Raw genomic sequence first — 72,089 nt, 5'->3', positions numbered from 1 at the left:
CCTTGACGATGCTGAAGAGTTCTCTGCTGTTGTGGCTGTTTTTGTCCAGTCTGTCTGTGAAAAAGTTCCTTTTAGCAGCGCGGATCAGGTGGTGGTGTTCGCAGGTAGCGTACTTGAGGGCGGTCATGTTGTCAGCGGTGTGGTCCTTGCGCCAGGCCTTCTCGAGAGCGCGACAAGTTTTCTTTGATTCTTTGAGGGTGTCAGAGAACCAGAGAGGTTTTTTGGTGTTGGTCTGTCGATGCGTGCGTTTGAGGGGAGCAAGGTTGTCTGCGCAGTTGGAGATCCAGTTTGTGAGGCTGAGGGCTGCGTCGTTGGGGTCGGTGGTGAGGGTGGGTTGGTTGGCGGCGAGTGCGGAGAAGAGTTGCTCTTCGGGGATTTTGTTCCACTGTCGACGAGGGATGGGTTGAGTGCGGAGGTGGCGGGTCTCGCGTCGGAATGTGAAGTGGACACAGCTGTGGTCGGTCCAGTGTAGAGCGGAGGTGTGGTTGAAGAAGATGTGTTTGCTGGCGGAGAAGATAGGGTCGAGCGTGTGTCCGGCGATGTGGGTGGCGGTGTTCACCAGTTGTTTGAGGCCGAGGTTGGCGAGGTTGTCGAGCAGGGTGGTGGTGTTGGGGTCGTTGTTTTGTTCCAGATGAAAGTTGAGGTCGCCTAGGAGGATGTAGTCCGGTGAGGCGAGGGCGTGCGGGGAGATGAAGTCGGCGATGGCGTCGCTGAATGGGGCGCGCGGTCTGGGAGGACGGTAGACGAGGGATCCTCTGAGGGTGGTCCTCGGGTCGGTGCGAATCTGAAAATGCAGGTGTTCAGCGGCGAGAGGGGTGTCTTCGGTGGAGGTGGTGACGCTGATGGAGTCTTTGAAGACGATGGTGATACCTCCTCCTACTTGGTTGGTGCGGTCTTTTCTGGAGATCTTGTAGCCTTCGGGGATGGCGGTGGCGATGTCTGGAGCAGAGGAGGCATTCATCAAGGTCTCCGTGATGGAGGCGACGTCAGGGGCTGTGGAGTCCAGGAGGTCCCAGAGTTCAACGGCGTGCTTGTGGACGGAACGAGCGTTGACCAGGATGCACTTGAGGTGGTTGATGGCGCGTGGGCTTGTAGTCGTGGTAGTTGAGTGGTGGAAGATGCATTTGCAGGAGTTGCAGGCGAAGGGTCCATGGGTGCGTTTGGGGTGAGCTTGGAACCAGGTGTTGGAGCGTCCTGGGTTGAGGGCGTGGAGGGTGGTGGGGTCGTAGCGGATCAGCGGGGCTTGGGAGAGCTGGGGACCAGGGGTCGTGGCGCTGGGTGCGGGCCAGGCGCGGACGGGCGCAGACGGGCTTGCCTCTGGCGCGCCAGCGGCGCACCCGCTGTGCAGTCGCGCAGCGGCCGCCATATGAGGTAGGAGGGGGGAGGGGTCAGCTGGGGGCGAATGGGAGCTGGGGGGCGGGGGCGTGCAGGAGGTCGGGCCGGGAAAGCGCAAGGGAGGGGGGGACAGGTAGAGTGAGAAGAGCTGGGGGAGGGGGCTTTAAGGGTGGAGGGGGGTGAGTGTTAGGAGGTTTAGGAGATTAGGGAGAAAGATAGGAGTAGGGTTGTGAAGATAGGGGAGGGGGGTTGTAGAGGTGGGTGAGGGTGAGAGGTAGAGTGAGATGATAGGAAGATAGGTAATAGAGGGGGTGGCGGGAAGGGGGGTAGAGATAGAGAAATAGATAGAGAAAATCGATAGATAGAGAAATCGATAGATAGAGAAATAGATAGATAGAGAGATAGATAGGAGGAGGTGGAGAGTGAGGGAGTTAGATAGTGGGATAGAGAGATAGAGAGATAGGCAGATAGGAGGAGTGAGGGAGGTAGATAGCGAACGGGTTAGATAGGGGTGATAGAGAGGGGGGAGGCGAGTGAGGGAGGGGGATGAGGCAGGAGGGCAGGCGCGGGGAGAAGAAGACGGAGGAGGCAGAAGAGCCGAAGGCAGAAGATAGAAGACAGAAGACAGAAGAGCAGAAGACTGGAAGAACAGAAGAACAGAAGACCGGAAGAACAGAAGAACAGAAGAAAGGAAGACCGGAAGAACAGGAGACCAGAAGAACAGAAGAACACAGAAGAACACAGAAGAACACAGAAGAAGATACAGAAAACGAAGAACAGAAGGCAGAAGACCACAGAAGAAGATGAGGAAGAAGAGAAGAAGAAAGAAGACGGGGAAAAGAAGAGTACAGAAGAAGATTACAGACGAGGAGCGAGGAGGAAGAACAGAGAAGAAGAAAAGAAGCAGGAGAGAGGGTGATTAGCGCGGGGCAGAGCGAGGGGCTGGGAGGTGGGGGGTACTTACTGTGAGGTGGGTCTCAGGAACTCAGGAACCTGGAGGAGCTGGAGGAGCTGTAGCGGCAGGGGGAGCGACCTACCCTAGAGGCCTCAGGTTGGGCTGATGTAGAGTTTTATGCCCATGCAGCCATGCTGGGCATCCCAGAGGAATTATTCCCTCTCATTTCTACTGAAATGAAAAAGCAAAGGAGAGAAGGCCTAAAAACTCAGGATCCCTCTCCAACAACAGGTAAAAAGGGTATCACAGTATCCCCTAACCACCCTGCCAATCAGGATATAATTCCTGTGGTAGGAGAAACCTCTCCTGGGGTGGCACCTGTTCCAAGGGAATCATCAGCTGGCAAAGCTGTACTCCCTGAGGTAGAAGTACCCCTCTGTGGGATAACTAACATTGGTGACAAAAAGAGCACCATTTTGGTTAACATGGAGCACCCCTCCAACCCTCCCAGAGAAACTTTAGTGCAGAAACCATGCACTGCCTCACAACACTTAGGACAGCATCCCTGCCCTAGAGTGGAGCTCATAGGACAGCATCCCTGCCCTGCTCCAACTCAAGAGAAACAGCATCCCTGTTCTCTCTTCCAGCCATATGGACAAAGTTTTTGCCCAGCTATGGCTTTTCTGAGACAGCATCCCTGTCTGGCATTTCCATCACTACAAATAGGTTCAGTGGACAATTCCCACTGCTCTAAACTAAAACTTACTGATAGAAACTCTAAAAATACATCTTCACATTGTTGCTTAGCTAAAAAACTTCAAACAGGGTGGTTTACATCCCCACAGGGAAGTAACCATATAGTGGATGATAAAGGGAGTAACCAGTCTATTGCAGAGCTACTCTCTACTTATCACCACTTAGACAATAAAGTCTCAACTGGCCAAGGTTAGCCTTATTGTCCTTCGTTTGGGGGGGGCGGGTGTGAGAAAGTAGCCTCTTTCTAGCCTTGTTACCCCCACTTTTGGCCAGTTTGTGAGTATATGTCAGGGTGTTTTCACTGTCTCACTGGGATCCTGCTAGCCAGGGCCCAGTGCTCATAGTGAAAACCCTATGTTTTCAGTATGTTTGTTATGTGTCACTGGGACCCTGCTAGCCAGGACCCCAGTGCTCATAAGTTTGTAACCTATAGGTATGTGTTCCCTGTGTGATGCCTAACTGTCTCACTGAGGCTCTGCTAACCAGAACCTCAGTGGTTATGCTCTCTCTTTACAAATTGTCACTAACAGGCTAGTGACCAATTTTACCAATTTACATTGGCATACTGGAACACCCTTATAATTCCCTAGTATATGGTACTGAGGTACCCAGGGTATTGGGGTTCCAGGAGATCCCTATGGGCTGCAGCATTCCTTTTGCCACCCATAGGGAGCTCTGACAATTCTTACACAGGCCTGCCACTGCAGCCTGAGTGAAATAACATCCACGTTATTTCACAGCCATTTTACACTGTACTTAAGTAACTTATAAGTCACCTATATGTCTAACCTTTACCTGGTAAAGGTTGGGTGCTAAGTTACTTAGTGTGTGGGCACCCTGGCACTAGCCAAGGTGCCCCCACATGGTTCAGGGCCAATTCCCCGGACTTTGTGAGTGCGGGGACACCATTACATGCGTGCACTACATATAGGTCACTACCTATGTGTAGCTTCACAATGGTAACTCCGAATAGGGCCATGTAACATGTCTAAGATCATGGAATTGCCCCCTCTATGCCATCCTGGCATTGTTGGCACAATCCCATGATCCCACTGGTCTGCAGCACAGACCCGGGTACTGCCAAACTGCCTTTTCAGGGGTTTCACTGCAGCTGCTGCTGCTGCCAACCCCTCAGACAGGTTTCTGCCCTCCTGGGGTCCAGCCAGGCTTGGCCCAGGAAGGCAGAACAAAGGACTTCCTCAGAGAGAGGGTGTTACACCCTCTCCCTTTGGAATAAGGTGTTAAGGCAGGGGAGGAGTAGCCTCCCCCAGCCTCTGGAAATGCTTTCATGGGCACAGATGGTGCCCATTTCTGCATAAGCCAGTCTACACCGGTTAAGGGACCCCTCAGCCCTGCTCTGGCTCGAAACTGGACAAAGGAAAGGGGAGTGACCACTCCCCTGACCTGCACCTCCCCTGGGAGGTGCCCATAGCTCCTCCACTGTGCTCCAGACCTCTGCCATCTTGGAAACAGAGGTGCTGCTGGCACACTGGACTGCTCTGAGTGGCCAGGGCCAGCAGGTGACGTCAGAGACTCCTTCTGATAGGCTCCTTCAGGTGTTGCTAGCCTATCTTCTCTCCTAAGTAGCCAAACCCTCTTTTCTGGCTATTTAGGGTCTCTGCTTTGGGGTTTTCCTTAGATAACGAATGCAAGAGCTCATCAGAGTTCCTCTGCATCTCTCTCTTCACCTCTGCCAAGGAGTCGACTGCTGACCGTGCTGGAAGCCTGCAAAACTGCAACAAAGTAGCAAAGACGACTACTGCAACTCTGTAACGCTGATCCTGCCGCCTTCTCGACTGCTTTCCTGGTGGTGCATGCTGTGGGGGTAGTCTGCCTCCTCTCTGCACTAGAAGCTCCGAAGAAATCTCCCATGGGTCGACGGAATCTTCCCCCTGCTACCACAGGCACCAAAGAACTGCATCACCGGTCCCCTGGGTCACCTCTCAGCACAACGAGCGAGGTCCCTTGAATCCAGCAACTCTGTCCAAGTGACTCCCACAGTCCAGTGACTCTTTAGTCCAAGTTTGGTGGAGGTAAGTCCTTGCCTCCCCACGCCAGACTGCATTGCTGGGAACCGCGTCTTTTGCAGCTACTCCGGCCTCTGTGCACTTCTGGTGGAAATCCTTTGTGCACACCCAAGCGTGGGCCCACGGCACTCTAACCTGCATTGCACGACCTCCTGAGTTGTCCTCCGGCGGCATGGGACTCCTTTGTGCAACTTCGGGTGAGCACCATTTCACACCTCTTTGTAGTGCCTTTTCTGGCACTTCTGCGGGTGCTGCCTGCTTCTGAGAGGGCTCCTTTTCTTGCTGTGCGCCCCCTCTGTCCCCTGACGCAATTGGCGACATCCTGGTCCCTCGTGGGCCACAGCAGCGTCCAAAAACCCTAACCGCACGACTTGCAGCTAGCACGGCTTGTTTGCGGTCTTTCTTCAGGAAAACACTTCTGCACAACTCTCCACGCTGTGGGACATCCATCCTCCAAAGGGGAAGTTTCTAGCCCTTGTCGTTCCTGCAGAATCCTCAGCTTCTACTGTCCAGTAGCAGCTTCTTTGCACCCACAGCTGGCATTTCCTGGGCATCTGCCCACTCTCGACTTGGTCGTGACTTTTGGACTTGGTCCCCTTGTTCCACAGGTACCCTCGTCTGGAAATCCATCGTGGTTGCATTGCTGGTTTTGGTCTTTCCTGCAGAATTCCCCTATCACGACTTCTGTGCTCTTTGGGGAACTTTAGTGCACTTTGCACTCACTTTGCAGGGTCTTGGGGTGGGCTATTTTTCTAACCCTCACTGTTTTCTTACAGTCCCAGCGACCCTCTACAAGGTCACATAGGTTTGGGGTCCATTCGTGGTTCGCATTCCACTTTTGGAGTATATGGTTTTTGTTGCCCCTATCCCTATGTGTCCCCATTGCATCCTATAGTAACTATACATTGTTTGCACTGTTTTCTAATACTATACTGCATATTTTTGGTATTGTGTACATATATCTTGTGTATATTTGCTATCCTCATACTGAGGGTACTCACTGAGATACTTTTGGCATATTGTCATAAAAATAAAGTACCTTTATTTTTAGTATATCTGTGTATTGTGTTTTCTTATGATATTGTGCATATGACACTAGTGGTACTGTAGGAGCTTCACTCGTCTCCTAGTTCAGCCTAAGCTGCTCTGCTAAGCTACCATTATCTATCAGCCTAAGCTGCTAGACACCCTATACACTAATAAGGGATACCTGGGCCTGGTGCAAGGTGTAAGTACCCCTTGGTACTCACTACAAGCCAGTCCAACCTCCTACAGTGGAATAGTCCACTGAGAAAGAGATACTGAGCTCTTTAAGGAGTAATTTATCTGTTGCTGTCCTTTCTGTGAGCTGTATAATGTGAGCGTGCTTGTGGCACAACGCACATGCTGTGATTGCCCTTGGTGCATTTGACTGAGTGACATGGAACAATCAAACCCTATGGGCCCTCTGGAATTCCAAGGTTTCTAGCAGTTGCACGTTAATGAATTTGAGGAGCATGGGCAACTACTATCCAAGCATGTTGCCCTTTTCTGTGCATGCTAACACCCTGTTGTTGTAGAACTTTTCTCTTCAGGCCCTGCTATTCAAATCAGTTATGACAAAGAAACACAATGTCCCTACCTGAGTGTGAGAGAAACTCATATTGTTTTTTTCCACGGCATCCAGGCATTAGTCAGCCTTCAATACACAAGACTGCACCGTTCCAGAAGATAATAGATTCCAGTAGGCACTACTATTTCTAGAAGCAAATACCCTCACACAACCAATGGATGTCATGCATCATCTTAGGGATTGCTCCTCGTCACTGCAATGTCTGACGGGCCCACCGCAAGGGGGAACTTGCAGGAGATCTTTAAGGAAAGTCTGTGCCGTGGTTTAAAGAATGTAGGATGAGTTCAAACCCACATGCATGAAAAGAGCAGGAGAGAGAAAAATGATAACATTGGCTCAAGGACTGTGAGAAACTGGGGCTGATTGCAGAGGCCCCATAACTTTTTGCCCCCATTTTCCACTTTATGCTGGTGTTTTCCTGACTCTGATGGTGCCCTGGGTACTGCTAACCAGTCCCAGGGCCTGTGCTCTGTGTAAAATGGATATGCAAATTAGGCTAATTATAATTGGCTAAGTAAACCTACCTATAAGTCCCTAGTATATGGTAGGGCATGTAGGTTTAGGGACCACAGCATAGGTGGTGCACACCTAGATGCATTGCTGAGGTGCCCAGTGTCATTTTAAAAGCAAGCCTGCCTTGCTGGCTGCTTTTAAATTAAAGTTATATGCAAATTCGACTTTGGAATTAAAGGTACTTCCAAAGTCTTAAACTACCTTATTTTTACATATAAGTCACCCCTAAGGTGTGCCCTATGTGCCCCTAGGGCTGGGTGCCATGTAACTATAAGCAGGGACTTTATAAAAATAGATTTATAAGCCCTGGTGAGGTAAAAACAGCCAGATTCGTTTTTCCCTCATTGAAGTAAATGGCCTTCATAGGCTAGAATGGGCAGACTTTATTTAAAATTTTAAAGTCTCCTTAAATGTTACATACCAAGAATTTGGTATCAAATTGATTGTTATAATAAATCCCACAACTTCCAGTTGTAGGATTTAATATAACTAGTGCAGGTAAAAAGTTTAGACTTTACCTAAAAAGTTGCCAATTTCAGCTCTGCATTGTTTTTGCTGCTGTGCTCTGATTGGCCAGCCTGCAGCAGCTTCTGCCAGGCTACTTTAATGAGGTGTGAAGTGGCCTGACTTCACACAAAGGAATGTGCTTGGGGGAGAGAATCTCCCCTCAGCAGATGGGGAGGCAGGAAGGGGGAGGGCTGCCAAACTGGTCTTCAAAGGCAAAGAAGGACATCTGGAGCACCCAGCAACACCCCCACATCCTGCAACCCCAGACAGCTAGGTGCCCCCTTGATTAGATTAGGAGAGGGCAGGAGAGGGGTGTGTTTATGATTTTTAGCCACACCAGTGGGTGGGTTCAGCCAGATCTCTCCTCCAAAAATCAGATTCATCCATTTTGGATTTTTGGAGACTGTTGCCTTCTGGGATGGATTTTTGCCACACTTCCCAGGAAGTGGTCATCACAGGGGGACGACCCTGTCCCTGATTGGAGAACCAGGGCCCCCCTGCTTTTCACCCAGGAGCAAGGATAAAACTGGCAGACCTGCACCCACGCCTCAGATCCCCACCAAATTTCAAGAAGAAAGAACTACAAGGAGAAGAAGGACTGCCCTGCTGGACCCCTGGCCTGCACCTGGACCCTGCACTCAGAAAGACTGCACCAGCTGCACACTTGGGCTTCACCACAAGAAGGACTTTGCCTGGCTTCCACTGGTTCAAGGAGGGACTCCCTGTTTGCTACAGGTGAAAAATTGCTAACCAGAGTCCCCTGCACCAACTCCTGAAAAAGTGACCAGCTGACCACTGTCCAGTGGCCAAAAAGGAGTTTGCGCCAGGTGTATTCTGGGAGTTGAAGTCCGCACTTCCCAAGGACCATCACAGAACTTCTGGACCCTTGGGGTGAGCTGTGGACCCCAAAAGAACCTTAAAAGAACATCTGGGTGAAGCCCCAGAAGTTTGGAAAAGATTGGAGAAATTTTAGAAAAAAGCTCCATAAAGTGACCGACTCGACGCGGAAATTCTAGCCGGCTTGCCTCAACCGCGACCCGGCCTGACTTCGTGGTTCGTCCCGGTCAAGAAAAACATCCGAAAAAAAGACTAAGTCCGAACGTAAAAAGTTGACCGGGACCTTCCAGCCATCGTATCCGAGAAGGGCTCCACGGATGTCGGATCAAGATCCAGGTTTACCCCGGTCGAAGGATTTTCATCTCGAAAAAACGACTAAGTCCGAAGGTAGAAATCACCACCGAGGAAACCGACTTCGCGTATCCGGACAAGGGCTCCAGGAGGTCGGATCCAACTGGCAGGTTCGTCCCGGTGAAGAAAAACTTCAAAATAAAGACTAAGTCAGAAGGTAACTTTTTAACCGAGGCTTCCCGCGACCTGTATCCGAGCAGGGCTCCATCGCGGTCGGCCTGAAAGTTTGACTTTGTCCCGGTCCTGGTGCAACCAGATGACCCGATTGGCGCTTTTTGTTTCTATGCGCTAGAAAATAATAATACTTTAAAAATTCATATCTCCGGTTCCCCTGAACCGATTTTAATCGTTTTTGTGTCATTTTAAAGATAAAAATATAAGCTATTTTTATAAATTGGTTTTGGATTTTTAAACTGTTTCCTGTGTTTTATTTAATTACTGTTTTGTGATATTTGAATGCTTTACACTTTGTCTCCTAAGTTAAGCCTTGACGCTCGATGCCAAGCTACCAAGGGTAGAGCTGGGATTAATTTACTGAGACCTAACTGTACTTTTGTGGAGGTTTGTGGCTTGTTGCTAGGTGTAGGTACCTACCTGCCCTACCAATAACCCATTTTCCAACATAATTGGAAGCAGCGACGGGATCCTGTACTTGTGTTCAATATCACGTTACAGTTTTGGGTAAAACAAATTAAAAATCCTTTAAATTGTCCTAGTGCAAAAATTGTTTTTAATTTTTAATTTGGATTAATTTCAATTATTGAATTTTTGTAATTTTTCTAAATTCCTGTTTCCAATTTTTGCAAAAAGTTTTTGTTGACACAAAACTAGGGAACCATGGAGCTTGATCTGGCTAGCCTACCCACACTGACAGTAGTCCAGCTTAGGGGGTTGTGTATTGAAAGAGGGTTGCCTGCAACCACTGATCTCAGGAAGCAAATCCTGATCACATCCCTGACAGCATGGGCTGAGGCCCAAGAGGTAGAGTCAGAAGAAGCTCCAGAGGAGGGAGAAAGAAGGAAGGATGCAAGCTCTAACCACTCAGGGGAGGGAAGGCATCTGAGCCCAAGTGAGGATGAGGAAGAACGGTCCTCAGTAAATACAGTCACTAGGGGCAGATCCAAAGCTAGTGGTGGGAAGGGGTTTCTTTCAGGAGGAGAGAACCCATCCATCAGAGAAAGAGAGCTGGAGGCCCAGCTAGCATACATAGCTTTGGAAGCAGAGAAGCTGGCCCTAGAAAAGAAAAAGTGGGCATACAAAGAGAAAAGAGATGGAAGCAGCGATAAAGAAGCTGAGGTGTCCATGGGTGGGGGAGTTTGCCCCAGATTACCCAAGGGGGTAGTTCCTGCTTATGTAGAGGGGGATGACATAGATAAGTGGCTAGGGGCCTTTGAGAGGGCACTCCAAATGAGAAGGGTTAGGCCTCAATACTGGGGTTCCCTTTTGTGGGAGTTGGTCCCCAACTCAGGGAGGGATAGGCTTCTGACCTTAAGGGGGGAGGAGGCAGATTCATACCCTAGTATGAAGAGGTGCTTAGTCAAGAAGTTTGGTCTGACCCCAGAGCAATATAGAATGAAGTTCAGGGACACCCAGAAGGTCAGTACCCAGTCTTGGGTTGACTTTGTGGACACCTCACTAAAGGCACTGGAGGGCTGGATTATTGGCAACAAAGTTAATACTTATGAGGGGTTATACAATCTGATCATGAGAGAGCACATCTTGACCAATTGTATCCAAGAAAGGTTACGCCAGCATCTAGTGGACTCTAAGCTGACCAACCCTAGAGAGCTAGGGGAGGCAGCTGATGAGTGGTTGAGAACCAGGGTGGTTGTCAAGTCCCAGGGGGGAGACTCCAAGAAGGGGGGGACAGGTCCCCAAAAACCTAAGGAGGGAGGTGGTAAGCCCACCACAGAGACTCCCTCTGTACCCCAGAACCCTAAGAAGGAGGAGAGTAAATCCCACTCCCAATCTGACATGCAGAGACAGGGAGACCCAGGGTTAAAAAAGCTCTTGGACAGTAGGGCTTGCTTTGACTGTCAGCAGACAGGTCACTTCAGAGGAGATGCAGCCTGTCCAAAGAAAGTGGTTAGCACTGGGCTGTCCAGTGTAGCCATAGAGGAGGATTCCTCAGATGATGAAATCCTCCTAGCATTGTGCTGGGAGACAGGACCAGATGGTAAGCTGGTGATCCCTGAGGGTGGGAGTAGGCACTTCCACCACATTCAAGTGAATGGGATCCCTACCACTGGCCTGAGAGACACCTGTGCCAGTCACACTGTAGTGAGTGACCGGTTAGTGACCCCAGACATGTATGTCCCAGGAAAGACAAAGAAAGTCAGGATAGCCACAGGGGAGGTCACCTCCAAACCTGTAGCCATAGTGCCCCTAGAGAGGGAGGGTATCCTTGACTGGATTAGGGTGGTAGTCAGTGCTGACCTCCCCCTAGATTGTATCCTGGGCAATGACCTCCCAGAGGTGAGTCTGGTCACAGATGGGGTGGTCGCCCAGGGCGCCCCCCCAACCCAAAGTCCTGGGGAGTCAGTCCCTACAGTTAGGAGACAGGGGTCCCCAAGAAAAGGAAAGAAGAAAAGGAAGGGTAGGCCACTCTTAAAGAGAGTTCCAGGGAGCCAAGGGCCCTCTGCCCCAGTAGGGGGGGAGCCCAGAGTTGGCACTGGTGAGGCCTCACCTGACCCCAAGGAAGTCCTGAGTAGTCAGGCAGCTGTCCAGATGCAAGGTGTTGCCCCTGCACTGACAGAAGGGAGAGTGGAAGGAGGGTGTCTGCCACAGGAGGTGGTAGCCCCCCACTCTAGACAGCAAGAGGGGTGCCAGGACCCCGAAGATGCCCCTAAAGCAGCTCAGCCACCTGTCAGTGGAGAGCTTAGGGTGTGGTTCTGGGTACTGACAGCTGTCAGTAGCCTCTGCTGGGTGCTAGCCTTCCTGGCAGCACTGTACTTGGCCTGGGAGGCAGACCCCAAGGCCAATAGCAAAGTAGGCCCCCTGACCCTGTTGGTCATGGTGGGGTTGCTCAAGTGTTGGGTGACCTCTTTGGGTAAGCTAGGTGTTGCCCTAGCAAAGTTTGGAGTAGGGGAGGTGGGCACCTCACTACCCAAGTTGGCAGAGAGAGAGGAGGAAGACCCCCCTAGAGGGAAGTTTCAGTTTGAGTTGGGTCCTTTTACTGTTGGGATGGCTTCACTACCCAGAGGGAGTGACCCTGACAGGAGGATGTAAGGCAGAGTAGGCCCTGCAAAGGGACAGCCAGTTTTCTTCACTGTCTTCCTCGCCTAACAAGCCAGGAAGACTCTCCCAGGGTTGGGCTGAGTCTCCTGGGCGTGTGGGCTGGGGGGGGGTTGTGTGAGAAACTGGGGCTGATTGCAGAGGCCCCATAACTTTTTGCCCCCATTTTCCACTTTATGCTGGTGTTTTCCTGACTCTGATGGTGCCCTGGGTACTGCTAACCAGTCCCAGGGCCTGTGCTCTGTGTAAAATGGATATGCAAATTAGGCTAATTATAATTGGCTAAGTAAACCTACCTATAAGTCCCTAGTATATGGTAGGGCATGTAGGTTTAGGGACCACAGCATAGGTGGTGCACACCTAGATGCATTGCTGAGGTGCCCAGTGTCATTTTAAAAGCAAGCCTGCCTTGCTGGCTGCTTTTAAATTAAAGCTATATGCAAATTCGACTTTGGAATTAAAGGTACTTCCAAAGTCTTAAACTACCTTATTTTTACATATAAGTCACCCCTAAGGTGTGCCCTATGTGCCCCTAGGGCTGGGTGCCATGTAACTATAAGCAGGGACTTTATAAAAATAGATTTATAAGCCCTGGTGAGGTAAAAACAGCCAAATTCGTTTTTCCCTCATTGAAGTAAATGGCCTTCATAGGCTAGAATGGGCAGACTTTATTTAAAATTTTAAAGTCTCCTTAAATGTTACATACCAAGAATTTGGTATCAAATTGATTGTTATAATAAATCCCACAACTTCCAGTTGTAGGATTTAATATAACTAGTGCAGGTAAAAAGTTTAGACTTTACCTAAAAAGTTGCCAATTTCAGCTCTGCATTGTTTTTGCTGCTGTGCTCTGATTGGCCAGCCTGCAGCAGCTTCTGCCAGGCTACTTTAATGAGGTGTGAAGTGGCCTGACTTCACACAAAGGAATGTGCTTGGGGGAGAGAATCTCCCCTCAGCAGATGGGGAGGCAGGAAGGGGGAGGGCTGCCAAACTGGTCTTCAAAGGCAAAGAAGGACATCTGGAGCACCCAGCAACACCCCCACATCCTGCAACCCCAGACAGCTAGGTGCCCCCTTGATTAGATTAGGAGAGGGCAGGAGAGGGGTGTGTTTATGATTTTTAGCCACACCAGTGGGTGGGTTCAGCCAGATCTCTCCTCCAAAAATCAGATTCATCCATTTTGGATTTTTGGAGACTGTTGCCTTCTGGGATGGATTTTTGCCACACTTCCCAGGAAGTGGTCATCACAGGGGGACGACCCTGTCCCTGATTGGAGAACCAGGGCCCCCCTGCTTTTCACCCAGGAGCAAGGATAAAACTGGCAGACCTGCACCCACGCCTCAGATCCCCACCAAATTTCAAGAAGAAAGAACTACAAGGAGAAGAAGGACTGCCCTGCTGGACCCCTGGCCTGCACCTGGACCCTGCACTCAGAAAGACTGCACCAGCTGCACACTTGGGCTTCACCACAAGAAGGACTTTGCCTGGCTTCCACTGGTTCAAGGAGGGACTCCCTGTTTGCTACAGGTGAAAAATTGCTAACCAGAGTCCCCTGCACCAACTCCTGAAAAAGTGACCAGCTGACCACTGTCCAGTGGCCAAAAAGGAGTTTGCGCCAGGTGTATTCTGGGAGTTGAAGTCCGCACTTCCCAAGGACCATCACAGAACTTCTGGACCCTTGGGGTGAGCTGTGGACCCCAAAAGAACCTTAAAAGAACATCTGGGTGAAGCCCCAGAAGTTTGGAAAAGATTGGAGAAATTTTAGAAAAAAGCTCCATAAAGTGACCGACTCGACGCGGAAATTCTAGCCGGCTTGCCTCAACCGCGACCCGGCCTGACTTCGTGGTTCGTCCCGGTCAAGAAAAACATCCGAAAAAAAGACTAAGTCCGAACGTAAAAAGTTGACCGGGACCTTCCAGCCATCGTATCCGAGAAGGGCTCCACGGACGTCGGATCAAGATCCAGGTTTACCCCGGTCGAAGGATTTTCATCTCGAAAAAACGACTAAGTCCGAAGGTAGAAATCACCACCGAGGAAACCGACTTCGCGTATCCGGACAAGGGCTCCAGGAGGTCGGATCCAACTGGCAGGTTCGTCCCGGTGAAGAAAAACTTCAAAATAAAGACTAAGTCAGAAGGTAACTTTTTAACCGAGGCTTCCCGCGACCTGTATCCGAGCAGGGCTCCATCGCGGTCGGCCTGAAAGTTTGACTTTGTCCCGGTCCTGGTGCAACCAGATGACCCGATTGGCGCTTTTTGTTTCTATGCGCTAGAAAATAATAATACTTTAAAAATTCATATCTCCGGTTCCCCTGAACCGATTTTAATCGTTTTTGTGTCATTTTAAAGATAAAAATATAAGCTATTTTTATAAATTGGTTTTGGATTTTTAAACTGTTTCCTGTGTTTTATTTAATTACTGTTTTGTGATATTTGAATGCTTTACACTTTGTCTCCTAAGTTAAGCCTTGACGCTCGATGCCAAGCTACCAAGGGTAGAGCTGGGATTAATTTACTGAGACCTAACTGTACTTTTGTGGAGGTTTGTGGCTTGTTGCTAGGTGTAGGTACCTACCTGCCCTACCAATAACCCATTTTCCAACAAGGACCCTCCAAAAAACCTACAATTTATTGATCAGCATTCTTCCCTTGCCCATTGTAAATGTCTGCCTCTTCCCCTGCGCCTGCCTCTTCCTCTACCTCAGCCTAAAAAAGTCACTTAGGGCAACATGGGGTGAGGTAATGAAATGAAATAGTGTAGCCTCTCAACTGTTATAAATACTTACAATTGAATGTTGATGTCACAATGCCTGCTGCCAGACCCAGTAGCCAAGATGAAAGAAAGGCAGGTCACACAACATAAATATATCTGCAGTTAAATGAAGTAACTGAGAACTAACTTTTCCTTCTTCTGATCTGCTTTTGTGAAATAAACAGTGATCAACAGAAAGGACATATTTCTGGCAGCATGTTTATATTTTGCATTCTATGGGTCCTTGAAGGAAAGATGGAATCTCGCTGCATATTTCTGCACATTCTGGACCACGGCCTTTTTTAAATCTGACTTACGAAAACCTGATTCTAATACCTTTTTGATACATATTACTCGCCTTTTTTTTATGTTTAATCGTGTCTAACAAAGTTGACTTTTATTTTTCATGTCTGCAATCATACTATCTCTCTCATAAGAAAGGACAAGTCCTTAACCCCGTGGGTGTCGCAGGTTCCCGTGTGCCTGGTTCGAGACCAACTTGTCCTGTACCCGACCAACACACCCCAGTCGTGGATGGAAGGGGAATTGGTTCCCCTTCCACCCCTGCCCCCCCCCCCCCCCCCCTAGTGACGTCTGATGATTCGCGCACTGACCTCAACAGTGGTCACCACAGATCGCAGAAGAGAAATGAAAAGGCATTTCTCTTCTGACCAAGAGGTGGGGCGGGAGGGACATGAAAGGAAAGACCTTCCCTTTCAAGTCTCTCAAAGCATTTCTGCTGCCCGATCTCAATGCACACTAGACATCAGGGATTTTTATTTTTTTGTACATTTCAATAAGGGGAGCAGCTCCTTGGGCAAGGACCGCTCCCCATGGGGCCAAATGATTTTTAGACCATTTCTGCCCACCGGGGGCAAATTGGCCTAATATAATTAGGCCGATCTGACCCACGGGCGGGGGGGGGGGCAGAAAACCACTAGACACCAGGGATAAAAATGTTTTTGTTTATTCTTATTTTTTTATGTTTGGGGAGTGACCCCTTAGGCAAGGGTCTCTCCCGGGGGCCAAATTATTTTTTGCCCATTTCTGCCCCCCTGGGGGCAGTTCGGCCTAACATAATTAGGCCAATCTGCCCCCAGGCAGGGCAGGAACCAATAGACACCAGGGATTTGTTTTATATCATACTTACGCATAAGGGTAGCTGCCCCTTGGGCAAATGCCGCTCCCCAGGGGGCCAAATAATTTTTAGCCAATTTCTGCCCCCTAGGGGCCGAGTGGCCTAATATAGTTAGGCCAATCTACCCGGGGGGGAGGGCAGAAAACCCCTAGCCACCAGGGATACATTTTTTTTTCTTTTTTTTTAATATGTGAGGACCGACCCCTTAGGCAAGGGTTATTTTTAGGCTACTTCTGCACCCTTGCCCCCCCAGGGGCAGATACCACTAGACACCAGTTTTTTTTTTTAGATACTTACGCATATGGGGAGTGGCCCCTTGGGCAAAACATTTTTAGCCTTTTCTATCCCCCCTGGAGGCATATCGACCTAATATAATTAGGCTGATCTGCCCCCAGGGGGGCAGAAACCTCTAGACACCAGGGATAAATATATTTTTTTATTTACTTTATGTTTTTATGTATGGGGAGTGACCCCTTAGGCAAGGGTCGCTCCCCTGGGGGGTAAATTGCATATAGGCCATTTCTTCCCCCCTTGGGGGCAGATCAACCTATTTTCGTTAGGCCAATCTGCCCCCAAGAGGGGCCCCCAAGAGGGGCAGATATCACTAGACACCAGGGATTCGTGTGTATATGTGTGTGTTTTGTTTGAGGGAGCAGCTCCTTCGGCAAGGGTCGCTCCCTGTGGGAGCACATTACTGTTGGCCATATCTGCCCCCCCTTGGAGGCAGATCGGCCTATTTTTGAAAGTCCCATCTGCCCCCAAGGGGGGGGGAAGAAAGCCCACCAGAGACCAGGAAAGATTTTTTTTCCAAATTAAGAGGGTGGGGGTATGGCCATACCCCCACCCCAAATCAACGGGGCCAAATTTGTTCTGCCCACCAGTGGGCAGATTGGGCAATTACCCCTGATCCACACCCTGGGGTGGGCAGAATGTCCACTAGCTGCCAGGATATTAAACAAAAATATAGTGGGGTGGTGACTACCAACCAGTATGGGCATGGTTATGCTCCCACCCCAAATGAAGGGGGTAACAGTCTTTCAGCTCTCCCCGCACTCTAAAACATCTTATCCCACAGCAAGCAAGAGGACATTTGATTATTTTGGGTTTTGGTTTTACATTTGAGCCATGAGAGCTTGGTAACTCCCAAAATCGTCCCACTTGGAATGGTGAGGGCTGCACTTTTTTGACTTTGGGATGCTGGCATGTAGAAAGATCCACAGGACCTAGACACATCTGAAAACTAAACATCTGGTTGATTCCAGGTCGTGTGCTTCACATGCACCCGCACCATTTTCTTACCCACACTGCCCTGCAAACCTCCAACTTTGCTGGAAATCACACATTTTTCCCCCATTTTTGTGATGGAGCCTTCCGGAATCTGCAGGAATCCACAAAATTCCTACCACCCAACATTGTCTCATCTATACCGATACAAATTCTGGTGCACCTGTCAGCCTAAAAATGTTTTTTTTCAAACTGCCCTTTTGAACCTGCTTTGGTTCCCCCCATTTTAACATGTTTTTGGCTCTTCCCTGTCACAGGCACTTGGCCCACCTACACAAGTGAGGTGTCATTTTTACCAGGAGACTGAGGGGAATGTTGGGTGGTAGGAAATTTGTCCTGGTGCGGAGATCCCACACAGAAATGTGGGAAAAATGTGATTTTTGTTAGCTAAATTTGAGGTTTGCTGAGGATTCTGGGTAAGAAAACATTGGGGGATCCAAGCAAGTCACACATCCCTGGACTCCCTCGGGTGTCTAGTTTTCAGAAATGTCTGGGTTTGGTAGGTTTCCCCAGATGAATGCTGAGCCCAGGACCATAAACGTAGGTGCCCCCCAGCACAAACAGGTAGTTTTGTATTTGACAATTTTTAAGTGTCCACGTTGTGTTTTGGGGCATTTCTTGTTGTGGGCACTAGGCCTACACACACACGTGAGGTACCATTTTTATCGGGAGACTTGGGGGAACGCTGGGTGGAAGGAAATTTGTGGCTCCTCTCAGATTCCGGAACTTTCTGTCACCGAAATGTGAGGAAAAAGTATTTTTGGGGCCAAATTTTGAGGTTTGGAAATGATTCTGTGTAACAGACCCTGGTGAGAACCCCATCTTGGATTCCCCTAGGTGTCTAGTTTTCATAAATGCGCAGGTTTGGTAGGGTTCCCTAAGTGCCGGCTGAGCTAGAGGCCAAAATCCACAGCTAGCCACTTTGCAAAAAACACGTCAGATTTCAATGTAAAAATGTGATGTGTCCATGTTGCGTTTCCTGTCGCGGGCATTAGGCCTACCCAGACAAGTGAGGTACCATTTTTATTGGGAGACTTGGGGGAACACAGAATAGCAAAACAAGTGCTATTGACCCTTGTCTTTCTCTTCAGTTTTTCCTTCCAAATGTAAGACAGTGTGCAAAAAAGGTGTTTATTTGAGAAATGCCCTGTAATTAACATGCTAGTATGGGCACCCCGGAATTCAGAGATGTGCAAATAAACACTGCTTCTCAATACCTTATCTTGTGCCCATTTTGGAAATACAAAGGTTTTCTTGATACCTATTTTTCACTCTTTGTATTTCAGCAAATGAATGGAAACACAGTGCAAGGTGCAGCTAATTTATTGGCTCTGGGTACCTAGGGTTCTTAATGAACCCACAAGCCCTATATATCCCCGCAACCAGAAGAGTCCAGCAGACGTAACAGTACATTGCTTTCAAAAATCTGACATCGCAGGAAAAAGTTACAGAGTAAAACGTGGAGAAAAATGGCTGTTTTTTTACATCAATTTCAATATTCTTTCATTTCAGCTGTTCTTTTCTGTAGAAAACCCTTGTGGGATCTACACAGATTACCACTTGCTGAATTCAGAATTTTGTCTACCTTTCAGAAATGTTTAGCATTCTGGGATCCAGCATTGGTTTCACACCCATTTCTGTCACTGGAAGGAGGCTGAAAGCACAAAAATGTTTAAAATTGGGGTATGTCCCAGTAAAATGCCAAAATTGTGTTGAAAAAGTGGGGTTTCCGATTCAAGTCTGCCTGTTCCTGAAAGCTAGGAAGATGGTGGTTTTAGCACTGCAACCCCTTTGTTGATGCCATTTTCAGGGAAATAAAACACATGGGCCCATATTTATACTTTTTGACGCACAACTGCGCCAAAGCGGTTGTGCGTCAAAAATTTTACCGCCGGCTAACGCCATTCCAAAGCGCCATGCGGGCGCCTTATTTATTGAATGACGTTAGCCGGCGCTGCGGACTGGTGTGCGTCAAAAAAAATGACTCACACCAGGCAGCGCCGGCGTAGGGGAAAATGGAGGTTGGGCGTCAAAAAATGGGGCAAGTCAGGTCTGAGGCAAAATTCAGGCCTCAACCCGATTTGCGCCATTTTTTTTGACGCCCAAACCCCATTGAAATTGCTCCTGTCTTAGCAAAGACAGGAGTCATGCCTCCTTGCCCAATGGCCATGCCCAGGGGACTTATGTCCCCTGGGCATGGTCATTGGGCATAGTGGCATGTAGGGGGGCCCAAATCAGGCCCCCCTATGCCACAAAAAAAATACGAAAAAAATACTTACCCCAACTTACCTCTACTTCCCTGGGATGGGTCCCTCCATCCTTGGGTGTCCTCCTGGGGTGGGCAAGGGTGGCAGGGGGTGTCCCTGGGGGCATGGGAGGGCACCTCTGGGCTCCTTCTGAGCCCACAGGTCCCTTAACGCCTGCCCTGACCCAGGCGTTAAAAAACAGCACCCATCAGGCTGGGCGCCGTTTTTTAAGGCCTGCCCCCTCCTGTGCGTCAAAATGACGTCACAGTATAAATATGGGGCACAGGCCTTAAAGTCATTTTTTGGAAGTGAACGCCTACCTTGCATATAATTAACGCAAGGCTGGTTCCCCCTTCCAAAAAATGACGCACATGGTGGAACTTTGACGCCCGCGGGGTCGGACGTCAAAGTATAAATATGGGGCAGGGTTTGCGGCGATTGTGCGTCAAAAATTTTGACGCACATTCAGCGCAAACAGAGTATAAATATGCCCCATGGTTTCTTCTGCAGGACTTTAAAAAAAAGAAAATGAAATTTTCGTTTTATTTTGGGCAATTTCTTGGTCTCCTTCAGGGGAAGCCACAAACTCTGGGTACCTCTAGAATCCCTAGGATGTTGGGGAAAAAAGGACGCAAGTTTGTGGTGGGTAGCTTATGTGGACAAAAAGTTATTAGGGCCTAAGCGCGAACTGCCCAAATAGCCAAAAACGTCCTGGCACCTGAGGGGGAAAAGGCCTGGCAGGGAAGGGGTTAAGGATCTGAGCTGTTTCTGGGAAGGGCGATAGCGTGAACATGTTGCGGTTGTTGAGAAGATAGCGTGAATGTTTATAATGAATGAAGTTACCCCTGCAGCACTTTTAGGGATGTTGCAAGGACCTTACAAGTCACTTTGGAGTTCGTGACCTTATAAACGAACTCGGCCTTGGACTTTTTTCCTCTATATGGTCACAGTACTCTTTGGTGACTTACCTTAGCCTTATAATGTACAGCAGGGGGTAGTTTACCCCAAATATAAAACAAATTGAAAGTGTGCCAATCCATTGATCTAATGTATTTACAAATGGTAACTAAATATCATCCTACTTATTAATACTAAAACGAGATACATAATTTCACTGTTCAGAGTATGTCCGTAGTTCACAAACTATATAATTATAAATGCTCGTTCAGGTATCTAAAACTAATACAGATCTTTGTCTACATTTAAAGTCTTAGGTTTTAATATTTAGAGCAGAACAATTAGATACTATTCCTTCTGCCTAAGTTTCAATTATTTTTCACCCTTTCTTGGAGTGGATACAATATTTTTTGCATTTTTTGTTGTGAGTACATATTTAAGGGAGCAAAGAATCTTGGTTTGGTTCACAATATATAGTTTTACACTATTGCAATACAGAGAAAAAACATCATGAAACAATTTACACAAATATGTGACATGTTAAGCCTTGAATATCGATTTGCCTTTGTAATACAGTATTTTACGGAAAAACCTAAGCCCATATTTATACTTTTTAGCGCTGCATTTGCGTCATTTCGTGACGCAAAATCGGCGCAAACTTACAAAATACAATTGTATTTTGTAAATTTGCGCTGCCTAATGCAGTGCTAAAAAAGTATAAATATGGGCCCTAGTCCTTAAATAAACGTTACAGTATCTAATCTGCCTTTGTAATATGAAATGGAACATTTGTTTTGCTTCAAACTAGTTCAATCTTATTTTTTTTAAAAGAAGACAATTGTATTGTCATTTAAATAGATACCCAAGTCAGAACTCTGTCAACCATCTGTAGCATATTTCGCTTGCAAAAATATGCTGTAATGAACAGTTCTTACAATTACCATAACGATTCCCATTGCTTGTAAGTAATTAGCACGGAGTTCAACTTAATTTAGACATTTTAGAGCCATTTTTCAAGAGGAGGTTTGATTCTACGTCACTTTTATGTTTACCCTGTGTGTCAGACTGTCATGATAGCAAATCTTTCATGGTTTTCCATACATTATTGTTCATAAATGCAGTACACGAGCCCAGGTTCAATGATTCCATTACATTTTTAATAGTTCAACACATCACAATAAAAAGTAAAGGTCGGGATTGTGCTGTTTTCTTTGTGTGACGAGGTAGTGGAGAGGAAAAATTACGCGAGTGATATATGAGTGAAGTCCATGCTGCACACCAAAGCCATTATTAAGTATGCAATGAGAGAATTTGTCATCTATCTTGTGAATGGTCCAATATCAATTTAAATGACAAGGGTTAATTGTAGTCACCACACGCCCACGACCCCAATATCCAACTAAACACCTGCAGGATGTGATGGTTCAGACAGGAAACAACCTTTACCACGTAGTCTTGAGCACACATTCCACCTACCGCGCAGTCTTTACAGCGGATATGCCTTTACTAGGCAAGCCTTTACCACGCTTATGCCTTTACCACAAATGCCTATACCACACATGCCTTTACCAAGCATACATTTACCGAGCATTATAGGGTATGTAGATAGGTAAGTATATGTAAGTAATAATAGGTGTCTATTTTACCATTTTGGTATGTATTTTTAAATTTAAAATGTATACATCAATATAATAATAATATGTTTTATCTATAGGTCTATACATATATGTTACCACACATTATTGGATAAGTAAATAGGTACGAATATGTAAGCATAGACAAGTTTCAGTTTTAATATATTGGTGTAGATGGGAACATTTTAAATATATACATATATATATAATAATAATATGGCAGCAACATGACAGAAAAGTTGTGGCTGCCATTTTGTGATTCAGGAGAAGGTTCCTGGGGGGGCAGGGAGATGAAAATAAAATAGGATTAAGGGGCCAGGATATAGGTATCTGACCCCATTGGACTGATGTAGGGGTCTCTGAGGGCCCCCCGGGCATGAAATTGACCCACAATTTTTTGGGGCATGCTAGAATCTGCAGATGCCCACGGTGCTCACTGTGGCCCCCGTATGTATCCATAATGGATCTGCGGATCCAGAGATTAATAAAAAAAAAATAAAGACACTCAGAGACCCACTCACACATCAGCAAAACCACTGCCACACCCACTAACACTCCCATTCACAGACTCCCACTCACACATTCATTCACACACTCACACACCCACTTGCTGACCCACAAAACCATTACCACACCCACTCACAGACCCACACAACCACTCACGCACCCATTTACAGACTCATTCAAAGACTCAGAAAACCACTATCACACCCACACACAGACCCACGCAGCCACTCACACACCCATTCACACACACACACCCACTCACAGACCCGCACAGCCAAAACACAATAGAATTACAAAAATCTAACAAATTCCCTGAAAAAAATAAACGTTACTGGGACATAGTAATTAGGAAATTATATTAACAAAACCATAGAGATTCATGAAAAACAAAGGTCATAGGGACATTTTAGTTAGGAAATAGAATTTAAAAAAAACCCTAGAAATTCACTGAAAAAAACAAAGGTTACAGGGATGTTATAGTTAAGGTCAGAGTTTACCTACACAAAACCATAGAAGTTCATCAGTAATGCACTACTTATGACCTCACATATTACATGCCTCATGACATGGTCTGTAACATCACTGATGACGTCACTGTTGACATCTCAAATGACATCACTGATGACATCATCCAACAAAGTAAACTTCAATATACTTAATAAAATACAGCTTACATTTTTTTTTAAATAAGAAGGCACATGTGAAAGAAGTACAGCACAGAGCTGACTGTAAGCTAATGAGCTACTACACTCACTTACCACCTAAGAGACAGTTCTCAGCAGATAGTCCTGTCTCTTCTGAACTACTACTTTAAACACTAATGACTTAATCAAAACATCTAACTGTATAGGCTAGTCTATTGACTACCACAACAACACCATTCATAAACCTGGAAAGAGTTTTTAGTGCAAATGTCAGATTAACACAAACCATTACAACATACAATCTGTAGAGATGTATTAGAGGGCAGGTTACTGTGTCAAAAACTACTAGTAAAATTGTTCTTCATCCTGGAGAGAAGTATGAACAGAGTTCAGTCTTTCGTAAACATCTATTACACTCAGCCATCACCCTAGAGAAGGGCCTTGGTGAACAGCTTAATTTATTGTAATCTACTACTACAGGCATTCTTCACAAAGAGAGAGGTATAAGAAACTTGTCAGTATATCACAAAACAGAACAATACTTAGCCAGCACGGTGGAGTGAAGATTCAATGGACAGCCTGGACTGTCGCAAAGCACTATCATACACATACATCAGCAGAAGGGGAGTGTCAGTGTAGAGGCTAGTTCACTGATAAATAGTACACCAGCTTTAAAAATGGGATTGTAGATCAGATGACATATGTTACAAACAGTACCACTCATTAGGAGTACAGAAAGAATACTAATGTAACTTATATATCAATAATGTCACAAGAAACTATAAAAAATACTTACACTCACTGGATGATGTCATTTGAGATGTCATCATTGATGCCATCAGCGATGTCACTGACCATGCCATGAGTGATGTAATATGTGAGGTCATGAGGAGCTGAGAAAACTATAACTGCTGAATTGCTATGTATATTTGGGCAGAGCCTACGCACAGATCTTATGGTGAGATCTGATTGGCTGTCAGCACTTCAAACAGATAGTGATGGCAGCCATCTTGGGATCAATATATATGATAGTACTCCATTGCAATGCATTGTAGTAAATGGCAGGTTTTGAGGCTCACAAAAAGGATGAGTGTATAAACTGTAATACGTTTTCTGTTGCAAAAACAAATCATTTGTTGAGAGCATCATACTATGTTTAGGAATTGTGGTGTTCTAAGGTAATTTTAGCCTGCTAGTATTTCATGAATCAAGTTTGAGGGAAAACTGTTTTCTCATCGTTTCCCATAGAAGTTATGGAAGGTGCTCCAGAAGCTAAAATGAGAGCATATTTTCTGTAAGTTCACATTATCCTTCTCGCCCATATGAGAATGAAGTCTGACATTCTTAGTAGAACATGAACTTCCAACATGAGCAATTTGTCAGTTGATTCCCTTGTGTTCTACTGCAGCCTCCCAGAGTGTTCTTAGGAACAGCTAGAGCATTAACAGTCTTACTTATGTCAAAATTGTGACACACCTGAAGCCATCTTGACTGAATCAAATTGGTAAAACTTAAAACATTTAATTTAGAAACAAATAAAATGAGGGGGTTCATTTTGTCATGTACATTATGATTAGTTAGATGGGTGAGTGAGTGGGTGTAAAAGTTGTATGGGTGAGTGATTCATTGACTGGGTGATTGTATATCTGTATGACAGGGGATGTCTGTGTGACTCTATTGCTGAGTAAGCGGAGATGCGAGTAGGTGTATGGATGTGTGCTTGGCTCAGTCAGTGACTGTATATGAGAATAAACAAAGATTGTATTTGCTGTCTAGGTCGCTGTAAATCTGCCTGAATGGTTTTGTGGGTGTATAATTTGGTGTGTGAGTAATTGAATGGCAAAGTAAGTGGTTGTGTAACTGGCTATATGAGAAAGCGAATGGGTGGGTGAGGGTATTTAACAAAGAGTGAGGGCCTCATAACGAGACCACCGCACTCTAGGAGGTCAGACCGCCACGTTATGACCCTGGTAGGTGGACAGCCAGTGGACCGAGGTTCCCACCAGGAACAGGGGTCCCGACGGGCTGATGGTGGTCATACTTGTGGTCAGCCACGGCAGCGTTGATTTCGGTGTTGCCATGCTGATCATGAATCCCCTTTCTAACAGCTTTTTCAAGGCAGAAAGGAAGTCCTGGGGAACTCAGGGACCCCACCCCCTTTTTTTCAGGCCCCAGACAGAGGCTGAAGTGATCACCGTTGTTTTTTGGAAAGTTTTGTGAAGATTCATCAAATGGCGCCAACGTTATTAGCAAAACAAAAAATGCTTTTTCTATAGAAACCAGGTCTTGACTATAACTACCTAGTGTTGACCGTCGCTCTGTAATATATATTCATCAGTTATAGTTACCAGTGACATCACTGATGACATCACCAATGAGCTCTCAAATGACATCACTGATGACATCAGCCACCTAAACACTTTCACAACCCACTCACACACCCGTACAAACATCTGACATACCAACTCACACCATCACATAAGTACTCACATACCCATTCACACACCCATTCAACTGCACACAAAAATACGCAGGCCCTCATTATGAGTTTGGCAGCTGGACAAGCCAGCCTTCAAACTTGCAGGGATGAGACCTCCGTCAGCCCAGCAGCCTCACCCACTGTCGTATTACCATGTTTCCACTGGGCTGACTGGTGGTAACATTGATTGATGATGTTCCTGCCCATCAGCACAGCAGGAACAGTGCTACGGTATTGGTCTCAGCTCTTTGAAAGGGAGCCAAGACCAATACTGTAGCACAACAGCACCCTGGGAATGCGCACCTTCTGCAGAGTAGCCAGTGACCGCCGTACCCATGGTGGTGGTCTGACTGCCAGATTATGAAGCTGGCGGCCAGGCCACCACAAGACTGACACAACCGCCAGGATCTTGGATCCCGTGCTGGTGGCGGTTGGGGAAGGCTTGATGCATTGTGGCGGTGCTGATGCTGACACCACCATGCTGATCAGGACCTGTCTTTCCACTGGCCTTTTAATGGCAGGGACACTGCCATTAAAAGGACGGCCAAAAGGCAGAGAAGGGGCCACAGGGGCCCCCGTGCAGTGCCAATGTCCATGTCGTGGGCAATGCAGTGGTGCCCTGTCAACACAGTCGGAATGCGCACTGGCAACAGTGGCCATTCCGACTGTGCTGGAGGAGCAGTCAGTGCAGCTGACACTGGCCTCGGCTCTCTCTTTTAGCCAAAGCCAATGCCATCACACTGTCTGTGCCGTAAGCTCTTTAGGAACATCATAATACAGAGGTCCAACTGTCAGACTGTCAAAGTTGTAATCTGAACCAAAGACCAAGCCCCTGGGAGAAAAACTCTGGATTCCTGGATGAATTGCAGTTGGATTTTTATTTGGGTGCTGCTTTTTGGGAATTGGATGCCTTTTCACCAATTTTTTTACAACGTAACTTTTTCGAGAATTTGATTAGTGGATTTTTTTTTCTTTTTGTGCCATGCTAAAAAATGGAACGTAGGAGAAGGTGCTGGACTTGAGCTGGACTTGAGCTGCATTTAGATTTACCTTTTTGAATTGTTAGATTACTTGGGACTCCTAGTGACAGGTTTTATGAAATAACACCAAGATTCAAAGAAAGAAGACAACTACAGATAGGAAGTCAAACTATCCTTTAATTTCATAAAAGGTAATATAAAAAATGTCAAATTAACTTGTTTGTGTTGCAAAACAGGTGAGTAATTTTACAGGGCATGAGTTGATATGTGTAGTATAACATGTAGGCAATATTGTCTAGGTAGCCTGAAGTTACTAGCAATGGGAATTTATGGATCTTTGCCAATAGTCTTTCAGACATATCTTTACTTTTTTTGGATGTTCGAGGATTCAGACTACCAGACAATGATTGAGCAATTCTCACTTCCTGGAAATTTGGGGGCATATTAACAAGCCCCAAGTCCCTCCTTGCACCACAATAACGTCATTATTTTTATGCTAATGTGGCATTAAGAAGGCATTTTTGCCATCCCAGATCTACAAAGTGGAGAAATGCATGTACTGTACCACTTTGCACCCCCTTGCGCCACATTAAGCTTGCCCCAGGCATAATGTATGCAAAGAGGGCTTCCAGTGCAGAGAGGCCCGAAACAATGGTGCAATGAAATCTATAAGATTTCACTGCACCATTTTTTCTGACATTTTTAATTCTTGCTAAGAGCAGGTGTTAAAATAACACACCCATTGAAATAAATGGGTCTCCCTGCATTTTGCTACACTAGCGTCCAAATGTTTTATGCTAGTGCAGAAAAGCACCACAACAGCGTAAAACATTTTGACGCTATTGCCCTAACAATCCGCCATGGTGCACCCTATTGTAAATACGGTGCACCCATGGTGTAATTATATGGGGAAGGGGTGACACAAGAAAACTAGTGCATCAGTGCTGATGCACCAGTTTCTTGTAAATCTGCCCCTTTGTTCTTTCTTCAAAATTTCCAGGAAATGATATGTCAGGGTAGTTTTTCCTATGGAACTGTTGAACAAATTATGCTTGGCAGTCAGGCAGGGAAGGGGCCCAAAACAGAGATCCCCAAGTGGTACAGCCCCTTGGAGGTTGAGGCAGAGGCACATTTGCCGCCATCAAAAAAATGTAGGTTTGGGGGCGCACTGTGTCCTGTGCACGATGTGGTGCATGGGCACAGTCCGCCTGTCTTGCCGACAGATAGGGATGCATGGCTGGCTGTAGCTCCATTATATTGCCTCCTGCCTCCCCTGCCAGTCACTTTAGCCCCATAGGGAACTCATAATCCAACGGTCTTTGGACCATTGGCCTGGCGCTATTCAAAAGACCACCATCATGGCGGTCCGGTGGTCCAATTGCCAAACTCGTTATGAGCCCCTAAGTGTCTTCAAAGTAATTTAGGAGTGGAGCTGATTTTTCTTCAATTTGGGTAAAGTAGTCTGATTGTGTAATTGGTATGTATCAAAGGCATCTACACACTCAGGAAGTACAAAACAATAAGCCATTAGTATTTTTAATTCATATTGCAGTTTGCTATTTGAGATGTTAGGATGTTTTTAAAAAGTTTCACCAATATGCAAGGAAAAAGTGAAAAAAATCCTTGAATTTGTGTGTCAGGATAAAATTTTGTAATTGTATTGTTCATCTGTGATTTGAAGTCAATTATAATTTTCCTAGGACTTTTATAAATGGTTTTAGATCTTATTACTGATATAAATCCAGTGTAAATTGAGGATCGACCATCAGGGATCAAGCTGTACACTAATGGGACGGTAATATTGTTAATGTTGGCATGAACAGTGTTAATGTGGGTGAAGAATGGGAAGTGAGCTCAAAAGTTACATCCATCATCCAACTTTCAGTATTCTCCAGGGTTACTGAGATATGGATTGTACTAAAGATGAGTAATCTTTTTAAATGGTTCTCGTTATCATACAGTTGGGAAAGTTCAAGAAACAGTAAGTTGTGGGGGGGAGCTTAATGTCATAATAGGTTTGTGGTGTTATTCTTTGCGGATTACTCACGTGTTTTTGTCTCTGAACCATTCTCCTTAAACTAGGTATTGTGGGCATACTACTGACAACGTGCATGGGGATTGGGCTACCGTTCTCAAAACTGAGCCACAGGGTTCATTGGAGATGGCTGCAAGTACCTTTATTTGCTGAATTTTTTATCTAGCGCAATCTCAATTGCAGAGAGAGATTGGTAATGCTCTGAGGTTCTTTCCACAGTGTCCCCCAGAGTAATCATTCTGCCTTTGCAATGAGATGAAAAATACTCAACTCTCCTCCAGTGACTCCTGGGCTCAGTTAATCTCTTCTTACAATGACTGTAGCCAACAAACTTTAACAGCCTATTCCCACATCTTGATTCAATGTAGCTTGCTTGTTTTTGTTTGTTCCTGCTTTGCTGATCTGTTGGAAAAAAGAGAAAAATATGTATGACTGTAATGTACTAAAACTGATTTATGTTTGAGGAAGATCTGTCCACTAACAAAACAAATTGTATGGTTAATTGTTGCAGTCTAATGAGGGTGAAAATATTTAGTAATCCTGTTGAAAGAGAGAGAAGATTAGGGGCCTCATTACAACTTTGGCATAACAACCACCAAAGCCGGGAGGAGGAGGCTACCCTCATTCCAGAGGCCTCCCCCCTACTAGTATTACAATGTTTCCACTGAGCTGACCAGTAGAAACATCGTATTATGATGTTTCACCAGTCAGACCCCAGGCACAGTGCCACAGCATTGGCCCCGGCCCCCCTAAGGCAGCCAAGGCCAATGTCATGGCACAACAGCACCCTCGGAACGCGCATTGCCTATTTTATAACTCGGGCCCTCGCCATGCACTGGTAATTTCCCACAAATTATGCCACTTATGACATCTTTGATTACATCACTGATAATATCAATGTAATAATGGCAGTACATTTTTGATGAAAAAACGATGCTTGGCGGGGGCGCGAGTTATAGTTACCTCAAGGCACGAGTTACAGTTAGTTGGGATAACTCTAATTCTAACTTTCACATTTCTAAGGTTTTGTACATTTAAAATGTAAGCCTAACTATAACGTCCTTGTAACCTTTGTTTTTTTCAGTGAACTTCAAGGTTTTTTTTATGCACAGTCATTTTCATTACAATACGTTAATCCAACCACCACCATGCACGGCTGAACCTGGCCTGCCGCCAGTCTCTTTGGTCAACTCCCTATAACCACCTAACCTTCCACATGCACAACCTTCTCCCAGACCCTGCAGCCAACCTTCCTAACCACCCAACCCCATGCTGCGCATTGCCCTTTGGCCATGCGTGACAGAAGTTGTCCTCGGCCTCTCTGGGTGTGAGAATAGCTTTGAGAGGGCGCATCTGGGGGTGAGAGTGGCTGTCAGATTGTCTGCCTGGGTGTGAGAGTGCGTATATCAGTGTTTTAGTGGGTGCGTCAGTGTGTGCGTGGGTCTGTGAGTGGGTGCATAAGGGTGTCAGTGGGTCAGTGGGTCTGTGAGCGAGTGTGTGACAAACTGAGTGTATGTGTGAGTGGGTGCGTAACTGAGTGTGTCTATGCAGGAGTGTCTGAGTGGGTCTGTGACTGGGTACGTAAGTGTCTGAGTGGGTGTGTGAGTAGGAGAAATTGACTGAAAGAGAGACAGAAAGAGAGAATGAAAGTGAGTGTGAGAGATAGAGTTTTATTAGGGTTTCATGTCTGATATATTTACAATGACATACCTGTGTACAATTTAAAAATAATATACATTTACTTTATGTATGTACATTACATTACATTATACTTTTTTCATTAAAAAAAAGAGTCCAGCTGAACTTGAACCCCCAATGTTAAATGTGGAGGTCTGTGACCGTCACACTGAGCTATGAGTCTTCCTTTTCCTTTTTTATTTTTTTTAGCCCTTTATGGGCTATCTGGGACCGTGAGGGAGCCCTCGATGGCTCCTCCGCTATCCCTATATATATATATATATTTTTTTAAAAATAAAAAGCCCTTTACGGGCTATCTTGGACCACAAGGACCCTATACATTTAATATATATATATTTTTAAGTATTTTATTGTTAAGTAAAAAGCCCTTTATGGGCTACCTGGCACTGAAGGGGAAGCCTTAAGGCTTCCCCTGCTGTGCCAATGCTTCAGCAAGCATGGAGCTGCTTTGATAGCAGCTCCATGCTTGCTGAAGCAATTCATCTCTGTCCCCAGTACTTGGCCCCCCTCCAACAAGAATATCCCCAGGAGGTGGTGGTTCCCAGGGCTTTCTTTTTTTTAAAGATTTACTATTTTTGTATCTGTGTTTAGTACCATTTATTAGAATTTTGTGTATAGTAAGAAAGTTGTGTAGTATTGCATGGTAATTGTATGCTTGGCAATTTTACTTATAATTTATCTTTATGTATGTAATGGTATATGTGTGCTAATGATTGCGTGGTAAAAGTATGCATAGTAAAGACATGTATTGTTGCATCATAAAACCACATAAGACAGAAGGGACAGACCCAGACCGCCACAATCGCTAGTTTCCTATTATTATTTTAAAAATTGCAAGTTCAATTTCATATTTTATAAGCTCAGTTTCTTTTATGTAGACCCAGTAACAAAGCAATATAACACTGTCTATGTTTATGTTCTACAATATGGTCCATAATATGTCTGTGGAATGTACTGAGCATATTTATTTCCTCCGTTCCCTGTTATAGAAGCTGATAAGTACTATGCAATAAAACAAGCATTTATACCAGTGTAAAGCACATAGAATCTGGTCACTAGGCGCTATGATTTCTCTGGAGCTCTACTATGCCCATCTCTGATGTCCTCCAGGTGAATATCAGTGACAGATCACTAGGACTAAGCAGGGTGGACATGCAGTTTAGATTAAACACAGTTACTGTGTGCAGCTCTCTTGCTCTTTGGAGACAAGAGGCTGCAGCTCATCCTACTGATGAGAAACTAAAGTAGCATTTCATCTTCATGAATTTCAAATGAGAGAGAGAGGAGGATGTCAAGGTCTGGTGAGTGCATTAAAGGTCCTGCCTGCCTGTTTAGTGCCTTCTCTCACACAATTAACTCCTTCAGTGCACTACATAACTGAGTTTTCTCAACCCACTGGCGTATATTGTACTGAGTGCAATAGCCGTGCTGAATTGTTCCACATTATATTGTTACAATGCCAGTGATAACATTGTGTGACTCTACATGCTCTTCGAAAGCTGATTTTCTTTATGCAGCTGTTGTGAGAGCCTGAACCTAGTTGAAAGAGCAGTGTACAGCAAACAATGGATTAGTGACCTGAATGTGTACACCATATGGGGCACATGACGAGGTACATTATGCAGAAGTGAATTTAGAGGTTTTAAGGAAGGAGAGGAGAGATGGAGAGAAGCAAATTGTTACTAGATCAAGCATAATGCCTCAAAGTAGACATAAATTATGAGGGTTGTCTGTTTCCAACTGTTTGTATTTTACTCCTGCTTAGGTCTTTACTATGTTTCTCCACCAAAAGAGCTGTCACATAAAATTACATATGAGTCATAAGTGTGTCAAATTTACAGAAAACACACATAAGCATGTTTTCCTAGCCCGATGCTTGTATATATAGGTCTCGCATTTGCTTGAGTTAGAGCTATTGGTGTTGTAAATGCATAACTGGACTTTTCTTGCCATACAACTTGGTCAACCAGTTTGCATAATGTGGTCCTCTCTGCCACATAATTCCAGTGGCCCTGCATATAACTAAAGCCCTTCCATTTACCTTCTTCCGCTTCTTCCTCTATCTGCAGCAGAAAATGAAAATATTGCATTATTTATTATATTATTATTTTGGGTTTTATCATAATACCCCTCAGACTAAGTTTTCAGACAAATTGTGAATGTCAGAACATAGTATATTAACATACTTACTGCTGAACATGAGCAGACATGGTGCCCAATAAAAACGAAAACATGATCAAATATAAACCCTAATACCTCAGCCCATCTACCACGTAAATCCTCCCTATCTCATCACTAGTAACACCAGCTGCAACCAGAGACGCCCCTGTTCCATAGAAGAGGGCACAAAACAATGGTTACCTGATAGTCTTGTTTTGAAGCTCAGTACTTAAAATAGCTGAATTAAAGTTAGCACGAACTGGGATAATAACTCCACAGCGACTCATAATTGACTACAAAATTACATCTTGTTAAAGCAAGACAAACATCTGTATTTCCTATGAAGAGCCATTGTGAATAGTGACAAAGCAACAGTGACTCATACTTGAATGTAAAGATTTACAAAAAAGTAGTGGCAACTGAACAAGATCTAAAGGAATCACATTTTACACACTTATCTACATCGAGGAAAAAAACGAGTTGCAATTTTTTGCCTTCAAAGTGAAATGTACATTTTCAAGTAACTGATTAAAGCAAAGTTTGTTCTTGCTTGTTACACTCGGTGCCATTGATGATGCAGAAATAGAGGGTCCAACATATATTCATACATATCATGTAATCAAAAGCATATAATGTAGTGTGATTTTAGTAAAGAAAAAAAATGTACGAGGGAAATTGTGCCCTCAGGGTAGTTTGCCATTATTGTAAACGGGCTTTATTAATCATGAAGTATTGAAAACGTAGTAATCCGTCATAATTGCAAATGTATACCATGATTTCTCGTTTGAAACTGTTTTGCTTAGCTTAAATTTAGTAGAGGGTTTGGCCTAGTGGCCTGGTCTCAAATTCTAACTGCGTGGCTTTTTCCTTGAACTAATGAAACATATATTCTTGCTTGAAGTTGTATTTTTCCAGCAGAGATGACTAATACACTTATCTCCAAGGTTTCGTACTAGGCCGGTTTCATCCCCTTTGATACAAGGCCAGTCTGCAGGTGCGGACAATGAAGGTACAGATAGTAAAATAATTGGCAAACCATGTTACAACTTGTGTTCCAAGGCTCCAAGGACAGTGTATGCATAAATGAGCGCTAGTAAAAGACAATTTTCATTGGACAATTTGAAGCCAACCTATGAACCCTCCAATGGAAGACCCTGCAGAATTTGGAATGTTTCTTACCTAAACCCACTGGACAAAGAGAAGTCAGCCATTTTTCCTCAATGCCAGTTTGAAGCCAGATGCCAGACTCCATTTTGGACGACACCCTGATGCCCTTTTCTCTATTTCAGAGAAAGAGACTTTATGAATTCTCACCCTAGAGACTTTAACTTTGATTTGCCCCGTCTTGCCCATGAAGTAACTTTACCCAATTCTCCTTGCTGCTGCAAGGGAGCTTGCCCTTAACTTTGCCCCCTTGAAACTTGCCCCATGCTGATCAACCAGTACCTGAAGGACGAAGACTTCTCTTGAATGCTGATTCTATTTGGTAAATATGAAAGGATAAATGTATTATGCATTGTGTTTTTCCTTTTAGGTACCAACTGCTATTTTGATAGGGTCCTAGCTAGAAGTTTTCCAAATTTGTGTTGACTAAATTCGTTTTGCATGAAGTCCCACATGCCAATGCTAATTAGAGGTTAGTCGAGGGATTCATTTGATGCACCATGTTGATTTGAAATCTTGTTATGCTGACCAATTTATGAAATTAGTCAAATACAGTTAGTCATATTAGTTATTTGTATTGCCATAACTGAGTGTATCATAATCCCGATTTTGCGTAGATTGCATTTCTTCTGCCGCTATGGACAGCTTGCAATGTTCATATACATATATCATTTGGTTTTGAGACTTATATACATCGTGCTAGCTTTGTTAATATAGGGAAATAAATTCACTAACTTTTAATAAACTGGTGTGGTTATTCATGACTGAAAGGTCATGGTGTGCCGAATTACAAACTGTTATTGATTTCTGATGTGATATATTGATCTATTAATTGAGTATTGATTACCGATTACAATAGTTATTGATTATTGATCCGAGTGACCCGACTATTCTAGGATGAGGAGTGCCCAACTCGGTTAAAAGATCCACCGACCTCCAACGTGTTCAGGTACAGGTAATTTATAAGGGCTGGACGCGTTATCAGTATATGGTAGCAGAGATTGATGGTTTAGCCCTTTGGGACCCCATCCGAACAATAGACAGAGTCAAGTTATAATTTCCTTTGATAAAACAAGTTGGAGGGATGATAATGCCCTAAGTCCCCAATGACTTTCCCGGGATCTCGGAGCTTGCGGATGGAGAACATGGAGGTGTGAAAATGTTTTCGGCGTTTCTAGTGACGGTATGAGTGAAGTTAGGGTTTTGCGCTTGCACAGCTTATTGCCGCAGATTAATTGAGAAGTTTGTGAGGATTTTTAGGGGGTTAAAAGAGATATTAGAGGAGTGTTACTCTAAAAGTGTGAGAGTAGGGAAGTCGTCGAACTTCACGTGTGTGTAGCGCTTTGTGCAGAAAAATTGTCCACGTGGTTGTTGATGTTGAGAAGGGCCCTGCGAGGTCAAGAGACTCCGGAGTATGTTGAAAAGTGTATGAGCCACTTGTTTAATGTTGTAATCTGGTCAGTTTAATAGGTTGATCGGGCGTGGTCAACAAGTCAGTATGAATGTTGAGGAGTGAAAGAAAAACTTCGACTTTGAGATTTGACGAATTCTAAAGTGCACTAGAATAGTTCATTGATCAGTTGAGAGTAAAGTTTGCAGGTCAAATTTTGCTTGCGAAAGTGGGAAACCGAGAAAGATGGAATAACTGCAGAGGCTAGTGAAAAATCCCTAAAGTTTCTGAAGCGATTGTATTACCCTTCCTGTAGTGAACCGACAGATTTGCTTCATTCTTTTGGTTAGTGCTCGCATTATATTGCAGAAATTAGTTTGTGAGTAGGGACGAATGAAAGAGGACAAGCCACAGGACTTTGTCAGCCGCAGTGTGTGTGTGACGTCACTAGGAGCCACGCTGAGATAGGTCGATTGGAGAGAAGGGTTGCGCAAGGATTGGACACAGTCCGCGAAGCGCAACTGGTAGGGGAAAGGCAAGCGAAGAGTATTCCGGGAATTAAAGTCACTTATTGATTACACATTTTAAGAAAATAAAAGACGGAAAGATGAAGTTTTTCAAAGCATTCAAGAGTGCCATGAGGGGAGATGTTTACATTAAAGCAAATGTAGTAGAAGAAACACCGCCTGAGGGTACACCAGCTTACATTGTCATTGAAGAAAAAGGTGTAGCACCATGTCTATGGTTAAAACAATGGTGCAAATTAACGGAGAAGCATGGAAGTGTAGCGTTCCCTATCCATGGGTCGTTTAATTTAAGGGTTTTAGAAAATTTGAGATTTGCGCTATACGACATGAAGGTACCTCCGAGACCAGCACAGTTTGAGGCACTAGCAATTTGGGAGCTAATAGCTAGAAACCAACAACAAAAGAAGTTCGAGACCAGAATAAGGAAAGTAGAAAAGACACTAGTGGATGCTAGATGGGACAGCACACAAAAGGTTTGGAGATCAGACGTATTGCAGGGGATTAAATTGTTTCCAGCAATTACCGATGAAGCGGAGACGGAAGGAAGGAAAGCTACCTATAAGACAAACAGGAGTCAGTCCAGAGATAGAGAAAGCAATAGAAACTCGAAAAGGGGAGATGAGTCAGACGATGAGGAGTTCATTATACAATTGCTGAATGATCGCCCACCACCATATGTGGAAAGTGAAAAAGGCTCAAGCATTAGTACTGCCCCTCCAGAACCAACACAGGGTAATGTAACACCAAATTTGAGAATATCTCAGAGGCCAAGCAGCTCCGACATGCCTTTCTCACCACAAATACCACAGATTCAGAGAATATACCCAGACGTGCCTACATTGAAACCTACTGACAACTATCAGCCACAGGTTCAAAGGCACTGCTGTGATGAGCATAACATGGGAATTACTTCTGATTCAATGGCGCAGGGAGGACAAAACTATCAGAGACTGACATTGATTCAAGCTGAATCAACACAGTTCTTGATACCTCAAAAGCAGACACAAGAAGTGCCGAAGCATACCCAAGTGACAGGGAGCCAGTTAGGCATGCCAGCAATGATGAACCATAATGTGGGGATTAACATGCCACAGAATTCGGGGAACAGACAGAATCCAGACGCGATATCTCTGCCTATTACTGTAGGTCCACCAGTACCACTATACATACAAGGAGATCCAAACGTATGTGAACAAGGGGTAGTAATGACACAGAGTGGGACAGGGAGAAGATGCATAGAGACCACTCCAGAAACAACTCCAATAGCGGCATTGCCAAATGGATCTGGGTCCTTGTCAGAATTCAGTCCAATTCCAATTTGTGCTCCGTCGACCGTGGTAAGATCACATCCACCACTATTAGTACCATTAACCTCAGAGACTGAAACATTACAGAAACCATCAGTAGCAGTTGATGTAACTGCTACACTGATGGGACTGAACGTGCAACAGTTAACACAATGGTTCAACAGCCTGAACTCCCCACAGAGTACATCCAGCGGGAAAGGAGAAGAATACCTGAATAAAATAAGGTTGGGTATGGAGGCAGATGAACTGGTAGAGGGAACAATGGGTTTGAACAGGTTAGAATCATACACAGAGGAAGAACTAAGATACATGTGCCCTAGGATTACAAGAGAAGTAAGCAGCATACATAAGAAGTTACAAGAAATTGCAGACAGAAACGAGATTGAAATAAGTAAGACTAAACACCTGAGCAGAAGTTACAGGTTAGACTTTGAGACAAAAGATTTTGAACACATGAGATCCGCAGGGATGAAAACACACCTTAAAGAGATACTACAGAGTGCACAGGTCTGGAGATGTTTAGACAAATGGGAAAGCAGGTGGGTTAAGAAAAAGGACAAAAAGAAAGAAAATACTCCAGAGCGGAATGAGAAAAAACAACAGAAAGACGATCTGATAACTATGTTACCAATGAGAGAGACAGCAGGGGGGAAACTTGTACATGTACCATGGCACAGGTGCGATATTCAATCCTTTACGGATGACTTTCCCAAATTGAGAGAGAAGCCGATTGAGTGGTATCAACAAACAGATAGAATTGTGAAACTCGCAAAATGTCTCTGGGAAGACCTGAATACTCTATTTGAAATTGTGGTTCCGGCAGATTTGTGGGAAGATTGTAAAGGGGCTGTAGGTTGGCCGACGAGTGAACCAGAGAGAGATAGGGATACAGGTGCGCTGTCACCTACGGTAATGAGTTTGTACCACAAGGTGATCGAGCACTTGAAAACCAAGGTTGCGTCGAAAAATGTGGATTGGCAGAGGATTAACAGGACCGCCCAAGAGGTTAAAGAGTCTATACATGGGTATTATGAGAGGTTGTTGAAAGCGTTTAAAAATTACAGTGGCACGGAAACGATTGAGGCAAAGGACATACTCCATTTTGTGTTCAGGTTTGTGGAAGGGTTGAGACCCGAAATCAGCCAGATGATTAAAACGCATTTGATTTGTTGGCAGTCAAAGTCGATTGGTGAAGTGTTGAATTATGCAAAATACTGCAGTTATGAGATTGAGACAAAGCAGAAAAGATTGATAGAAAAGGTGATGGTGATGCAGCTTAGAGCAGCTCAGACAGGTTTGCAAGGTTTGCAAGGGTTTCAACAACAGATGCCGCAGCAGCAGCAACAGGGAAACGCTATGTTTCAGCCACAGATGAGAGGCAGAGGCCGAGGAGGTTTTGTGAATAATGGTCCTGATTTGAATATCGTTATGATTCCAAATGGTATACAGGCAATGAAGAAGGTGATGCCATGTCACACGTGCGGAATCGTCGGGCATTGGAAACGGGAGTGCCCAATGGTGGTGCAGAAGGTGTAGGTCAGCAAAACAATGATGTCAACGCATTCCAGACTATGAGAGGACAGAAATTGAGAGGTCCAAACCCAAATTTCCAAAACAATATAAACCAGCTGCAGGATTTACAACCCATGCAACCGCAACCGGCGCAAATGCCCCGTGTGCAAATGACACAATTGCAGCCAATGGACCAGCAGTTTCCCATGGTACCTAATCAGCAGATGCAAATACCCTTAGCACCAATGAATCAGCAGCAAGCAATGCTTCCTCAACAGGTCACGGGTCAAGGAATGAATCAAAATGACACAGTACACCAGTTCCCATTACACAGTGAGAATGGAATAAACGATGTATGGGAGAGTGAAAGTTCAGATGAGGAGGGAAATTGTATGCTTGCAGCATCTTTGGAAGTTGATCAAAAGGGTCTGTATGTGGAGGGAAGAGTTATGGGTCATCGCGTTTCATTCTTAGTTGACACAGGAGCTACACGTTCCACTGTTAGGAGCATTGAAGTACCGAATTTGCCACTTTCAGGGAGAACAGTTCAAGTAGTGGGAGTAGCAAATAGGTACCTGACGAACCCAATCACAGACCCAGTACAAGTCAGAATTGGCAACTACCAAGGGTCACATAAATTTGTGGTGTGTGACTCGAGCCCGATATCACTGTTAGGGAGAGACCTACTGTGCAAATTGGGGTGTTCAATTATGTGTTCAAACGATGGAATTAAAATTCAGACGAGCAGTGATGGGGAAGAAGAGGACAGTGTAGGAGGAGACGAAGTGGAAACTGTTGATGAAGAGTATCCCCTGATTACCCTTTACCCAATGATCACTGAAGCAGATATTCCTGCTGAGTTACAGGAAACAGTTGGAAAAGAAGTGTGGGATATGACAGGGAAAGAGGTGGGATTGGTGAAAGGAGTGGAACCAGTGAAAGTGACTGTAAAACCCAATGTAACCTTTCCCCAGACCCCACAGTACCATATGGCACAAGACACCCTCATGAAAGTCGCCCAACTCATTGATGAGTTTGTAAAACAGGGAGTACTGAAAGAGGTGTTAAGCAGTCCATGTAATTCGCCAATCATGGGACTCATAAAACCCAGTGGAAAGGTCCGAATTGTTCAGGATTTGAGAAAAATAAATGATATAATAATCAAATGTTGTCCCGTAGTACCAAATCCAGCTGTGATAATGTTTCAAGTTCCCTTTGATGCTGAGTGGTTTTCAGTTATCGACTTATCACAAGCATTCTTTTCTGTGCCTCTTCATGAGGACAGCCAATTTCTCTTTTGTTTCAAATTCCTAGACAGAGTCTATAGTTGGTGTCGAATTCCTCAAGGGTTTTCGGAGTCACCGTCAATTTTCAAACAGATTCTAAAGAAAGATTTGGAAGCACTGGAGTTGCCATTCAAGTCAACCTTAGTACAGTACATTGACGATTTACTGATCGCATCCAAGACGGAAAGTGACTGTACAGCCGACACCATTGCCCTATTGAACCATTTGGGAAGCAATGGACACAAGGTGTCCCCTTCAAAATTACAATTCTGCCAGAAGAAAGTGAAATATTTGGGCTACCAAATAGAGAAAGGGTCACGGAGAATAATGAAGGAGAGAATAACAAGTGTACTCCAAATGAGTCCCCCAAAGACGAGGAGGGAGGTGAGGAAGTTTTTGGGAATGGTGAGCTACTGTCGCCAATGGATTCCCAACTTCTCAACTCTAGCAAAACCTTTACTGAAACTGACCCAGAAAGATGCACTGGATGAAATTGAGCTGAAAGAAGATGAGATGGATGCTTTTATTGAAGTGAAAGAGTGCATGTGCAGGGCTCCAGCTTTAGGTATGCCTGACTACACAAAGCCTTTCACATTGTTTTGTCATGAACGTGATGCATGTTCCATGTCCGTCTTGACCCAAGCCCACGGTGGTGTAAACAGACCAGTAGCATATTTTTCAGCTACTTTGGATCCGGTCGCAGCAGCACTACCAGGGTGCCTGCGTGCCGTAGCCGCAGTTGGTATCAGCCTCACTCAGAGTGAAGGAATAGTGATGGGACACCCTTTAACAGTCATGGTCCCTCACTCAGTCAAGATACTTTTGACACGTTCCCGAACACAGCACATGACTGGTGCTAGACTCACAAGGTATGAAACAATAATTCTGGGATCACCTAATGTGCAGCTGAAAAGGTGCACTATGTTGAACCCAGCAACCTTGTTTCCCAGTGAAAATGCCGAAATTGAGAACGCTGAAGACATCGAGCACGACTGTCTTCAGATAACTGAATTTTGCACCAAACCAAGACCTGATATCAAAGATACCCGGTTGGAAGAAAATGATCAAGTTATTTTTGTTGATGGTTCATGTTTGAGAGATGCACTGGGAATATTGAAAGCAGGATATGCTGTATGTACTGTAACAGGTGTTCTGGAAGCATCTTGGCTTCAAGGAGTTTACTCTGCACAAGTAGCAGAATTGGTAGCCCTTACTAGAGCTTGCCAACTCTCTGCATTAATGAAGGTTACCATTTACACTGACAGCCAGTACAGATTCGGAATAGTGCATGACTTTGGGCAATTGTGGTCACAGAGAGGCTTCATGACCTCTTCAGGATCACCAGTGAAAAATGGTGAAAGAATAAGAGAATTGTTACATTCCATCCAACTACCAGGAGAAGTAGCAGTGGTAAAATGCAGTGCACACTCGAAGGGACAAGACTATGTTTCTCTGGGAAATGGATATGCGGATCAAGTCGCAAGGTTTTGCGCATTGAACTGTATATTGCTCAGGGCTGAATGGAATTTCATAAGTGAACCAGAACTTGAACCAAGCGAAATTTTTGCTCTAAAGGTTGTAGATACAATGGACTAATTGAAATCCTTACAGAATGATGTCAGTGAGGATGAGAAACTCTCATGGACCAAATCACAATGTGTAAAGAGACTAGATGAATTATGGGTTTCAAGGGAAGGGAAATTTGTTCTTCCAAACAGCCTTTTGATACAGATAGCCAGATTTTATCATGGACAAGCTCATCTTGGGAGGGATGCCATGATTAGACTGTTTAAAACTGATTGGTTTAACCCCAAATTCCGTCAAGTTGCTGAAGCAGTTAGCCATTGTTGCGTCATTTACCAACAGATGAACGCAGGGAAGGGAACCATAGTAAATCTGAGCCACATTGGAAGAGCATGGGGTCCCTTCAGCAGGATGCAAATGGACTTCATTGAGATGCCTGAAGTATGTGTTGGTGGTTGTGTGCATTTTTAGTCACTGGATTGAAGCATACCCTACACGCAGAAATGACAGTCTCACAGTTGCAAAACTACTCTTGAGAGAGCTAATACCACGTTTCGGATTTCCGATCTCCTTAGAATCAGATTGGGGAAGTCACTTCAATAACGAAGTAATAAAATTGCTTTGTGCAGCACTGAACATTGAGCAAAAGCTGCATTGTAGCTACCGCCCTGAAGCATCAGGTCTAGTGGAGCAAATGAATGGCACATTGAAATCGAGAATGGCGAAAATATGCGCATCGACAAACTTGAAATGGCCTGACGCATTGCCTTTGGTGCTAATGTCAATGAGAAACACCCCTGACAGAAAGACTGGACTGTCCCCACACGAGATTCTCATGGGCAGAGCTATGAGACTTCCAGCAGTTCCTGAAAATGAGCTTTTGAATATTACAGATGATATGGTGTTAGACTACTGTAAAGGTCTAGCTGATGTGGTTCGCTCTTTCTCTCACCAGGTGGAGACAACCACCCTGCCACCGATCCAAGGTCCAGGACACGCCCTGAAAGCAGGTGACTGGGTAGTGATAAAGAAGCACGTGAGGAAGTCGTGTTTGGAGCCCCGTTGGAAAGGACCTTTTCAAGTGATTCTGACGACTACCACCGCTGTGAAGTGTGCGGGAGTTCCCAACTGGATTCACGCCAGTCACACAAAGAGGGTATTGTGTCCCACAGACGAGGAAGTTGAAGCGCTGAAGTTACCAGTACTTGATAACAAAGTGCCAAGCGCTGAGACAGAGCGAAAAAGAACTAGAAGCGAACAGGCAGAAATAGAGGAGGGAGAAATATTCTCTGAGGACGAAGCAACTGATTCACTTGGGGAAGACCAAGGAGGAGCCTCAGAAAGCGACGAAGCAGCTGAAGGTAACAAGGAGCCTGAAGCAGCTGAAAGTGACAAAGAGCCTGAAGAAAGTAACGGAAGCAAAGGGCTCGGAACAGGTGACGAAGCAGGAGAGCCTGATCAGAGGAGGTTTTTTCCAGAAACAGACGACACAGGAAAAGAAAAGGAAAACCTGATTGAGTTCCCAGAAGGAGAAGACAAGACGGAACGGGACGAAGCTGTTCATATTTCTTCGGAAGAATTTGCGGGTCCATCAAGTGGACACAGCGCAAAAAGAAGACAAAGCATATCACCAGTAAAATTAAGAATCAGAGAAACGTTGAACGACAGTGAAGGGCCGAAAGTGAAAGAGAAAAGAAAGGAAGTGTCTGTCGTAGTACCAACACCAAGTGAAGAAAAGGACTTGGCCAAAGAGGAAAGTACCAGTGAGAAAGAATCAAAGAGAGATGCAAAATTGAAAAGAAAAAGGATACTGAGCAGAAGGTATTCCGGTCCGGAGTGGGCATACGTAGCCAATAATGATTGGTCAGACAAATTCGTATCCCTCAGTCTCGAGAACGAAGAGGCAGAACTTCATTTTGGAAATAAAAACTTCATGGACTCTATCGATTGAAGACATTGACGACCTGATTGACTTTCAACCGGCTAAGACATTGCTAACTTGATTGACTTTGAAACCGATTTTGAGACAACGCTGCTAACCCATAAGAGACTAAAGCTGCTAAAGAAAACTGTGTGAACATTGAACTCGTTCAGCTTTGTAAATACCTGCAAAATCCGCTTTGATAAAGTGTCTTAAACTTTCTGATTCTATACAGATCATGACTAGTTTCACTACACAGGGGCGTAAAATGAAGTGTTGTAAATATATGTGTATAGGTTTAATAACAGCATGCGTACTAATCATTGTAGCGATAGTTCTTGGAATGCATGGTAAGAATGAGAATGAGACGAATGATGCTTCTATTTCTAAACCTACTATTGTTACTGAACTAACAGCTCTGAAGAGACTCGAACAAGACGAGAGACACTTGCATGATAAGAAGGAACTTTCATCTAACGTTTTCTATCGCTTACTGAGTGAGTATGTTGAGACCATGGATGCGAAAGATTGTTATGTGTGTACACAAATACCTACCTCAGTGGTGGAAGGGGTGACATATCACAGCATGCCTCTTACGTATGGAATTACATGTAGTATAATAGCTTCCAGATTTTATGGTCAGACGTACATTCATTATTTTTACACTAATTATGATGTTACTTTTGCATATGTCCCCATAATAGGGCACCTGAGTAAAATAGCTAGAGATTATTATGCCAAATTAATGAGGGAATTCTTTGAGCCGATGTCACCTTTTCACACAGCACACGCACATAGAGAGAACCTTACATGCTTGCTTTCACGAGTAGAGATAAACTTCTTAGACCGCACTGACGATAGGAGGAAAGAAATGAAGGAGGAATTAGAAAGGGAATTACACAAAAGGACATCTGTAGATAACTATGCTTTTGCTGCAATAAAGACACAAGGGAAGATAGCTTTAGATACATTGCATGTAGGAAGATTTTGCATACATAGACATAAATCATATTATGACACAGTTTTTGTGGGAACGAGTGAATGCAAACATACGTTTTTGTTTCAACCTAAGTGGACGTTCATGCTGAATGGACAAGACCCAGTCATTACTGGAATAGATTATATTTGTGGACTAAATGCCTATTATCGTCTTCCTAAAGGATGGTATGGCAGATGTTATTTGGGAATAGTATTCCCAAAGATTTACCTACTAGACAACTTAACGAAATTTCCAAAGCTGTCTGAATAACATCATGTTCAGAAAAGAGAGACAGCTTCTGGTGTGGTAGGAGATATATTTGGAGCATTGATTCCTGCAGTGGGAGTCATATTGAATTCAATTAAAATACGAAAGTTGTCCACTATTGTGGATAACATGCTGACAAAGTTTTCAGGAGCTATAATCCTGATGGATGCTGAACTTGCTGCAGAAAGAGCTATGACTCTTCAAAATCGGCTTGCCTTAGACATTCTTTTAGCAAAGGATGGCGGCGTTTGCAAAATGCTTGCTACACGTCACTGTTGTACATATATACCAGACAGCAGTGGAAAAATTAGGACGATGCTTACAAATTTAACTAAAGAAAGTGTAGCTTTAAAGGAATTGAAAGAACCAGGAGTCTGGGAGAAAGTTGGAAAAGGATTTGCTTCTGAGGGAAATTGGCTCAGCAACGTTTGGAACGGATTGTTACTAAAAATAGTAAAGGGAATATTAATAATATTATTTTTTCTATTAGGCCTTTGGGGAATATGGAAAGCTATCAAAATATTAAAAGCAAGGAACAAAAGGAAAAGAGAAGAGAAAATAGAGAACAAAATGGTGGAAATATATAGAGAAAAATCAAAAGGGACTAAAAGGAAAAGGGAATTGACTGAAGTGCCAAATTACTCTACAGAATTTTAATAGAATAAAATGTGTGGGTAGATTTGATGTGATGACATAATTAGTCATCAGAGGAGGGATTGATGATGCAGAAATAGAGGGTCCAACATATATTCATACATATCATGTAATCAAAAGCATATAATGTAGTGTGATTTTAGTAAAGAAAAAAAATGTACAAGGGAAATTGTGCCCTCGGGGTAGTTCGCCATTATTGTAAACGGGCTTTATTAATCATGAAGTATTGAAAACGTAGTAATCCGTCATAATTGCAAATGTATGCCATGATTTCTCGTTTGAAACTGTTTTGCTTAGCTTAAATTTAGTAGAGGCTTTGGCCTAGTGGCCTGGTCTCAAATTCTAACTGCGTGGCTTTTTCCTTGAACTAATGAAACATATATTATTATTTTTCCAGCAGAGATGACTAATACACTTATCTCCAAGGTTTCGTACTAGGCCGATTTCATCCCCTTTGATACAAGGCCAGTCTGCAGGTGCGGACAATGAAGGTACAGATAGTAAAATAATTGGCAAACCATGTTACAACTTGTGTTCCAAGGCTCCAAGGACAGTGTATGCATAAATGAGCGCTAGTAAAAGACAATTTTCATTGGACAATTTGAAGCCAACCTATGAACCCTCCAATGGAAGACCCTGCAGAATTTGGAATGTTTCTTACTTAAACCCACTGGACAAAGAGAAGTCAGCCATTTTTCCTCGATGCCAGTTTGAAGCCAGATGCCAGACTCCATTTTGGACGACACCCTGATGCCCTTTTCTCTATTTCAGAGAAAGAGACTTTAAGAATTCTCACCCTAGAGACTTTAACTTTGATTTGCCCCGTCTTGCCCATGAAGTAACTTCACCCCATTCTCCTTGCTGCTGCAAGGGAGCTTGCCCTTAACTTTGCCCCCTTGAAACTTGCCCCATGCTGATCAACCGGTACCTGCAGGACGAAGACTTTTCTTGAATGCTGATTGTATTTGGTAAATATGAAAGGATAAATGTATTATGCATTGTGTTTTTCCTTTTAGGTACCAACTGCTATTTTGATAGGGTCCTAGCTAGAAGTTTTCCAAATTTGTGTTGACTAAATTCGTTTTGCATGAAGTCCCACATGCCAATGCTAATTAGAGGTTAGTCGAGGGATTCATTTGATGCACCATGTTGATTTGAAATCTTGTTATGCTGACCAATGTATGAAATTAGTCAAATACAGTTAGTCATATTAGTTATTTGTATTGCCATAACTGAGTGTATCATAATCCAGATTTTGCGTAGATTGCGTTTCTTCCGCCGCTATGGACAGCTTGCAATGTTCATATACATATATCATTTGGTTCTGAGACTTATATACATCGTGCTAGCTTTGTTAATATAGGGAAATAAATTCACTAACTTTTAATAAACTGGTGTGGTTATTCATGACTGAAAGGTCATGGTGCGCCGAATTACAAACTGTTATTGATTTCTGATGTGATATATTGATCTATTAATTGAGTATTGATTACCGATTACAATAGTTATTGATTATTGATCCGAGTGACCTGACTATTCTAGGATGAGGAGTGCCCGACTCGGTTAAAAGATCCACCGACCTCCAACGTGTTCAGGTACAGGTAATTTATAAGGGCTGGACGCGTTATCACCATCCAGCCATAAAAGTCGAACAAACAAGTAAATGGTGAAAGCTGAATAGGGACTGTGAGCAGTGGTATGTGGGGCCGGCAACAGCAGTTAATTAAGCCGATTTTATCAGATGTCTGCTGGTTCCTATTACAGCACGAAAACCATAATGACAAGTATTTGCTCGAGTTAGAGCTATTAGCATAAATTTCTAACTGGAACTGGAACTTTCTTGCCACACAGACTGAAAATAAAAAGTAAAACAGTTGACATAAGCGCACCGATTCAAATCGCTGCTGTTTGCAGAGGAGAGACACAAGGAAAAAGAAGATCGCTTGCAGTCAAAGTTATCTACAAAGGTGCAATTATCCATGTAACAGGGTCGATGGCCAAGGTGGTAGCAAAACCCTCAAGGAGGGACAAAAGTGAAGCATTTACGGAGGGAAAAAAAATGATTTTTGAAAGGCAAGCCCACAAACGAGTGATAGTGATGGATGTGCCGTGGGCGTGGTTCGAAGCCCACATACATACCAACATGTTGGAAAAGCAGCACTGCTATTCTCAACCTGAAAACGGAGAAAATTATACCAGTTTAGAGTGAGAAAAAGAGACACATTTTTCAATTAATCTTAAAAATGCTTTCTTCTCTCACATAGACGTTGTACCTCATATATCCTTTCTTTCTCAAACTCCCTCCTAGTAAGTAGGATCATGAACATTGAAGGAATTATAATGGAATAAACACTGCAAGTCCTGGATTGATGAGAAAAAACATAGATGCGTGTGGTGCTCAGGCGTGAACTTGAGACCTCTTGATATCACTCGGTGTACACCATTTAGACATCCACCTGTGTCCCTATGGTATATAACCAGGGACACAATGGGCCTGATTTATGAAATGTTTGCAGAAACTTACAAAATATAATATAATATAATTATATTTTGTACGTTAGTGCCGCTTTTGCGTTAAAATGACGTCAAGGCGGTGTTAACTTTTTATAAATCAGGCCCAATGTACATTAAGGACATATGTTGGTGTGAAGAAGGTGTGAATATAATACCATCACAAAGGTCTCAAACGGTTCCAGTCGTGGTCAGCTCATCCAGTCCCATGTTCTCTTTTGGCATTCTGGGATTTGCAGTATGATCCCATTATTAATGCAGGACTGTAAGTATTTGGACGCAGAGAACAAAATGTTAGTACCTAATAAACTATATACAAAATAGAAGCTGTAATTTTTAACTGTTCTAATGCATTTGAGTGATTTTTGCAGGGGTAGCAAGCTTTTTATGGATGCATAGCACGTTTAAAGTGTCTTTTTTTGACAGGCATCTACATGCACAGGCAACAAACAGGGTTTTCCTTAAAAATTCACAGCAAATGCGCACCAACATAGCTACAAAACACCCTAAATGAGGTAAAACCAATTTGACCAGTCCTGAGTTTCTATATAGAGCAACATTTTACATGCTGGGATTAGTAAATCTATACCCAAAAATGTAAAAAAAACAAATTGCAAGCCCCAGAAAGCACTGCTCTGTTGGCAAAAAGGCAGAACTACCCAATGGGTCATGCATAAACAGCGATCTCTTGGTAGCCATACACACGGATGGATGTAAGGAAAAGTATCAAAAACACATTTCCTGCTTATGATGCAGAACATCTGACGACTTGCAGTTTGCTGATAACACGTTTTCTTCTTTTTGTGCCTGATTAGCTTTACTGGCAGGATGATAAACTCACATATGAAATTTAAAGTACTGTGCAGGAACACTACAATCGTACCGTGCAGTTTTGAACCACAGGGACAGGGGAATTATCACGTAGAACCAAATTCACTAGTCCTACAACCTAAAGCAATTCCATGCAGTTTAAGGCGTAAGTTTAACATCTATTTTGAGTAGGTACTAAACGCTTGCCGGGGCTTCTCTATGTGATGGGTAGAGGGAGGAAGGCGCTGAGGGTATGGGAGGGAAGGGGCAGATACGGTCTGGCAGTGGAGAGCATTGAATTCTCCAACAACCCTCCCTCCCCCCCCACACACACACTCACACAAAACAGGGAGACAAGCTTCAAGCGGAATGACCGGTACAATTGTGTCAGGTGTTCAAAAACATTGGAAAACCGGGTGCTGGAATGCCAGACCCTCTATCATCAGGAACAGAAAAAAATCTATAGAGAATCAAGGCAAAGTGTCTTGCATCCTGAACAATTTTGTTTGGCTTTGTTTACCATGCACCTCTCACACATTTTCATATACAGTGATTTCATATCTATGAAAGCATGAAGTGTTCCATGCAATAACTTGTTCTAATGGGTTGTTCAAAGGATGAGCGACTCACTGGCCCTTGGTCAGGCAATTCACTGTCCTTCCAAAGTGATTTATGTATAGGCTGGATTTCTTTCTAGCCCACCTCCAATAAAACATCAGATACCATAGGAATGATATCATGCAGAATCTAAACTCAATCAATGAAGCATGATGCCAGAAGTTTAAATCAGCCTCAAAGTCAGCATTTCCACTTGCACCCAGCCCTTATTCTTAGATCACAACATCGTTTGACATATGAATGACCCAAATAAAACTAGGCAAACCTAAAAAGTGTGATATATAAAAAACGTGCACATGTTTTAATAAAGTTAAAGTGTATACTTTATATTATTCATGAGCAGACATGTCACACAGAATGTGTGCTAAGAGATAAAGGGCCAGAACGAATAATGGCTGTCAGATCGAAAGTGAACATTAAGTTCTCCTCCTTGCTTTTACTCCAACCACTACATTTAAAGTTCACTGCTGGCCTGGCTGTGAACTCTGTGGGTCTGTGTAAGTTGACATCATGGTGGTTCATACAAAGCCATTTAAAAGTTTAGTCGGCGTCCTTTGTTGGTGATGGACGCTTACACAAACATTTTACAAGTTTTACTTTTTCAAAGACAGCTCCCAAAGCGGGAGTTTGTTTTTGGAAAAGTTAAAACTAATGTCCCCAACACCACAGGAGTTTTCTCCGATGGTATGGGGGTAAGTTTTAAATGTTTTACTGTCCCTTGTCATCAGTATATTCCTGGCAGTCACTGAGAGTAAAAGAACAAGAATAAATCTGATCACCACCTCCAAGTAAAGCAGATGGTTAGATGGCTTACCTCCGAAAGTCAGCACTACCTCGGACTGTGTGAGGAAGGTTTACACTGATGGAGTAAAGTTTACTCCATCGGCATAAACTTGGCATTCACTCAACTGAGAATTAGATGGGAGGGGCGAGAAGTTGGTGTGCATGGTACTCCATCGCCACTGAATTGGAGTACCATGTCGTAAAGTTGTAAACCAGGCTGATAGTCAAGAACACAGCATCAGACACATCTATTATTCTCAAAATGGAGACTTTGCATCTGTATGCTTAAAAGCCTCATTTCCCATGGAGCTACCAGAACATCATTCGGCACTGAAACAGTCAAATCCAGTTGCAGGTGATATATACCTCTCTGTTGTATTGTGCACCTCTGTACTGTGATGCTCATGCAGGGTGTGAACCTATTCGTATATCATGTAACTTATTTTCTTTAATTAGGGTAGAAATGAAATAGATTAACTTCGCCTGGATGGTTCCCTTAAAGCCATTCAATGGAACTGACCTCAGCCGGACATTGACCCCTCTTTTCTAGTAGCCAAAGCATAATTAATTGGCAGGCGCATTCACACTGCATCAGTTTTCATGATGGTTCTTCCTGTGCACCACTAGCATTTTCATCCCAGCCCTCATCAGCCATGTTCAAAACACTATGCATTCAAGCATTGAGACTTGAGGGCAATATGTAGAAAATTTAGGAATTGCGAGTTCCTAATTATGATTCTTTGCGAATCGCATTTAGGAAATTGTAGTTCCAAATGTATAAAATTGTACAAGTTAGTAATAGTGATTTATAATGGGGCTGCAATAAACCGATCTCATGAATATTATTGAGGTAGGCCACAAATTGTGACTCATTAGGATTTGCTGTCATCACAGGGATGGTGGCCTGTCGGGATCAGCAAGCTACCATGCCTCTGTTTTCTTTTTCACAAAGCAGTTTTGTTTGTTTAATTGCAGCCGTTTAAAAAAAAAAACAGGATGCGTTTCAAAAAATGAAATGAAACGTTTGAGTTTCATTTTTTAAGAGTAGGCAGTGGCCAGTTGAACCACTACCTGCCCTTAAAAAATATTTGTTTCAACATTGAAAAAGGGAAGAGGTTCCACTGGAACCCCTTCCCATTTGCGAACGGTTACTACCACCCTTGATGTGTTCGTAATAAAATGAATGTTTTGCATCCTTAATTGGGTCACAAAACATTTATACATAGCACTGCAAATTGGTAATTGGAAAGGTCACCCTGAACACGGCATCTTCCAATTACCAATTCACTAAACACAAATTTTGATCCAGTAACATTACAAAATTACAATTTGTGCTCTGTACAAATGGCAAAAAAAATTGGTGGCCGCAAAAAAGCTTCTGCACATATCCCCCCTAAGGCTCTATGCACAAAGCCTGTTTTGGTGTTGCAAACGTCCCATTTTTCAGAATCAGGTTGTTTGCAACTGCAAAAAAGGCTTTTACAATGTACAAAAGTCAAATTGCGATTTGGTAACCTGTTACCGAATCACAATTTGCATTTGCTATTCAGTTTTCGGACTGGGCGTGTTTTGGGCATCCCTTCCTAATACCGAATCGCAGTGGTAAGTATGAATGTGGTAATGAAACATTCATTTTTTACTGGCACCTCAAAGGTGATGTAACAATTTGCAAATGGGAAGAGGCCCCAGGAGGTCCCTTTCACTTTGTGAATGTTGAAACAAATATTTTTAACAGCAGGCAGTGGTTCAATGGGCCACTGCCTGCTCCTCAAATTTTAAACTTCTAAATTTCATTTTTTCTTTTTTAAACACATCCCGTTTTCCTGTAAGGAAAACAGGCTGCATTTCTGAAAAAAAGGCTTGCTTTATTAAAAAACAATCTGGTGAGCTGACCCCAGCAGACCACCATCCTTGTGATGGCAGCGATTCCTAATGGTTCCCAAATTGCGACCAATCTCATTGGTATTCATGAGGTAGTTGATTGTGACTCCCATTAGAAATCACTAAGTGAAACTTGGGGCCAGATGTAGCAAAGGTTTTTCCCCATTCTGTGTCTATGGGAAAAAGTGTTCGTACATATGGCCCTAAGTGGCTTACGTTCATTAGAAATTGTGATTTCCTAATTGCGATTCGCAAAGATTCGCTATTAAGAAAGCCTAAGCTCTACAATTTCTACATATGGCCCTTAGTGTCGCCCAAAAATGTGTGATGTCAGTATGGCCCTTACTGCGCAAAATAACTTGTCCTTTCAAAATGAGTCACTGTGTGCCAACAGGAGCCGCATGTTCAGATGAACAGCTTTTTAACCTGTCTTGATATATAAAACGGACACAAAATGTTTCCCTGTAAGCAATGTTCTATTTTCCCAAGTGTCTGCTTTCTGTTGCAGTCAGTCAGAAATGCAGTCCTTTTATTGTTGTCACGACTCCGGAGATTTTAATCCAATAACAGTGACAGTAATCTGTGCTGATGTGGTGTCACGCGTTCTAAGACCTCTTAGCGTTCTAGTAGATAAGCGAGTCACCCAGCAAGCGAAAAGAATAACTTTGATGACACCGGAAATAACAGTTGTCTTACTCGGTTATCGCAGTTTGCCTCAGCCGCCAGGTTGATTAGGTGTAGCTCAGCACTGGTAATGCATGTGGACTGATGTGGCTTTGTTTTCAGTGTTGTTATATTTGTTACAGCAGTCCCATTTTATTAACGGCGGTACTATGTTTGCGGAGCACCATCTAAGTATTAGCACTTTGGCCCTCATTCTGACCTTGGCGGGCGGCGGAGGCCGCCCGCCAAAGTCCCGCCGTCAGGTTACCGTTCCGCGGTCGAAAGACCGCGGCGGTAATTCTGACTTTCCCGCTGGGCTGACGGGCGGTCGCCTTCAGACCGCCAGCCAGCCCAGCGGGAAAGAGGCTTCCACGATGAAGCCGGCTCGGAATCGAGCCGGCGGAGTGGAAGCTGTGCGACGGGTGCAGTTGCACCCGTCGCGTATTTCACTGTCTGCGCAGCAGACAGTGAAATACATGTAGGGGCCCTCTTACGGGGGCCCCTGCAATGCCCATGCCAGTGGCATGGGCACTGCAGGGGCCCCCAGGGGCCCCGCGACCCCCCCTACCGCCATCCGGATCTCGGCGGTCCGACCGCCGGGATCTGGATGGCGGTAGGGGGGGTCGGAATCCCTGCGGCGGTGCAGCAAGCTGCGCCGCCGCGGAGGATTCAATGGGGCCGCGGTACACTGGCGGGACCCCGCCAGTGGTGCCGGTCCGACCGCGGCTTTACCGCCGCGGTCGGAATCCCCATTGGAGCACCGCCGGCCTGTCGGCGGTGCTCCCGCGGTCCTCCGCCCTGGCGGTCAAAGACCGCCAGGGTCAGAATGACCACCTTTGTCCTTTTAAGGTGTATTTCAGAATCAGCCTTACTCCCAAAGCCGTTTTTGGGAGTAGCCTATCTCTTGCCTGATACCAGATTGTTCCTAAACACCTCCTAGGGAAAGCAGACCAATATAAGTAATGGAGAAAGCAGCAATAAATAATTGAATAGTGGTGTGCAGACCGTTTTGATTTCCATGAGAAGACATACATTATTTGCTATTAAAAATAATTTAATTTCGTTTTCTTTAAAAGTTTAATGATCTTCAGTTGATGTGGAAACATTTCTGTACTAATATCAAAAGTTTGCCTTTTGCATATGACCACCTGCAGATAGAGGACAAAAGCAAACTTTATTTTACTGAGGTTGCCTGTGGCTAACAATCTTCCATCCATCCTGATGCGCACTAACCTTGCTTGCTATTTTTCTAGACAGCTGTTATCATATGTGCCTTGTCTGACTGCATTAACTTTAATACTTTGGAGCTGATTTAAAAAATCCTTTCTTGCTATGGGAAGTAGCACGACAGGAGTACTCTTGCATACTTTTACATGCCAATTAGTAACAGGACAAAGAGTCCACAATCCTATTTATTTGTGTTAATTATATATGAAGATTCTCTGAATATTTGCATTTTATTTCCATTGAAGATGTGTCTGGCCAATTCTGATGGGGCTGAGGAGGGGGCCACAAGCACATGTTCTCTGGCAGCCTTTTCATGGCGGTTGCACATCCATGAAAAGGCTGGTGGAGAACATGGGTGTAATCAGCACGGCGGCACTGACTTCAGTGCTGCTGTGGCTGATTACAACCATGACTGCCATCATCCCGTCGGGATCAAAGATCCTGGTGGAGACGGTGATCTTTTGGTGGTCCGACTCGTGGGTTCGGAATATGGCAGTCGGACCGCCACAGTTGCGGGGGCCCAGCCTCCAGCGCAAGTCTGGCGGTCTTCGGACCGCCAGAACCGTAATAGGGCCCTAAGTTTGATCAGCTCAACCTGCAGACTCAAACCCATAATCATTTCATAGTACCAACCTATGCAGAGCTGCAACCACAGATTACCTATTGCTGCCTTTATCCAAGACCTTGAAAGTTTTTAAGACTGGGGATGGGTCTATTTGATGCTGGGCAAGTGCTTTTAGGGCGGAACAATGCATGTTGTGACAACTTTTATCGCTTCTGCCCTATCCCAAAAAATCTTTTGCACATGCGAGGTGCACCTGCCCCACCTCTGACAAGAAAAGAAGAATGCTGCTTAAACCATTAGCTGAATATTCGACCTTGCAAGAGGCAATCAAAAACTGCCTGCAGGGGAATGAGTGTAGACTCACTGTGAGATTCTCAAGTTCATGGACGAATTTGCTGAGACAACCGTCTAATGGCTAAAGGCAGGCAGCAGCTTCCATGAAACCCAAAATGACATGACTTGCCAAATACACATGTCACCTTTTCTCACTGTATCTCAAATAACTGAAGCAAGTTCAACATTTTTAATCCTGTCTCATTCAAGCAGCATCACCAGCAGAACAAATTATCTTTTAATATTTTATCCGTATTGTAGGATATATCTATTCTCTGTAGTTTTTCTTCTTTTTCTCAAGAATGAATTGCAGTTGCCCCACTACATTTGGATGGTTTTAATGATCAAATAAATAATTTATATATGTTATATACTTTAGGAAATGAATTTAGATTAAGGTGTCACTGCAGAAGCTAAATGTACGAGGTTCCCTTATGTATGAATTTCAGTTCAAGGGTGAAATATAAACTTTCTGTATGTTGAAGGTTAGAAGCTCAGGGCCTGATTCCGAGTTTCGCGTTAAGGTCACTGCTGTGGAAATGGCCTGACTCTCTCCCTGACTGCTAAGACGGAGATACATCTGCCCAATTACGAGTTAAGCAGATGCATATACTAAAGACCACTTCAGCACTGCCATCACCACCATTAAACTCAGACTGCAACGGCATCAGTCAAGATTAATGCGTATGTCTAAGGGAGAACCGTCAGTTCCACTACCGGTCCAATCACAATGCACCTTGCCACTGATGTGACTGTGGCACCCAAACCTCCACACCTTAGCTGGTGGAAAAAGAGAGATAAAAGGCAGAAATTCACTTCCACTCACCTGCACATGTCCACTGCCATCATGGAGCCGATCGTACATGTCCTGCCACTGCTGGTGCTGCTTGATGACGGCCAAAACTCATACCGTTGTGGACGCAACTGACGGGTAAGCTCTCATCTCAACGATTTACATTTACTTTCCAGTTAACAGATGCACAGCCAGGTGCAATATAAAGTTCAGGGGGCCCCTGGGACAAAACTACTTTTCAGGTCTCTGTCCAGAACAGCAAATAATGTTTGCTGCCAAGTCACCCCTTTGATGCCTTCTTTGGCCAGCTCACAAACACTGCACAGGGACTGCAAAATTTAAATGCCCCAAAATTGATAGGGATAGTGATGTGTGTCTACAATACAGTCACACAACAGCAGGTCCATACTAACATCACAGCAAATAATGTGACACCCTCTATCTTCCCACAAGTTAGGTCCATTATTCATTTTTCTTGTGATACTTCATCATATGTTCAGTTTCAAGACAGTAAAATGAAAGCTGTACTAAGGTAGTGTGACTACGTATCACATGTAGCATAGAAAGGTAGGCTGGAGAGAATCATGGCCTAGACATTGGGAGTTATCTGCTACAAATTCACACATCGTAATGGAACATACTGCACTATGTACATCACCAATCAGGTTTGGTTCTGGTGACAACACCATTCTCAGATAGCATTTGTAGAAGCCCATAAACATTTGATGTTTGTTGTATGTCAGTAAATATCAATGACATGAAGGGGTGGACACACTTCCATCTTGATGGGATAGCACAACACTGCACCATTTGGAAAATGAAACAACAATGGCCCTGCAAAACTGAGTTCAGGCACTCACATATGATCCCAACATTGTCACATGTCACTCCCTGATGCATGTCACCAGTCAGTAAATATGCCTTGAAAGAGTATAGCAGATGCAACAACAACTGGGAAAGGTACACTGGGCAACATGTATGCACTAACACTGATGCCACCAATGAGGTTTGCAAACTCATGTCACTGTAAAATCAAAACATACCAGTGGGAAGTACAGTTCAGTCACTGCATCAAAAGTGCACTGTATGCTATGGCACATGTAATATGGCTCCCATCACATGAGATACAGTAGTGAGACAGCATTACTCCAGCCACAATGAAGAAAAATGGTCTGTCTGGTACAACCTTCTCCCAGAACATATACAACATGAGGTTGGCATGGCCTTACTCCTGGTCTACACATACAATTGGCAGTGGACTGGACTTTGCTGGTCTTTTGATAGGAAAAACATTAGGCAAAGAGCATCATCATACACCTACTACCAGACCTACACAATCAAGAACTCTTCAAGTGCATTAGACATGGTGCACCCACAATGCTGTTGGGCCAATGGCTACCTGAAAAAAAAAATAGTTTGTAAGGTAACATGGGCAACTCTGGCCAGGACTCACCCCCTTGAAGCTGCTGTTGGGCCCTCAACTGCCTATCAAGCTCAGGATAGGCCACAGCCAGAATGCGGGCAATGGGGAGGGGAAGTCAGCTGCGGGTGCATGCCCCCTCCCCGCTGGGAGGACTTCCCAAGCTGGACTTCAGCGATCTTCCTGGTCCAGCACCTCAGATCCCTCCCACTGCCTCCTGCAATGGACGCTGCACCAATGATAGACCCCCAAGGTCAGCACCTTCTGGACAATGGCTTTCCAGATGGTACTCTTCTGATGGTCCATTGACCTGTATGGGTACAAGAGAGGAAAGAACCGTATGTCACTGTAATTATTTGGCTATTGTTTTCTGTTGTCATACAATTTGTCTACAAATAGCATACGCCAAAATCAAAAGTGAACATATAACAAGTTTAGTTTCCACATGTTTAGCATCACAAAGACATGTATACACACTTGGGTAGTCATCTGCTGACCAACCTCATCCCTGGACGTGTCCTACACTGACTAAGCCATCACACTAACATCAGGTAGCACTGGGCCATCGTACATTTACGGTGTTGCTGGCCACTATGATAAATTATAAACCATTCTGAGCTTAAGAACAGCACACTATATCTGATTCATTGCACAGACACCTTTACAGCCAGGCCCATTGACTTGATGCATATGGTCCATACAGCTTGGAAGCATAGTACAGACTACGCCCTAAAACTTGGACACTCATGACATCACTTCCATTAAGATTAGTGATAGCTTTCTCTATGCTGATGTGTGGACATATGGACAACTTAACGTAACATCATACTATGTCTGTGTCAGTGTGTGCAGTATGTATCAATATTCCATTGCTGTCTTTGGTGAGGATTAATGTTAATAAATTCTTGATACATACATCAAAACACTTCTAACCCAATAACTATCTGCACTATAAATGTGTAACATGTGCAATAGGCCTGCTCAGTGCAATTATTACTTATGGAAAATGGAATCCAGACCTGTAGGTGTAAGGGGTCTTACATCATGAAATGTGGTACATTGCTAATTTGGGTCAATGGAATACGGTATCAGGTCAAACGGGTTACCTCGGTCACCCTTCAAAATGTATTCCTTGTAAAACCAATCATGGCTACTAATGTGTGTTCAGACTCTTTTATTGCTCATCCAAGGATTGAGAGATCTACTTGGCATCAGTTGCAGTGCCACACAACCCTTGCCCCAGCCTGGCCCATGGTAATGATTGGGTACCACTCAATCTCAGATCTTGCTAACTGCAGGCACAGCATACTAATCCCACATGAACATCACTTTTCAAGTGTTTCAGAATATCATTTTGCAGCCTGAGGTAATTCCATATGTGTGCTCAAAGCTGTGTGATACTCTGAAGGTGTCTGTGAGCTATAGGTAATTCACAGAAAACATATTTTTGAGACATGATCTATACTGAGTGATAGTTGGGAATTTACACCTGCCTAACATCATTGTAAACAGTTTAGTACAGGATACATTCCCAGCTCATGCAGTAAGGACAGACATGTGTTTGCAGAGTTATCATGCTCTGAAATTTAAATTAGTTACAGGTACCGTGAAAGCTATTCAAGCATATATGTCTACATACACCGCAAATGGCATATAGGGCTTAACACACTTCACACATTCCAATGGTGATGCTCAGTACACAATGTATAATGCTGGCCAATCCATGACATTATTGCCATATGCTGGTAACACAATACTTTGCACAAGTAATCAGACTGTACAATTGGACTCAGAGGCACAGTGTTACCTGTGGGAAGGAACATTATGAAATAAAACATTGAAACATATGCATTTGAGAGAGTTACCTGTTCCTCTGGTGAGCCGTAGAGTTGGCCATACAGAGAAAGGACCTCAGTTGCCAGCAGCTCCAGCTTCTCTGCTGAGAAGACATGGGCCCTCTCACCTGCTTGGCCAGTCATGATTGCTCCCAAAAGTGAAAAACAGCAGCTAAAATAGAGGAGTTCTTGATAGCATCGGTGTAAGGAGGTAAGGGAGGTTTTTTCCTAAACTGTGGCATACATATACATGATGTACACAGCCGTCAGCATATGCGGACACAGCCATTGGCCCTCGACCGCCACAATCACCAACGTTAGTCTACGGCTGTGTCTATCGTGCACTCATCTGTCCACTGTTTGGTCGACTTCCACCGGCGGCATCAGGCTCACAATGTCCAATGTGCAAGGTCAGACAGGCAGCAGCCATTTTAGTGGCTGAAAATGCTGTAATGACTTCTATGAACTGCATCACCACCACTACAAATGAGGGGTCACATCTCTTAACATATGAATGTCCATTGACATATAATTTTATTATACTTTTCATCTGTCTGGTGAGGTAGTGTGCTTTTAGGCTTGATGAGCACAGTGCACTGAACACTGTCGTTGACGGTATTTTCTCCCTTACCAAATTTTTGATATATATGAAAAGGTGCAAATAATATATCAGTGGTGTTTAATTTACACATCAATGGACAATGGACATGTGAGGGCAACAATGTGGACTTGTGATGAATATTGCACAATACACAATTTAGATGGAAATGTCTATCTTGAAATCTGAAACAGGTATGTGCTGTCACATGCGTTTTGGCTTAATCTTCACATACGTTACTGTAGACATTATCACCAATGTGCATATACTGTTTACAGTTCTCACATAGGGAGATGGAGAAGATGACAGCCACATGTGTACTGCCCATTTCTAGACCTTCACACAATGGAAGTAAGTGACATCATCCACAAGTTTTGATTGAATAGGCAAACCATTCTGGATCTATGTCATCAGTTGAAGCCTGATCTCCTGCCTCAAAACACAAATCCCGCATGTGTAATGCGAGTACTGAAAGTGATGGGAGTATTGCATTTCCTGGCAATAGGTTCATTTCAATACACAGTGGCAATATATTGTGGTATGTCTCAACCAATGTTTTATTGTGTGCTAAGAGATGTTCTTTCAACTCTGATGAGACACCTGGACAGCTACATCCGGTTCACCAGGCATGAGGATTTAACCAATGTGAAGGCTGGATCTAATGGAGTTGCTGAGAAAGCACATGATGTTGGAGCCATTGATGGCACACATGTTGCCCCAGTACCACCACATAACAGGGAACAAGTTTACAGAAACAGGAAAAACGTCCATTCTAACAACGTCCATGATTCCTTTGTCATGTGGAGCAGCACTGTACCCCCGCTGATGTCACTACTCCAACCGGCGAGGGCCTGGCTTGTTAGTAAGTATGATATGAGCTAACTTTGTACGGATTAAGTCAGTTATTATAAACAAGAACTGTGTAACTTATTGTGCACCTCTGACTGTCTTCCATCTAGGAGACTCAGCCTATCCCAACCAGCCACAGCCCACCTAAGGAATCCTACAACACCAGGGGAAGTCAGCTTCAATGAGGCCCTTGGAAGGACCAGGCGGCTGGTGGAGCAAGCTTTTGGACTCCTGAAGGCCAGATTCTGTGGTCCAGACAAAACTGGAGGAGCCCTCCTCTATTCACTCGGGAAGGTGTGCCAGATCACCGTGGCCTGCTGTATGCTCCACAACCTAGCCCTGTGATGGAATATACCATCTGGGGAGGAACGAGCCCCTGAAGTGCCAATGTTTAAGGATCCTGGAATGTCAAATGATGATGGTAGTGGTGAGGAGGAGGGAGCTGACTTGCGGCACAATCTCACCAGCAACTTCTTGTCATGAGTGTAGGTATTTTGGTAACATGTCATGACTTGTACTGTAACAACAGCTCTTGTGACGATGAAAGGAGTATGTTATGGGGAAATATAATGGAGGGCAAATTCTGGTTAATCCAGGTGGACGATGTTTGTTGAACAAGGTTATGACACCTGGTGATTATGTTTGTGTTGCTTAGTTGTGCTTTGATCTTTTGTCATGGACTATGAACTCCAAGAGTTGACTATCTGAATTGTCTCACATGTATGGGTTGCAAGCTAATTTTAATTTATTTTCTGTTTCAGGTACCTTCACCATGGCATAATCTTTTGGACATTTCAGAGCTGTGAAATTTGTGAGTATATGGTGCTGTTTGGATGTACAATGGGGACAATGGTTGTTCCTGGGTATGACAGACACAGACATTGGGTGTACAAATCCTGTACCAAGTAAGCTTGCACAGTGAAAGGGTGGAAGTAATGATGAAATTACTGGACTTTTTTCTTGTCATGTTGTTCTCCTAATGCAATATGTGTGCCATCATGTGCTACAACAAAATGTTGTGGTGGAGGCAAAACATGCTATTCTGCCTCTAGATTGGCTAAATCCTCATTGTAAGTGATGCTTATGTAGCTGTTACTGTGTTTCATCATTGTAGGGCAAGGTGCTTGTGGCACAACACAGATATTTGTTGTTGACATTTCCCCAGATGCTGGGAATATGGTTTGGAATGACCCTGTGATCAGACAATGTAGTACTCCCATGTGGATGTCTATAGGTGTTATTGATGATGGATTACCTCTGTGGGCGAGGTGAGATAGCTCTGGCTGGTGACATAGACCAATTAAAGTTTGCCTATTCACAATCAAATTGTCAGATGCACCCCCTCCTTTAATGGTGTGCATGTTTGCAAAATAAATTGTGAGCAGTGTTCAAAATTATTCTTGTCATGTTTGATTTGATATGTTTCTGACATGATGCCTGGCTATTGGTGCTGCAATACAATTAAGCTGGGATATGAGTACACACTTGTATTTATGTGTGGGTGAGAGATGGTTGTTGCCCTGAGTTATACGTTGTACATATCCATACTTACACAAGTATATCTTTGTGCCATTGTCATGTTCATGTTGAATTACATGCATACATTGCTAGATCTGAGATGTACAGCAGCAGGCAATGAGTTCATTACTCGAGGATTTATTGAAGTGAACAGGGATAAAAGAAACATCGGGTAATTCAAACATGAAAGAATGAAAAGTGAAGAAGTTAGTCATGGTGACTGAAACCATAGTTGGAGTTGCCACATTATTTGGAGTCCAAAATACTGCTGCTGACAGAAAGGTATATGTGTCCAGAAATAGTCCATAGGGTAAATGTGTAACACACACTGGAGGGAATTAGGTTTGAGGTTTCTTGGTGATGGAGCTCTTGCCATCCTCACCTCCTGGCAATTTGCATGGGTGCCCCGCTTGGCAGTGCATGGGGATCCACAGCTGCAGGGACAGGGGTGTCTGAATGTGTATCTTCCTCTGGCAAGGCCTCCCTTCCTGTGGCTGCAGCAGACATTAATGGCTGAGATGTAGTTGACCACAGGAAAAGGTAGATGGTGCTGGGAAAGCCCTGCATAGGTGGGTATAGATGTCCATCAGCACCCTTATTTGTGAGCCCATGTTAGAGTTATAGGCCTCCATCTGATTGTGTATGTCCCTACGCAGCTGCTTCATCTGCCTCAGTTCAGTGAGTGGCAGGCCCATAATGCATTGGAACTCCTGGTAGACTCCTAGAACTTGACCAATGGTGTCCTTGGTGTAAATGTCCCCAGTGGCCTCACTCTGCCTGCCCACAGTTACCCACCCGCCATTCCCCTCCCACAAGCCTTTGGGACCTTGGGCCAGGGTGCCCATTGCACAGGTTTCTGGCTTCTCTGTAACTGGGATGGTGATTGGCATGTCAGGATCCATGGCACATGATGGTGGTTACTGTGCTAGGTACACAGGGTTGTGGTGGATGATGTTTGCTGATGTGTTCTAGCTGGGATGGGAGGTGTTGATGTGGGCCCAGTGACACTCACAGTTGACTTATGCCCAGGCTGACCGGATGGACCATGACGGATCTCCTCATCCATATCACCAGAAGAGTTGTCATCCCAGAAGGCTTGGTCCTTGGGTAGTGTGGGTGTCTCCTTTGTCTGCAAGCTCTGCTCAGGTGTTCTGCCAGAGAGACCTGCTGTGAAATAGATAGTAATGGTATTGGTGAAAGTGTGTTATCTACATCCTGAACTTTTGTGACGCAGCAAGTAGACACCTAGGTGAAGAAAAAACAGAGGCTACTATTGTGATATTTTTCAGTGGTCCTAAAGCTGTTGACAAGACATTTGTAGAAGTAAAATACACATCCTTAATTTATGCAGCTCAATAGATGTTCTGAGGTGTTTCCCTTTTGGATTGAGGAATGAATATGGCATCTCCCCAAACTTCTAGCCAACACAGCGGAGAGTTAACAAGTATAGATTACCTTTCCAAAGCCCTAGCTGTGTACAATGCAGGCAATCACACAACTTAGTTGACTATTTCACATTAGTGTGACCAGTGCAAAGATGATGGTTTACCTGCAATTTCTAGACAGCTGAGTTGACCTCATGCCTTGCAAAACGTTGGCACACAAACTTGCTATGAGGGCGCTCATTCTGTAAATTGTCACAGTCGGGGAGGCCAGGACAACATAAAGCAAAGTATGAAGAAACGTATCTGAGTAGAGCATTGTAGGTTGATTGCTCACTCCATGTGATGATGACATCAGTTGTTATATGTCAGATAAATGAGAATGGTCAAAATACCATTTTTGGTTTGAATTTCTAAAACAAGGCCTTGTGGCAGCTGTAGTCATTTCAATATCTACTTGCCAACACTTACAAAATGGTTGGTGTAACATCGTGTTCACAAACTGCATTTGGGATGGATTGTATAGTTACCAATTGACACATTTAATGGGTCCTGAAATTATATTTTTGGTGGGGCTACGCTTACAGATTCCATTGCAGTGGCATTTCATGGTATTTGATATATTTGATCTTTTCTGCAGCAACACACATGGACAATGATAAGACATCCTCTCTCCAACTTCGTGGATTGCATGTTAGGAAACTAGGCAGACATCACAATGACAAAGCTGGATTGGGGGCAGACAGGTCATTGAGCTTCGATGACAGTTAGTGAGATGTAACTTACCAGTGTCTACTCCCTCAGGGATTCCTGCCAAGTCTTCAGGATGCAGGATGGCCAAGACCTTCACCTCCCATGGGAACCATCTGATTGGGTTGCTGGGAGGAATACCACGAGTCCTATTGAACTGCATGTGTTGCTAAAGGCCAGGGGATGCACCTTCCCCATCAGGTACTTCCACCTATTCTTAATTTCCTCCTGTGCGCGCAAAGTGGTGCCTATTGCATTCACCCGGTCTACTATTCTGATCCACATTTCCCTTTTCTGACTAAAAGTGGTATTTTGGACCTGGGCTGCAAACAGATGTTGTTCTACTCTTATAATTTCATCCATCGTGACTGTCAACTCGGCCTCTGAAAAGTCAGTGACATTGCAACAAAAAAACTACACAAAGGGATGGGAAAAAGAGTGCTGGCAAGGTGTGTGGTGAGTAGTAATAAGGATGGGTAATGAGAATTGGCCTGCCTTCACTCACCAAAATGCTGTGTCCAAATGGCTGTGCTGTAGTGGAGTGGTGAAGTATCATGATCTGGAATGGGGTGTGTTTTATATTGTGATTTGCAGCTATGTCCACTTTGCAGATGTACACAGGTGTGTTGTGTTTGTCTCCATCCAATGACCACTGTTATGGTGCTATGCTGAGCGCGTACCTCATCGGTTGACCGCCATCAGCGTCTGCCACCAGTGCTACTGTGTTTTTGTAATCCGATCGGCCGGAACACGCAGCCCTGACAGCAACAGAGTATGTATTGCCAACATTGCCGTTCAGCGCTTCGATGGCGGCACCCACTCCATTGACGTTGGTGGTAGTTCATTCTGCATGCATCACAATAGGGCAAATGAAAGGCAGCCAGCTTGACAGTATACTTGGGACTGCTGCCGTGGTGGACTGCCAGTCTGACTGTGAAACTCACAATCAGACCTTAGTCTGTTTTTTTCTTTCAATACCTGTGAAGATATTGTAGCATAATGGAAATTTATCTACATCACTGCAAATTCTTTGAACCACGACTAATCATCCAACTCTGAATGGGTTTTAGGAAGTTAGGGATTTAGTTAATTGTTAAATAATTATGAGGATGTTTTAATTCCCCCAAATTACCTATGACCTTAATGTATATTCTCCTAATTTGACCCACACTATTACTGCTTACATTTTCTGCGCTTGGGGCAAATTTGGAAAGATAATATTTTGACCTTTATTTTCCAGTTTATTCAAACAAACTTTATTAGTTATCGCAAACCATTAATAATTATCAGTTGAACACAATTACTTGCATTTATTCTTTTGATTGTAGATCTTAAAGGGTAATAATATTTGTAGCTAGGTCGCAGGGAAAAGCCACTAATAAAATCCTTTTATCAAATGTTACATAATAGTAACCCTCAAGTGGGGTGCCCTCCCCCTCAGTTTGTCCACACAAAAGGAATTGTCCACTCATACACTGTAATTTTTCTTCTCTTCTTCAATAAGTAATGCGTCCACAGCTTGGCTTCTAGATTTGTCATAGCTGTGGTGAATTTGCAACGGGCTTTGAAAGGAAATTCTGGGGCATATATTGTCACATTTTTAGCAACCAACAGACATTAGAGAATATGGCGGTCATAGACCTTGGCACCTATCAGCACCTTCTACTGGGTACTTGGACATGCATCAGTGGACTACTATAGCACTTACTGTGATTGGTCTGGGAAGGCCCACTTTGCTAAATATTGCAGCTATACAGCTATATAGTACATCTCATAAATGTCATATTCTGGGGCACCTCGTCCTTTACAAGTCAGTGGTAACTGAACCTTATCAAGAACTACTCTTTGTTTGCCTTTGTCCTTGATCAAGTCAGACAATCATGTGTTCAATTGCCTGCAAAAGAATGCAACAATGCTACTGGCAATATGACAAAATATTATAAGCGTTGACTTAGAATCATCATCCAGGGTAGACAGATTCTGCCCATTATGGACAATGATGGGCTTTTGCAGAGTTTAATAGTTTCTTTAATGGATGTCTATGCCCTTTATTTATTACCTGACATTAGAGCAGACTCAGCATGATAGGTTTCTAAGTCTCACATATATAAAGGTGGTTTTGGGTACTTTGAAAAGGACTGACCCTTTTCTTCTAATTGTATTCATGGTTTACACAGTGAAAGTCAGTACAATTTTCCCCAATTTACCTCAAGGAGAGCTAATTGTCCAAAGATATTCATCACATCCATAACGTCTTATAATTGTGAAGTTGGAATAGAAATTTACAACAAGATATTATTGACATACAATGAAATTATATGTTTTGTTAATGCTTTAGCTGCATTGTAAGATCTGAAAAGAAAAGTCAGTCATCCAAATTACTCGAGCAAACAATAATGTGGATTTTTGACATTCCTTCCCTGTTCCTCCCTGTAGTAACCAACTGAAGGAGTGGATGTATCCAGGTTTGACTCTAGCTGTAGTTTGGGTGTAAAACAATTCAATCTATTTCATAATTTGCAGCCCAATTCCCATTTGTCTCAATACTACTTAAAATATGACCAACTCAAAGTCTCAAACGCTTATGCTATGTCCAATGTCTATTCCACCACAGTTACTGGTCAATCCAGTGGGATTGATGACCTGATATGAATTATGAATGTAACATGAAATCACGTTCTAACGTGTGGTGAAGCACTAAGACCAGGAACAAAACCCTGTAGGTCTGGGTGAACCAGCAATGTTCACACTTGCTTTATACTGATAGCTTTTATGTTACCCAGAATCTTGCAATCATGATTGAAGGAACTGTGGTCTTTACAAATTCTTACTCTGGAGCATCTTTTCTTTGGTTTCAGAAGCATCACTATGCATCTTCCTTGGTAGATGTGGCAAGGCCCCAACTTCCCTTGATTCATTATTTAATGATAGCAAGGGAGGATAGAGTTGGATGACAAACATCATAAAATTCAAAGGGTGATCCATAAGAGACAAGGGTTTTATTTATAACCATGTTTTATACAGCTTCTTCAATTTAATACATTTCAATTGATTAATCCAAAATATTGAATTGTTCTTGTGATAGCATTTTTCAATTGGTTGTTCATAGGTATTCTGATGTTTGGTCCATGTGTCGGGTGGGGTCTGAGCATAAAATTTGTGATACTGTTGTAGAAAATGTTGTTGATGTCAGACGTCTCTGTGCAGTACTGCTCCTGTCCCATTCATAATTGCATTTATTTAGGGTCTAATACTTTTAGGGGCCATCAGAATTGTGAGATATCTTCTACCTTTATCTTCTGTTTTATCCATTTGCAATGTTACTGCAGTCAAAGCAGATCGGTCTTTTAAGGGACATCAATTATGACTGCTGCATGTTAAATAAATGACCTCATGACTGTCATGTATGATATTTCATGTTTTGTTATGTGCCCACAAATGTTTTGATACACATATCTCTAATGACTACTTTAATAGCCTCTGACGTAAGTGTCAATTTTGGTGATCAGTCCTTATCTCAAATGGTTCTTGATTACCTATTAAAAAGTGCCTTTAGTTACAGCATGCATATTTCATGGTTAAAAGTTTATTTTCTATGATTGAGTAGTTTGGTTCACATGAAGTCAAGGCATGAGAGAGGTAGAGCATAGGATGCTCTAGCCCATCATTCTCTAGAGCATCTTTTCTTTGGTTTCAGAAGCATCACTATGCATTTTCCTTGGTAGACGTGGCAAGGCCCCAACTTCCCTTAATTCATTATTTACTGTTAGCAAGTGAGGATAGAGATGGATGACAAACATAAAATTCAAAGGGTAATCCATAGGAGGCAAAGGTTTTATCTTTAACTATGTTTTATACAGCTTCTTCAATTTAATACATTTCAATTGATTATTCCAAAATATTGAATTGTTCTAGTGATAGCATTTTTAAATTGGTTGTTCATAGGTATTCTGGTGTTTGGTCTATGTGTAGGGTGGGGTCTGAGCATAAAGTTTGTAAAGCAGTTGTTATAAATGTTGTTAATGTCAGACGTCTGGGTGCAGTACTGCTCCTATCCCATTCATAATTGCATTTATTTCAGGGTCTAATACTTTCAGGGGCCAGCAGAGTTGTGAGATGCCTTCTACCCTTATCTTCTATTTTATCCTTTTTCAATGTTATTGCAGTCAAAGCAGATCAGTCTTTTAAGGGACATCAATTATGGCTGCTGCATGTTGCATAAATGACTTCATGACTGTCATGTATGATATTTCATATTTTTTATGTGCCCAAAAATGTTTTGATACATATATCTCTAATTACTACTACATTATGGTGTTCAGTCATTATCTCAAATGGTTCTTGATTACCTATCAAAAAGTGCCTTTATTTACAGCATGCATATTTCATGGTTAAAACTTTATTTTCTATGATTGAGTAGTTTGCTTCACATGAAGTCAGGGCATGAGAGAGGTAGAGCATAGGATGCTCCAGCTACCATCTGTTTGTTTTTGCAATAAAACAGCTCTTACATCTCTTTCCTGTGTTTGTTTGGCAGATTGAAAGTGTCTTAAGATGGGAGCTCAAGTAAAGTTATGTTTGAGACGTTGAACCTATTCAATCCATTGGAATTGCACTTTTTAAGTTTCCCTTTTTAGCGACTGTAAGGTATTTTTGATAATAGATAAAGGGTTTGGATCCTTAATGGCTATCTTGTTCAGCCCACAGTAGGCAATGTAGGGTCAAAAGTCATGGGTCTTTCTACTCCTCTAAAGTTTGTTTCTCCTTGTCCAATAACGAGTATATCCATCCAAATGATGTATCAGCACTAGGAACCGCCAATATGGCTCAATCAAACTCCCAGGAGAGGGGTAAAAGAGCCACTAGCTTTTGAAAAACATCTAAAACTGTGTGATAGTACTGGAACAAGAGCAAGAGATGCAATTGTAGATTACTATTTAATATCTTGTTTATGGGACCAATAATCCACAAATGCACAACAATGGTTCTTACAGAATTGAGAAGGCAGAGATAGTTTGCAAGCAGACCCTTTCATACAGTGGCTATGTCACTACAACTAGGGTAACTTGATAATGATAGCACAGTGTGGTGAACTGATGACACTAAAACAGTATTTACTTTAGAATGGCCATCATTGTGATTAAAACTCCCATCAGTATGGTTATGAAAGATAATATTTCTCTTACTGAACCAGAACATTTTGGTGCTTTATCCACTGTCTGCACTTGCCCAACACACATGTTCTCTAAAAAGGAACTCTGTGTTTCCCAAGAGGCACCTACGCAAATTTCCAATGCACCAGCATCCTATGATGCGGGTGAAATGATTACTGCACCTCCTTTGAATTGAAAAGCCACTTGGTATCACATTTTGAGAAACAAATTTAAGGGAGCCATTGTATGCCAGACTTCCTACACTTTCTAGAAGGAAAGTCTTGGCATTGTCTGTGTTCTATTAGATCTAACTGGACATTCCCTTGCTAAATGCCTGGGGGGCACACAACACATAAATTAGCCTGACATTCTAGTTTGATCCTGACCTGCTTCTGTTAGTGGTTCTCTGGCATTGTATACTGGGGAGATTAACTACAATTCAAAGTATTACTCTCTTACTTTGTAGGAACTGTGTTTCAAAATGCAGGGGCAGTCGCTGTACTTCAGCTTTTAATTCTTCTCAGCTGTCTCTCCTGAACACAATGCTTTATGAGTAGTACCATGATGATAAGTTCATTCTTTGTTGAAGGACAGTTAGTTCTTATTAACTTATCCTTTAGCTCTTCTTTTAGACCTTGCCTAAACAAGGTAATGTGTGCTATTTCATCCTAGGTGGTATCAGCTGCAAATTGTTGAAAGTAATTTATATAAGCAGGAACATCTGCACTGACCTTCTTTATATCACAAATACATACTTTCACCTTCAGCCAAAATTCCCTATCTGGGCGTTCTGAATGTTTCTTGAAATAAATATGAAAAGTGAGTAGTTATTAAGGCGTGGATCTGAGGAGAGTACCAGTAGGGTACTCAGAAGTACTTCTGAGAAGGAGCTAGTTTTAATGTCCCACCTTACTTCTATAATGTGAAGAGGGCCTTGGTAAACTGCAAAAAGAACACTAAGGGTATCCAAGGATCATTTTAGTTTAGAAGGATCACTTGAAAAATGAAGGGCCCACTGGATGCTGCAATAAGATCATTCCTAGACCTGGCCCTTTTTGCAGGGTTATCCCTGAAGCTATCTTCCTCCTATTTGTTTTGACTTGTTTTGGTTGGCTGCGGGACTCTGGGCACTTTACCACTGCTAACCAGTGCTAAAGTGCATATGCACTCTGTCTAAAATGTATTGGTGATTGGCTTATCCATGATTTGCATATTTGTTGTGCTAATAAGTATCTAGTATAGTGCACCATATGTGCCCAGGGCCTGTATCTCAAATGCTACTAGTGGGCCTGCAGCACTGATTGTACCACCCACATGCCCAAATGCAGAGGCATAGTTTGTTTATCGATTTATCTAATTATGCACTTTCGGGATCTACTGCCTTCCACTAACTAAACTAACATCCTAAGTTTATTTGGGGGCTCCTTAGTAACCCAGTGAGACTTCCTGCATGTGTTTTGAGTCACTCTATGGTATTAAAGGCCACTCCCAACAATATAATGAGAAGACCAGGCATTTTGCAATACTCTGGACTTCCTCCACTGAAGTGTTCCTCCCTTCTACTTCGATGGGAGGAGGTCCTGAAATTGCGACACGTGTATTACCTATACTACCTCTCTACGGTATTCGTTTTTCTCTCCATTTGATTCCCTTTGATTCTGTTTAAATTTCTCTCACAGTGTGTGGCTATAAGGGGCATCACTCTCTCCCCCAGACGAGGAGCCAGCTGCCCTTAATGTTCAGGGTAAGAGAAAAAGTCCCTTTCTTTATAGACGCAGTGCATACAATAAATTAATGTCTCTAGGCACTGCGTCCACAACAATGAGTAACTGTATGGTTGTGATATCACATTTGTCATGCGTTTTTACACTTTGTGTGCAGTGGTTTGCTGTTGTTATGTTCACGTTAATATAGCCTTTGTGCATGCCGAGTTTTAATCTTCCTTCCTCCGTTTCTTTTCTTAGGCCTCCCAGTTTTGAGTAAAACACTCAGGTAGGCCCTGAGTGTGTTATATATGAGCCTTTCACCATTGAGGTGGGAGAGGCATCCTCTTCACACTACATTTAGGAGGGATCCCAGGCCCTGATGAATGCTCCGGACCAGTAAAGGCTTAACGTATGGACAGAAACATGTTGGCCAGTAGGAATAGAGCGACATTATGAGTCATTATACTCAATAGTGTCCCCACTTTGTTTTTATTTTATCAACGGACACGATTATTAAAAGGTGTGAGCTACACTGGTGATCTGCTAGGTAATTTTATATGTATAACTGGATCCCTATATTACATAGAGAAATATCATTTCGGCACTGCATTAGGGTTCACTTAACCATGAGGTTGAGTCCGCTCAGGTGGTATTATCCTACCTGGGCAGTGATAGGTGGCCAAATGATGAAGCATGACACTATAATGTGTGTGAGTCCACCTATTCCATGAGGAGGAACCCCTCAAATATGTCCCCAACACACAGTTATCACAATCATACTTTATTCTTGACTAGATCACGGAAAAGAGTGATCTCATCACAAGTTGAAAAGGCCATGTGGGTCAGTTCACTAGATTCCCCCATACCTTTTGTATAAATAGCTATTGAAATACAATACTGCTACTGTCACATCTAAAGTTGTGTGAATGAATGGGAACACATAATCTGCACTAGGTAACTAATTTAACAAAAATATAGTAAAAACCCATAAATGCTAAGAATAGTCCCAAGCCAACTTAATAGAGAAGTGTGGGATAAGTGTCTCCTCAATGCTATACTCTCGATATCAGTAGAGGCTTACCATTTTCATGCTAGTGTGAAAAATATATCTTTTAATTAGTAAGTGTATCATACATGCCAGTATACTTGTATGTGTAGTACAGGGTCAGTAATAACAAATATGAAAGGGCACATGTGACATTCAGTGTCAGTGTAGGCATCATACTGACAGAAATGTGTATGATTCAATTGATACAGACAACAGACATGTACTTAAATGTGGGTCAATCAATATTCATGACAATTGACTGATTTTTCTTTTCCTGTCTTTTCAGCTGATCAAGGATATGGTCTGCAGCCATGGTCATGACCCCATTTGCACATCCACAGACAAAAGCACAGCACATTTACAACCGCGCACTGGGCAAGACCAGGGGTATTGTGGAGCATACTTTCAGGGTACTGAAGTTTCTCTTCCACTGCCTGCACAAGTTGGGTGGCAGATTGCTATACTCCCCTCCTAGGGTGTGCAAAATAATCCTAGCATGTTGCATACTACACAATGTATGTGTAATACTAATGTACCATGGCATGTGCCCCCTGAGGAGCCAGAAGCAATGGATGAGGCTGAGAATGAGGACAGA

This window comes from Pleurodeles waltl, chromosome 1_1 (genome assembly GCF_031143425.1).
Source record: "Pleurodeles waltl isolate 20211129_DDA chromosome 1_1, aPleWal1.hap1.20221129, whole genome shotgun sequence".
NCBI lineage: Eukaryota > Metazoa > Chordata > Amphibia > Caudata > Salamandridae > Pleurodeles > Pleurodeles waltl.
Note: the sequence above shows the minus strand (reverse complement) of the source record.